The 60,948-nt window shown below is 37.4% G+C and overlaps 1 protein-coding gene and 1 long non-coding RNA gene across 3 annotated transcripts; one reads left to right on the top strand and one right to left on the bottom strand.

The window, feature by feature from the left end:
- Positions 1–622: 622 nt before the first annotated feature.
- On the bottom strand, positions 623–42,066 carry REL (REL proto-oncogene, NF-kB subunit). Its single transcript, XM_055540196.1, has 10 exons — positions 41,734–42,066; positions 31,194–31,336; positions 28,947–29,095; positions 24,087–24,178; positions 13,349–13,489; positions 8,533–8,637; positions 8,210–8,422; positions 7,566–7,634; positions 7,353–7,424; positions 623–6,286 (listed from the first exon to the last, which is right to left on the bottom strand). The coding sequence occupies exons 1-10, from the start codon at positions 41,741–41,743 to the stop codon at positions 5,517–5,519; spliced, it is 1,764 nt and encodes a 587-aa protein (XP_055396171.1). The 5' UTR covers positions 41,744–42,066; the 3' UTR covers positions 623–5,516.
- A 415-nt stretch (positions 42,067–42,481) lies between these two features.
- LOC129623121 (uncharacterized) lies at positions 42,482–59,574 on the top strand. Of its 2 annotated transcripts, none has more exons than XR_008700368.1 (3): positions 42,482–42,629; positions 58,627–58,833; positions 59,474–59,574. It is a non-coding gene; the product is annotated as an uncharacterized LOC129623121 (long non-coding RNA). The 2 variants fall into 2 exon arrangements; XR_008700367.1 differs by having other exon boundaries at positions 58,624–58,833.
- The last annotated feature ends 1,374 nt before the right edge of the window (positions 59,575–60,948 follow it).

Below are 60,948 nucleotides of genomic sequence, written 5' to 3'. Positions count from 1 at the left end.
CTCTGATTCGCTGCCCACATCTGGGCTTATTATGTAAAAAGCATGAAATTTTCTGTTACATGCAATGCAAAAAGCATATACTCCATCTCCAGAAGCAAAACAGATCAGAAATCTTTCAGTGGCTACTTCATTAACTATGATGAGACTCCTTTTTAGGAATATAGTCATAATACTCGCAACTTGTAGTCAATTTTGGCAAAGAAATTAAGAGTTAGGATTTGAGAACTGGAAGTCATTAATTGACCTTATCTTCAGTATACAATAGGAAATGTTCTGGAAAGGATATGGCCAAATGAAAGTCCTCCAGACCTGGCCTGGACAATAGCTAGTCATTCTAAAGAGAAAGTCATCTCAGGGTTCTTACTAAAGAATCTAACCCACAGTGATTTGTCACTCTGTGAACTGGAAGAAGTGTCTGGATTGGAGATTATCAGGGCCACAGGGTATATGCATATGTTGGTTTACTACAATATTTGATTTGTACTATACAGTTTACAGTGCTTCTTATGCATTATTTTACTTAATACAACACACCTTATGAGTTAAGTAGGCTGGAAACCACGTGTTTTATATCTGAAGAGCTAGGCCCATAGGAAGTGCCATCTGCAAAATAACTTCTAAGTGGCAGAGCTGAAGACTCAAACCCAGATGTCCTGACTGAAAATTACTCTTTCCATTTCTGTTATTTAACACCACACAGTAATTTTTTAAGAGCCCTCAATAAATCAATTTATGATAGAAGAAATTATTTGGGACTACTAGGCACCCTGGATCACCAATTCTAAGTCTCTCTTAACATGGACGGCATAGTTTGTTTTTCTGAAGCATTAGGTTAGAAATAACCCAGCTGTTTGTTGTTCACTAAGTACAACTTTGTACTTAGCACAAATACAACTTTGAGTAGGGAAGCCCAGCTACCAGTGCTGAATGCCAATTACAGAGTAGGTTCTGATGACAGAAATCAGATAGTGGTTTTGAGGTTTTTTCCTGGCAAGGGGCAGGAAGAATACTTCTGGGGATGTAGAAATGATTATTTACATATGTAAAAATTCACCAAGCTGTAAATTTTAAATTAGCCTACTTTATGCACTTTACTGTATGTTATCCCTCAAAAGAAAAAGACTGACATCTTTGAGAGCAAGTCTGTTGTCTCATTCACCTCTATGTCATTTCTAGCCCCTAACATGGTGCTTTGCACATTAGACATTCAAAAATGTGATTGGGTGGCGGATGCATGTTGCTGTATGGCAAAACCAATACAAAAATATTGTAAAGTAAAAAATAAAGTAAAGTAAAAAATAATAATAAAAAAATTTTTTTAAATAAATTACAAAAAAAAAAAAATGTGATTGGTTACATGAATACTGGAGTTTCTGTGCAAGGGGAATGTGCTGAGGGAATGCACCAAAGGTGAGATTAAACCTGCCACACAGAGAGGAGTAAGTTCAGAGACACAAGACAGTTATCCTAAGAACTGTAAAATTTCTACCTAATACTCTCAACACTATAGGAGGCAGAGGGTAAAGTATTTCACAAGTCTGGTAATCACTGCTTTTACTACCAGATTAAATACCTTCCTCTTTAAAAATGATACACTTGTCCACATTTTTTATAATCATATATATGTCAGTTTCATTCTTTCCCTCTCTTAATATTGCCATTTATTTAGCACCAGCTAGGGACTGTGTTAAGTGATGGAGTCCCAACGGTGAATGAGATAAACTATGTAAGTGTATAATTCAGTGCGAGGAGGTCTGCAGTGGGGACATGTGCAAAGCTGAGCCTCGGCTAGGGACGCAGGACATAAACATCACACAGCTCTCAAAGGCCATTTGCTATGGCTGTGAAGAGCAGAGGCACAGTGGATAACATGTCAAAGGCATGGAGGCCTAGTGACCTGAGAGAGGTTTTTGTTTGTTTGTTTTTCAAGGAATGCTAACTACTTAATACTGGATTGGAAGTATGGGGAATTCTTTTTTAACTGGAGCAATAATGGAAAAGACTCTTGTGAGGGAAGAAGAATGAAGGCCTAAACTAAGAATGAAGCAGGAGTGAAGCAGGGACAAATGCAAGAGAGTTTTTTAGAAGGCAGATTCAAAAAGACTTGATAACTCTCTCAGTGTGAGGACAAAAAAGAATAAAATATGATTCCGAGGTTTCTATTAAATATCTTCAGTGGCAGGGTACATGGTAATGCCATTAATGAAAGTCGAGAATGTGACAGGAGCAGCCAGTTCTTGAGAGAAAGCTGAAGCTTTCTTCTGGACGCTCTTGAGCTTAACCAGGGGAAAAAATAGCACCAACCGAGCGCTGGGATCGAGACTTTGGAACTAAAGTCAACCTCAGAGAGGAGTACCCTAGGAGGGAATGGTCAAGAGGACAGGTTATGAATAGGTCGAGTGGAGTGAGGGCTGGTAAGAAGACACTAGATTTGACAAAGGAAGGTGTCTGGTTACTTCCCAGAATATCCTAAGAAAATAGGAGGAGAAAAGAGAAAGCCTGACAAGCTAAAGAATGACTGGGAAGTGAGGAAACAGGCTGAACGCACTTCATACAGCTGGATGTGCTGGACGTGAAGGGAGGGAGCATGACGGCAGTGGGAAAAGGGTTTATTCTTGCTCTTTTAAGCGAGAGAAAACATTTACTGTGTTGATACAAGAAAAGCACTAAGTGTTACATGAGGATACAGACACAAGATGGGAGAGAAAAGGAGGGATCTGCTATATAAGAAGAGCTAACAAAGCAAGAGGTCCTTTTTTCCTCAAAACTGAAAGTGGGGTGATAGAAGAACAGATGAAAGTATAACCACATTTAGAGAAAAGAAGCTGCAAGTTTTTTTAAATTATAAAATAAAATTTATGACCAATAAATAGCACCTGAAAAATAAAAAAACCTTTGGAAATACTCTGAATACAAACATAGCAGGACCTTACTTCCACTTAGACAAGAAAAAACCTGCAGAACAAGTTGGTTGTTTAATTTAAAATATCCATTTAGCTATCCTAACAGTGTTTAAGCTGATAAGTGCAAGTTAATACAAAACTATAGGATTCTGTATTTAAAAAAAAGTTCATCATTTCTAAGCTACTGTCTGGAGATATCCTGGGTTCATATTTTGAACAGGAAAGAAATTATGCCTTCAGGTTTTTTCTGGTACGTTCTACTAAAGTATATGCTTATGATTTTTACAGTTGTATAATAAAAGTATGTCATTCTGAAATCATAACTCAGAAATATTAGTGAGTTAGGTATCTTTATTGCTTCTCAAACTATACTGACCCACACTCTTATCTTGCTCTCCCTTCTCATTTCCTAGTATCACTCAACCCAGATTTTTAATTTTTATGACATTTGCACATTCCTAATTTTGATAAAATTGACTAGTTTTTAATCATTCCAGTAAATTTATGGTTTGGTTGGATACTGTGCTATGCTTAGTCATTCAGTTACGTCCTACTTTTTCCGACCCCATGGACTGTAGCCCACCAGGCTCCTCTGTCCATGGGGATTCTCCAGGCAAGAATACTGGAGTGGGTTGCCATGCACTTCTCCAGGGGATCTTCCCGACCCAGGAATTAAACCAGGGTCTCCTGCATTGCAGGCAGATTCTTTACCAGCTGAGCTACCAGGGAAGCCCCTATATAAATGAAAAGACATTGTTTCTAGCTAGGAATATGCTCAACAATTGCAGGGTCTAGTTGTAAAATAAACTAGGTCTTTAGTAAATTACTTAGCATCACAATTAAGATTACTGTCCAAATTCTACAGTCATTTTGTCGCTGGAATTACTTTGCTTGCAAATAGTTTTGAAAGCAAAGTAGTTATTAATCATCAACCTGAATGATTGATTCTGATATATATGATTCTGATATAATAAACTGAATGTCACATGAAACAGACTGAAATGTCACATGAACTATAAAAATCATCAACATTTAATAATTAAAGCTATTCTTTCTTTCAAAAACCAAAGTTCTATTAGTAATACTTTGAATGCTCAATACTTACTGTTTAATATGACGCAGACACAGTTCTACAAATGCAGGATTCAACAAAAACACAAAACTTTGCCCTCACAAAGCTTATATTCTAGTATAGGAAAACAAATATAAACAAACAAACAAAAGTCAGATCATGATAAGTGTTACGGACAAATTTACGGCAAATAGATGGGGAAACAATGACAGACTTTATTTTCTTGGACTTCAAAATCACTGAAGATGGTGACTGCGGTCATGAAATTAAAAGACACTTGCTCCTTGGAAGGAAAGCTATGATCAACCTAGACAGCATATTAAACAGCAGAGACATTACTTTGCCAACAAAGGTCTGTCTAGTCAAAGCTATGGTTCTTCCAACAGTCATGTACGGATGTGAGAGCTGGACTATGAAGAAAGCTGAGTGCCGAAGAACTGATGCTTTTGAATTGTGGTGTTGGAGAAGACTCTTGAGAGTCCCTTGGACTGCAAGGAGATCCAACTCAGTCAATCCTAAAGGAAATCAGTCCTGAATGTTCATTGGAAGGACTGATGCTGAAGCTGAAACTCCCATATATTGGCCACCTGATGCAAAGAACTTACTCATTAGAAAAGACCCTGAAACTGGGGAAGATTGAAGGCAGGAAGAGAAAGGGCCGACAAGAGGATGAGATGGTTAGACGGCATCACTGACGTGATGGATGTGAGTTTGAGTAAGCTCCAGAAGTTGGTGTGGGACAGGGAAGCCTGGCGTGCTGCAGTCCATGGGGTCACAAAGAGTTGGACACGACTGAGCGACTGAACTCAACTGTAAAGCTAACGTCAAGCAATTTTAAATGTATGGATCTAAACAGTACAAAATGTAGAGAACTCCCATAGCCTGAAAGCTTACTTGAAAGTTTACTGCATTCTGTTCAATCAGCATTTTAAAGGAAGTTTGAGTTACATGTAAATCTTAGCAACTCTAAAAATCCTCAGAAAACCCCTTAGGGGTCACCTTGGGGTTTATTTTAGGGGTCCCCAAAAATAAAGGAATTAATTTTTCCAATGGCATAGCCATTACAGGTTTTACCTTAAATTTGCTTAAAAGCAAATATCATTCTTCTGTTTAAGCAAAACAAGAAGTTCCCAAGGCAAGATTGCCTGTTACAGGAACTCCTTACATACCTGGTTATAAGTACAGCTGAACAACATGGGGGTTGGGGTACTCACACACCATACAGTGAAAAATCTGGAGTAACACAACATTGTAAAGCAATTATATTCCAATTAAAAAAAAAACTGTATAGTTGGCGCACTGTCTCCACGGTTTTGCATCCATGAATTCAACTACGCTCCACCTGTGACATAGTAAAGAAAATCTGTGTATAAGGAGACCATAGGTTCAAACCTATGTTGTTCAAGGGTCAAAGGGTCTATGAATGTGGTATAGCCTCAGTCAAGGAAACGTAAAATGTTACATTTATAAAGGTAGCATCAAAATAGTTACCTTTAATGGGATTTAATTCTTGAATCACCATTTATATCTTACAAGTTAACTTAAAAAAATTCAAACGAAAAAGAATCACTCAATTGTTCATTTTGCATAGCTCCAATACCTGAATACTGACTATTTGGACCAAAACCATGACTGTTTGCATTTGTACTGTTTGATGGTCCTGCCTCATTTATCATACTGTTATCTGCACAATTAAAGTCAGATCCCTCAAATGCCTCTGACTGTGCAGCAAAAGCAGTAGTACTAGAACTGGTGACTGTTGACATACTGGAAGAAGACATCTGATGGAGCTGTCTCAAGTCTCTTGCGTCTAACACTGAATTACAGGAAGGATTTTCAAGATTCATGCTCACAAGTCTCGGATTATCGGTCTCCCTCATGCTGTCATTACTGGGCGTTATCATGTTCACAGGGCAGTTAGACAGCATGCTGGCATCAGAAATACTATATAAGTCAGCTGGTGATACGGATGATGCTTCCATTCTACCTATGTCATTAGTATTGTTATAAAGGCAAGCATTAGAAGCATTCAGATCACTCATTTCCAGGAATGGTGGGATAACTTGTGAATTAGAGGAAAGTGTCCCTGTTGAAAAACCACTCAGTGAATTTGTATTGACTGAGCGTGAGGTGGGGTGGGCGATTGATGACCAGCCTGAAGAAGACTGAGTACCCATTGGTAGCATGGCTGAAGCAGGATGTGACAATGTACTTGAGATGGACGCAGAGGAGGAATAGTAGGATTCTGCTTGACTTGAAACAGGTCTGGAAGTTTCTGGAAAAACTGCACCATGAGAAAACAAGTTTGGTTCTGTGGGAAGGAAATGTATTTTTACAAAACTGAAATGAACAAAATTCTAAATTAAAATTACATAAACACTCAAAAAATTTTCAAGGAAATCAATGTAACACTTCAAATAAAAATGTTAAATAGGAGATAATTATTACATAAGTCCAAAACTGAATTCCATAATACTGTTTTACAAATGCATATAAAATAATTTGGTAAGTTATTTTGGCACAGAAAATTTCATTTCTGTTAAATGTGGAAATCTAGCTTCTGAGGCCTTATAAAGGTATTTTTGAAACGTGAAAGATAAAATGTCAGAATTTCACTTAATGGGCCTCTAAATATTCAAAATCATTTCATATTCTCTTCTTTCAGGAGAAAATGGAGGGATGGAGGAAACATTAAGGATGATTGAGAAATCTACATAAATTTCTAAGCCATATTATGATATAACTCACACTAATGTTCTATAAAATTTTCATAAAAAAATGTAGTAGTATATTTAATTACATATTATATGACTGCTGTACATATTAAACCAAGAAGAAGCACTGATTTAAGAACATTAAAAAGAAAAAAAAAGACTTCTAATTAACCCTGGATAACGATCTAAACCAGAAATTGGCAACTTTTTTTCCATAAAAAGCCAGATAGTAAATATTTTAGGTTTTGTGCACCATGCAGCCTCTACTGGAACTTCTTAACTCTGCAGCAATAATAGTACAAGAAAAGAGCCATAAACAATATGCAATCAAATGAGCTGTGTTCTAGTAAAACTTTATAAATAAATATAGGTAATTGACCAGATCTAAACCATTTCTTTCATGACATACTGTAATTAGTACAATTACCACCATAAGAATGAAATGTAATTTCTCAAACAATAAATCCCAAAACATAATCAGAGTTGCTAACAGGACTTTCAGAAGCTGAGATCAATTCATTCAATATTCATAGCATGAAAAAAATATGTAGGAATGGAATAAATCAAAGACTCAGTTTTCATTATTAAAAATAGAATTCTAGTATATTGTGCAAAACACTGGTCTCTCTGATCACAAGGAATACTCTATGGGGCATAAAATACCTTTTTTGATGAATCTTCCTTCTCCAGTTGGTCCTAGGGGACTAGGTCTAGGTCTTTCAGGAAAATTAACTCCTGTGATAAATTTTTTCCATTATTAAATGTAATTTGAAAAACAACAGTATACCAGTTAAAATTTGAAAAACTGAATTAAAAAAAAAAAACAACCCAAAACCAAATTTACTTAAAATACCAATCAAACCAAAATATTCTTACCACAATCCTGCCACAGTTTGTGGAAAAGCAGATTTGTTTTTTGTTTCTTTGCTTTATTTCCATATGTGTCTGGTTAGAAAGAAATCAGGAAAATGTGTGAATCATCAATGAGTATGCTTCCTCTCCTTTAACACATATATAGATGTTTTATTCCTACATAGAAAATGCTTTAAATAAATGTACATAACATGGATTTCTAGGGGTCACAAAGTATGTCCCAAGTCAGTAATAAAGGGCATTTTTCTCTTAGTAAAAAATAGTTTATAATATTCATCTTGTTTTATTATAATAACTACAGGTTAACCCATGGTCAATTAATGGGCTAAGGGCAGATTAGGACCAAGATGGAGACCACTTTCTGAGTGGCAAGTTTGCCATCTATCAAGAGGGCACAATAAGGACCAAAACAGAATCTCAAATATAAAACAAATTCTAATAAACAGTTTAGATATGTTGAAATTATTCTAGATTCCTTTCCTAAGAAAGAGATTCAAAGAGCACAAAGATGAGGCAAAAATCAACAAAAAACTTTAAGGAAAAGAAAATTGTGAATAAATTACATGACTGTATTCTAATATATCTTACAAGACAATATTCTTAGCAGGACTAAGAAACATATAAAACATTAACACAAAAGGTCATACCCTTTTCATCTGGCAGGTATCTAAAATCCATAGATTCACTAACTTCCTGATCAGAAGGTCGCCGCAACTGCATCTTTACTGTTACCGGTTCTGTTATGGCTTTGCAGTATGGTGGAGTCTTGAAAACAATGGCTACTTGACGGTGTACATCAGCTTGTGAAAAGACACCTTTTGCTTCCCAGTCATTCAACACAAACCGAACTTCTATGTCGTCTAGTGATTACAAAGACAAATAATTCGAACACAAAGTAAAATGTACCAATCAATTTAAAATATATTCTGAATTCAATGAAACAAACAAACAAAAAAACCCCAAAAAATACCTTTCTGAACTTTGTCACAGAGTAGAAATATTTCATCTCCACCTTTGACACTTCCACAGTTCTTGTTTACACGACAAATCCTTAATTCTGCAGTATTAGGAGCACCTAAATACAAAGGATTTCTTTTTAATGGGTTGCTACCTTAGTAATTGAGTTAGACAAGGCTGTGGTCCATTTGATCAGACTGGTTAGTTTTCTGTGACTGTGGTTTTCAGTCTGTCTGCCCTCTGATGGAGAAGGACAAGAGGCTTATGGAAGCTTCCTGATGGGAAAGACTGACTGAGGGAGAAACTGGGTCTGTTCTGATGGGCAGGGCCAGGCTCAGTAAATCTCCAATCCAATTTTCCGTTGATGGGTGAGGCTGTGTTCCCTTTCTGTTATTCACTTGGGGCCAAACTATGGTGGAGGCAATGAAGATAATGGGGACCTCCTTCAACAGGTCCGATGAACGCACTGCTACACTCAGTGCCCCAACCCTGCAGCATGCCACCGCTGACCCACACCTTCGCCAGAGACTTCTGGACACTCAGGGGCAAGTCTGGGTCAATCTCTTGTAGGGTCACTGCTCCTTTCTCCTGGGTCCTGGTGTGCACAAGGTTCTGTTTGTGCCCTCAAGATTCTGTTTCCCCAGTCCTGTGTAAGTTCTGGTGGCTCCATGGTGGAGTTTTAATGGTGAGCTCCTCCAAGAGGGTTTATGCCATACCCAGGTGTGCTGCACCAACAGCCTTGTCTAACGCAATCAAACTATGAGACACACCGTATAGGGCCACCCAAGACGGGTGGGTCATGGTGGAGAGTTCTGACAAAACGTGGTCCACTGGAGAAAGAAATAGCAAACCACTTCAGTATTCTTGCCTTGAGAACCCCATGAACAATATGAAAAGGCAAAAAGATAGGACACTGACAGATGAACTCTCCAGGTCGGCAGGTGCCCAATATGCTACTGGAGATCAGTAGAGAAATAACTCCAGAAAGAATGAAGAGACGGAGTCACAGCAAAAACAACACCCAGCTGTGGATGTGACTGGTGATGGAAGTAAAGTCCGATGCTGTAAAGAGCAATACTCCATAGGAGCCTGGAATGTTAGGTCCATGAATCAAGGCAAATTGGAAGTTGTGAAACAGGAGATGGCAAGAGTGAACATCAACATTTTAGGAATCAGCAAACTAAAATGGACTAGAATGGGTGAATTTAACTCAGATGACCATTATATCTAATACTGTGGGCAAGAAGAAATGGAGGAGCCATCACAGTGAACAAAAGAGGATGAAATGCAGTACTTGGATGCAATCTCAAAAATGACAGAATGATCTGTTTGTTTCCAAGGCAATTCATTCAATATCGCAGTAATCTAAGTCTATGCCCCAACCAGTAATGCTGGAGAAGCTGAAGTTGCATGGTTCTATGAAGACCTACAAGACCTTCTAGAACTAACATACAAAAAAGATGTCCTTTTCATTATAGAGGACTAGAATGCAAAAGTAGGAAGTCAAGAAACACCTGGAGTAACAGGCATATTTGACCTTAGAACAGAATGAAGCAGGGCAAAGGCTAATAGAGTTTTGCCAAGAGAACGCACTGGTCATAGAAAACACCCTCTTCCAACAACACAAGACTCCACACGTGGACATCACCAGCTGATCAATACCAAAATCAGACTGATTATACTCTTTGCAGCCAAAGATGGAGAAGCTCTATACAGTCAGCAAAAATGAGACCAGGAGCTGACTGTGGCTCAGATCATGAACTCCTTATTGCCAAATTCAGACTTAAATTGAAGAAAACAGGAAAGACTACTAGACCATTCAGGTATGACCTAAATCAAACCCTCACAATTATACAGTGGAAGTGAGAAATAGATTCAAAGGATTAGATCTCTTAGAGTGCCTGAAGAACTATGGACGGAGGTTCATGACACTGTATAGGAGGCAGGGATCAAGACCATCCCCAAGAAAAAGAAATGCAAAAAGGCAAAAATGGTTGTCTGAGGAGGCCTTACAAATAACTGTGAAAAGAAGAGAAGTGAAAGGCAAAGGAGAAAAGGAAAGATATACGCATTTGAATGCAGAGTTCCAAAGAATAGCAAGGAGAGAGAAGAAAGCCTTCCTCAGTGATCAATGCAAAGAAATACAGGAAAACAATAGAATGGGAAAGGCTAGAGATCTCGTCAAGAAAATCAGAAATACCAAGGGAACATTTCATGAAAAGATGGGCTCAATAAAGGACAGAAATGGTATGGACCTAACAGAAGGAGAAGATATTAAGAAGAGGTGGCAAGAATACACATAACTATAGAAAAAAAGATCTTCACGACCCAGATAATCACAATGGTGTGATCACTCACCTAGAGCCAGACATCCTGGAATGTGAAGTCAAGTGGGCCTTAGGAAGCATCACTATGAACAAAGCTAGTGGAGGTGATGGAATTCCAGTTGAACTATTTCAAATCCTAAAAGATGATGCTGTAAAAGTGCTTCACTCAATATGCCAGCAAATTTGAAAAACTCAGCAGTGGCCATAGGACTGGAAAAGGTCCGTTTTCATTCCAATCCCAAAGAAAGGCAATGCCAAAGAATGCTCAAACTACCGCACAATTGCACTCATCTCACATGCTAGCAAAGTAATGCTCAAAATCACTATGGTTTTTCCAGTAGTCATATATAGATGTGAGAGTTGGACTATGAAGAAAGCTGAGCACAGAAGAATTGATGCTTTTGAACTGTGGTGTTGGAGAAGACTCTTGAGAGTCCCTTGGACTGCAAGGAGATCTAACCAGTCCATCCTAAAGGAAATCAGTCCTGAATATTCACTGGAAGGACTGATGTTGAAACTGAAACTGCAATACTTTGGCCACCTGATGTGAAAAACTGATTCCTTGGAAAAGACCCTGATGCTCAGAAAGATTGAAAGTGGGAGGAGAAGGGGACGACAGAGGATGAGATGGTTGATGGCATCACCAACTCAATGGACATGACTTTGAGTAAAGTCTGGGAGCTGCTGATGGACAGGATGGCCTGGCGTGCTGCAGTCCATGGGGTCGCAAAGAGTCAGACACAACTAAGCGACTGAATTGAACTGAACCTTAGTAATACATTTTATTCCTTTTTGATAGAAAATTTTAGGAAAACAATTTACAGGATAGATAGCAATAAAAGCTTTAGTGTATAAACAAAGGACACTCAATACCTTAATCTTCCACATCTATCCCTTTCCTTTCTTAATGGTATTGCCTTGGACACAACTAAGCGACTGAATTGAACTGAACCTTAGTAATACATTTTATTCCTTTTTGATAGAAAATTTTAGGAAAACAATTTACAGGATAGATAGCAATAAAAGCTTTAGTGTATAAACAAAGGACACTCAATACCTTAATCTTCCACATCTATCCCTTTCCTTTCTTAATGGTATTGCCTTGGTTTATTTAGAGCCTTATGATTTCAATTGTAGACGTTAACACATCTTCTAATTAAATCTCCCTGCTTGTAAACTGGGATTTTTCCTATCCATCCCATACACTCTCATCAGATTGAACTTATAAAATCATAACCATAACCCTATGGCAATGCAGTTTTCATACTTCCTATTATCTGGTCAACATTATTCCAATAATTCCCTGGCATTCAAAGCTCTCCATGATGAGGACAGTCTGATTTACCTTACCTTTATAACTCTATGTTCCACTATCTTTTTGCATGTAGAACTGGTATAGTCATACATCACTGGTGGGCACATATGTAAGAGTATACATACACAGAAATATTTGAGGGCAATTTCATAATCTTTAAAACTATAAATAACCAGATCCTTTAATTTACCATTTGCCAACATTTCTACTTCTACAAATTTATGCTAGGGACATCTACACAAGATAGGCACATATAGGATATATTTAATGCAATACAATTTGTTAAAGAAAAAAAAAAAATTGAGAGGGAAACAAACCAAATGCCTTGTAACAAGCTGCTGCTGCTAAGTCTCTTCAGTCGTGTCCAACTCTGTGCGACCCCATAGACAGCAGCCCACCAGGCTCCCCCGTCCCTGGGATTCTCCAGGCAAGAATACTGGAGTGGGTTGCCATTTCCTTATCCAAGCTAATGATTTATAAAAGTGTGATACAGTTATATCATATGCAGCTACTGAAAAGAATCAGGTACCTGAAAGGGAAAGAGGTTCAAGATATGTTTCTAAGAGGGAAAAAAAAGTAAAAAAAAAAAATCAGTGATGATTTTTTCAAAAAGTTGCCAAAAACATAGATGGTATGAATGATGATGATGATGAGGTATTTGTTGTATATATAGTAAGAAGAAACTGATGAAATATCTTTGGAGAATGAGATTATAGGAGGTTTACTCTGCTTGTTATCTACTTTACATAGATAACATCTACTCCATAATGTTTGAATTTTCCCATAATGAACATACTCGTTTTTTTTTAATTGCCAAAATACTTTAAAATTTTTTAAAAAGCTAACACTGGGACTTCCCTGGTGGTCCAATGGTTAGGAATCTGCCTGCCAATTCAGGGGACGTGGGTCCGATCCTAGGCTGGGAAGATTCCACATGATGCAGGGCAATGAAGCCTGTGCACCACAACTACTGAGCCCGAGTGCTGCAACCACTGAGCCAGTGCCCTAGAGCCTGTGCTCCACAACAAGAGAAGTCACCACAAAGAGAAGCCTGCGCACCTCAAAGAAGCAGCCCCCACTCTCTCCAGCTAGAGAAAAGCCCGTGCAGCAACAAAAACCCAGAGTGGCCAAATAAATAATAAAATAAAAAGTCAAGGCTACAAATACAAGAAAAACAAATTACTTACGGTTGTCATAAATTGGGTTGGAGACAACAGGAGGTAGAGCAGTTGTCAAATTACCATGTTCATCAGGGAGAAAAACTTGAAAACATAATCTCACCACGTTGAGGTCACAATCTTCAATATCAAGCAGCTGTTGTTCAGGGACTGAACAGTACATTTAAAAAAAAATAAGAATATAGAATAGTCACATAGAACTAAAGCCCTGTTAAGTCCTCCTCCCTGCCCAATACAGCCAATAACCTTTAGTAAGGAGCATCTAAATCTGTACTAACAAAAATACAATGGTACACAATCTCAAGCCAGCCTTTTATGCTTTTCATCATATATTTCACTATCCATCATAATTCATAAGTAATGACCATGGTCAGGGAGTAACTATCCCAGTTATCTGGTATTTAAAGCAGAACCTCAAAGTTGCATAAATCAAATTTTCACAAAAAATGGTTGTAGGTTTTATACAACAGAGATTAGGCATTCATTCACTAATTTAACAAATACGTATTTAGTTCAGTCATACATTAAGGACTCTGCAAATTATCTCCAAAATCTGCATAAGAATTACTCCATTTTACAGATGAGGAACTGATTTTAAAGAAATGAAATTACATATCTAATGTTTCACAGCTAAGAAGTGGCAGAGAAGAATTCAAACTCAGGCCACTGAATCCAGAGCCTATGCTCTTAAAAAAACTGAACCCTATTACAGAATTTTACATATGTGTTGCATAAAAATGACATACATAGGAATATTTACTAAAATTTAGATCAATATTTTAGGGATCAAATACCAAGAGGATACTAGATGAGTTAAATCAGCTAATTTCCTTAAGAAATTTTATGTGCAAACTTAACTTTCCTCAAAAAAAAAAAAAAAAACAACAACAAAAAACCCACAGCAGGAAGATTTTACAGTTCTGAAAAAAAATTTTTTTAAACACGTTTTATGACAGAATATAATGACAGTCTGTTAAACTGCTATTTAAAATAAATCTAAAAAAAATAATAATAATAAAAAATAAAAAAAATAAAATAAAATAAATCTAGTTCCAAAGGAAAATATAACTGCCTTTTCAAAGAATACTATGAGGTGTAGCAATCAACTATAACTAACAGCCATGTTTATAAAAAGCAAGAAATACATATATTAAATTATATGACAATTTTATTTTTCAAAAAGCATTGAAACTTGAAATACAAAATTTGAAAACGGTTAAAACCCAAATTCTTTATTCTCACAGTTAGCAATAATAAAAATGATAATGTATTTTTGACGTTTTTATGTAAACTATACTCAGTAGCTATCATGATATTAAAAATTATTCCACTGTCAGCATTCTTAAGCCTACAAAGAGCCTACAAAAACATATCTGTACAACTAAAAGGTCAAATGTTATGATACAAACATTACAAACATCTGTACCACAGCAATCTCTGCTGGCACAATTAGGTAGGCAATGAGAGATCCACCTCATCAAAATAATTTTTTTAAACATTACAAATTTACAGTTTAAGACTGTTTCTCAATTCCTGAGATGAGTAATCAATACACACAAAAATAAATTAGAAAAGTGTTCTGACAAGTTTAAAAACAAACCTATGTGAATGGATAAACTAACTGTGACAGCTATGTAATATAAAAGAACTATGAATATATACACAAACATGTATGTATCTCAAAAACATTACATGAGCAAAAGGAACCAGATATAAAATATATACCACATGCTTTCATTTGTATGAAAATTCTAGAAAAGATTAATTGATGACAAAAGAAAGCAAAGAGCTGACTGGAGCCAGAGAGGGGAGAGGGAATTGACTGGGAGGTAGACAAAGACATTTTGTAGTAATAGTGGAGGTAGTAGAAATATTTCTCATCTTGACTATGGTGGTGTTACATACATCTGGGTGGATCCCACTGTATATAAATGAGACCTCAAGAAAACTTTAAAATCTTTAAAAATAGTACATGGAGGAAAAATAAACTGGTTAACAAACCAGGAATGGGAATAAAGATTTATTTATTATAAGTCAGGATCAAAGAAACCCAGAGAGGTAAGTTCAGGATAAGAGGCTTCTTGTTTTCCAGGTATATCTTGCCAATTTAGAAGTAGCTAAGAGGATGAGAAATTGAGATGAGCTTTCAAAAGACTATAGATGAAAAATAAAGGAGTGCAGGGTCTGCCAAAGATAGAGAATCTGATAAATGCCCAGTGTTTTGGCTGGGGCTCTTGAGAAGCTAAACCCAGAGTAAGGGTGAACTGGATGGAAAGACCTCACAGGGATAAATGCCCAGCATCAAATAACCTAAATCATTCACTAATTTTAGATGATCTCAGACTTCTAGTGTGACTAGCCACCTACCACAAGAAAGCCTTCTGAAGGGAGATTATATCCTAGACCTCAAAACTTTTGTGTATAAGGTGACTGGTGAAAGTGAAAGTTGTTTAGTCGTGTCTGATTTTTTGTGACCCCATGGACTATACAGTCCATGGAATTCTCCAGGCCAGAATACTGTACTCTATTTTAAATAAGCAGGCACAAGAAGACGTGAAAGTGAAAGTGTTAGTGGCTCAGTCATGTCTGACTCTTTTTGATCCCATGGACTGTGCCCGCCAGGCTCCTCTGTCCGTGGGTTCTCCAAGCAACAATACTGGAGTGGTAGCCATTCCCTTCTCCAGGGGATCTCCCCAATTCAGGGACTGAACCCAGGTCTCCTGCATTGCAGGTGGATTCTTTACCTCTGAGCCACCAGGGAAGTCCTGGCATAAGAGACAAGGCAATTTTTTTTTTAAGACAAGAAAAACAACATATAGAAACAGACTATAAACATTCCAAATAATTAAGTTTTCAGATACATGACTTAAAATCACTATATTTAATATATTTAAGGAGTTAAAGATAATACTGAGAGTTCAGCAGAGTACTTGAAACTATAGAAAAAGAACCAAGCAAAATTCAATAGAACTGAAAAACACAATAAACTGAAATTTTAAATGTCATCAAATTTATCAACTGTTTTATAGAAAACACTTCATGTCTTATCTTTTTATAGAAACCAAGGACTAAAATCTATCTACCAACATTTTATACTAAGAGGTTTATATATATAAATATATATATTTAGATTTTTCTTTTATACTAAGAATTTTTAAAGTATTCATCTACACTGAAATCTAAGGCATTTGAAAGCTGATTTTTATATATGGCGAGAGGCAGGGAATCCAACTTTCCTCAGCTTCATTTATCTGCTATCAATATTTCCTCCCTTTCTCTTGATCTGATATGCTACCACTGTCATTTGCTGAAGTTTCATATTTTCATAAGTCTGTTTCTGGGCTCTCAGTTTTACTCTACTGGTCATTTAGTCTATTGTTACCACTGCTGCTGCTGCTAAGTAGCTTCAGTCGTGTCCGACTCTGTGCGACCCCATAGATGGCAGCCCACCAGGCTCCCCCATCCCTGGGACTCTCCAGGCAAGAACACTGGAGTGGGTTGCCATTTCTTTCTCCAATGCATGAAAGTGAAAAGTGAAAGTGAAGTCGCTCAGTCATGTCCAACTCTTAGCGACCTCATGGACTGCAGCCTACCAGGCTCCTCTGTCCATGGGATTTTCCAGGCAAGAGTACTGTAGTGGGGTGCCATTGCCTTCTCCGATTGTTACCACAATACTACTTAATTAGTACTTCTTCATAATAAACCCCAATATCTCATAACTATTTCTTCATAATAAGTCCTAATAGCTGATAAGGTCAGTTTCTCATTGCTGTTCCTCTTCTATAAATTATCCTCCTTTTCCTGTTCAGAATCATATTATCATATTTATTGAAAATTCTTTTTGGGAGTTTGGAATTTCACTGAACCTATATATCAATTTGGGAAAAAACACTATCTTATATTATTGATAATAAAGAACATGATATACCTCTCCATCTATCTAGGTGTTCTCATAATGGGCTTCCCTAGTGACTCAGTGGTAAAGAATCCACCTGCCATTGCAGGAGATGTGGGTTTGATCCCTAGGTTGGGAAGATCCTCCGGAGAAGGAAATGGCAACCCACTTCAGTATTTTTGCCTGGGAAATCCCATGCACAGAGGAGCCTGGCAGGCTACAGTCCACGGGGTCACAAAAAGAATCGGACATGACTTAGTAGCTAAACAACAAAACAACAATTATCTCATAATAAAATTTTGAAGTTTTCTCTAAAGAAATCTTGATCATGATTTCTTAGATCTGTTGCTAGGTATTTTATATTTTCTGACAATTCCTTTAATTATTTACTGTTGTTCTATGGAAATGCAACTGACTTTTGTATGTTAATTTTATATGCATTCACCCTTTTATTAATAAACATATTAATAATTTCTATATCCTTTTGCATTCTCACTGTAAATAATAGCTTCCAATAATTGGTTTTATTTCCTCAGTTTTGACTGGATCTCTGTGCACTGGTTACAGTCTCCATGACAGTGGGAATAGAAGCAGCAAGAGTGCACATCCTTTTCTCATTCCTAACTTCAGACTGAATGCTTCCATTTCCTCCACTTAGATAATGTTTACTGTAGTCTTTGTAATACATACATAGCATAATACAAAAGGCCTTATTTAAAAAATTCTGCAATGTGAAAAATGATAGTTGCAAATCTAACAAAAGTAAGCATGAGATTAATTAAATTCTCTTAAATTTCTCTTAAACTAGTTTAAAATTTCTCTTTATACCTTATCAAAAGGATAAATACAAGGTAACAATTATTCTCCTTAAGCCATCTTTATAAATACTTAGGAGCAGTGTATATGCACTAAGAATTTTATTTTCATCAAAAAGATATGATCATGATTTCTCCTGAAAATAGGGATTAAAATTTTTAAATCAATTATAACACCTACTAGCTCTAGAGATGTGACTTTTCTAATATTCTAATTATTGCTATATATTACTAAAATTTAAAAAGTGATTAAAGTACACAGATTAACAATTTTAAGAGCTATGTCTCATTTAAAAAGAGATTAAAGTACACAGATTAACAATTTTAAGAGCTATGTCTCATTTAAGGAAGAAAAACAAAGTTTAGTGATAATTCATTTAATTTCTGTTACTTAAAATGTATAGATATAATACAGTAAAAGCTAACATTTAAGTGCTTGTGTGCCAGGCAAAAGGTAAATGGTCACAGCAATCTACCATTCATTACTTACTCTTTCAACATATTTATTGGGTTTTTATTATGTGCTACACACTAAAACAAATGCCAAATAGAGATATGAAAAGACAGTGCCTGCCCTTAGTGAGATTAGTGTCTGGATGAGAAACAGATATATAAGCTAAAATTATATAATGTAATAACATGAAAAGTGTTATAATGGGAGTATGTTCAAGGCATAGGCCTTTACATTGAAGGCATAAAAGAAGTGTCCCAAGTTCTGCACAGGGTAATAAAGAAGGCTTTCTAAAATGATTGCAAGGAAGAAAGGATAACAAAGTACACAAAAGCTTTTTCTTCCTTCTTGCTTTTTAAGCTTTAAGTTGTGAGGAAAGGCTCTTATTTTCTTGTATTTAATCACACTTTAGAGAGGAGAATGTTAGAGACTATCTGTCTTTTTAAACTACATTCCCTTTCAGACTACCAATACAAAATTATCCTCCCAAACTTAACTGTAAAATAGTCTTTGTGCTCCCCTAACAACTCAGTGTCCTCTATACATGAAAAACAGTATAAAGTAACTAATAAAACAGAATTGCGAATTCTTTATTGTAAAAATCTTATGGCTTTTAATTAATTTAATTAATATTAGAATTCCTTACATGTCATTAAATACATAGCCAGAAAGTGATAAAATTTTTTTCCCTGCTTTTGCAGTAAGAGCCCCCCATGAAGTCTTTTTTTTTTTTTTTTTTTTTTGGTGCCAGCTAAATGAACACAGTTAAAAATTGCTATCAGAGCCCTTAATTAAATTCCTCCATCCAATTTAAACTTTAGCACATATTAGATAATTTGAACTGGTATTTTACATGAAGCCTCAAGTTTAATACTACTTGACTATTATATGTCCCTTTCTGCAAGAGAGAGCTATTGTTTTAAAGAACTAATGGCAAGAAAGAACTTACCTTAAACATCCTAGATACACACAAAGCAAAAACAATTTTTAATAGTCTTTGTATTTTCACATACTTGATCTTTAGAAAATGGACTGTCATAATCAGATTGTCTATAGACCAGAATTGGTAGATCCCATTCAGCTAAACATTTCCAATTCCATTGTTTCTATATATCATAAATATATAATACAAAGTCAGATACTTAACTTGTAATTCTTTATCAGTAGAATTTTCCTGTGTTAAGTGATACATCTATTTTAAAAAGTGTCAGTTCAGCTTGGCAAATTCCTACACAAGTGGTAGAATTTACTGGTATATTCTGAAAATAGCACAGAATAAACAACCAAGAAAGGGTAACTCTACAACTGAGTTCAGATTACTTCCATTAGTTTTTAGTGTTTTGAGTTCTTTCAAGGGGATTAGATAATATATGTTTTGCTTAATATTAGAAATGCACATTTTAGGTTTTATTTCAACAGTCTAGGAAAAACAAAAAAACACAGAATATTTATTTCTATTACAAAAACCACATCAGAATAGAGAATGAGGTGACTCTAACCATTCTATTTAAATTTATAACCCACCCCCCTAACTACAGATTCCCAGCTCCTTACACTGCTGTTTTTATCCTTTAGTACTTCTAGCTGTCTAATAAATTATATGTGTGTGTGGCTACTCAGCTATTCAATCATGTCTGACTCCACAACCCTAAGGCCTGTAGCCCAGCAGGCTACTTTATCCATGAAACTTTGAAGGCAAGAATATTGGAGTGGGTTGTCATTTCCTACTCCAGGGGATCTTCCCTACACAGGGACTGAACCCGTTATCTCTTGCACCTCCTGCACTGGTAGGCAGATTCTTTACCACTGTGCCACCTGGGCTTCCCAATAAATTATATACTTGTTTATTAAGTTTAATTGTTAACTCCTAGTCTCTCTCCCTAGAATATAAGTTATTCAAAGGCAGGAATTTCTGTCTGTTCTATTCACTGACTTATCCTGAGCACCAAGAACAACCTGGGACTAAAGGATAAAATAAAGTAAAAATCTGTCAAAGGAATGAATGCATAAGTAGTTAAGATGAGTAACCTAGTGTATACAGGGAGAAAACACATTGCTTGAAGGTACTTGGCTGTAAAGATAAATATCTAATATAACAGTAACACAAATACATTGTTTAGGTGCCAAAGTCAAATATAAATAAGTTCCATTAGAGACTCTGTCTACAATAAGCATGAAATCATCTCAGAAGACAACCTAATAGTTATTATAAAGCTTTTTGTGATCAATTGCTAAGTGAATGGTATAATTAAGGGGATAGGACTTTGGGCTCAAGAGAACTGAAAAGGCATTTCAGATAAGGAAAGCAAAGGAAAGCAATTTGAGTATTTTTGGTAGACAAGTACAAACAAAGCATGTTCATTCAGTTATTTATTTATTCTGTCAACATATTTTAATTATGTTTCTTCTGTGTATCTGACACTGGTCTAGGTACCCAGAGATGCACAGAAGAACAGTTCCTACCTTTCAGAGTCTCACAATTCAGTGAGGGAGAAACATATAAATAAATTTATAGCAAACAGTGTTAGAAATATATATAGCACTTTGGGGAAACATATACTTCGCTCCAAGAAGATCAGAGAAAACATAAAAGAAGTGTCCCTTAAATTTGAGGGATGAGCAGAAAGAATTTATCAGACAGATTAAAGAATTTCATGCAAAGGAACTGCAAACAGAAGAACACAGAGGCAGAAGATGATACCTAGAGATGATGCTGGAATGGAAAACAAGGGTCAGAATATGAAGGGCTTTAAATGCCATGCTTGAGAAACTCAATCTAGCCAGTGTATCAGAATTCCTCAGTGTGGTCCATGGATCACCAGCATTAGAACCGTCTAGGGCAGAGATTTTCGAATTGTACTCTGAGACCCAGTAGTCCTAAAAATAATTTAGTGGGTTAACTGAGCATCTTCTTAAAAAAAAAAAAAAGAAAAAGAAGAAAAGAAATGGAGTGGACCGGAACAGAACAGATGGAGGGCGTACTGCATGTACCAAGAGTTTAGGGTCACTGGTCATAAAATTAATTTACTGGGTTGGACATGTTTTTCTACAAAAAAATAAAATAAAATAAAATGGAAAGGAACAGATTAGACAGTATATTACATGAAGTAACAATATTGCTTTTTTTTTCATCTATGTGTGTATCTATTGAGTAGAGAAATAAAATCTATTTCCTAATGTGAGTTGTAGTTAAGAAACATGGATCTAGATGTTTTTTTAAAATGCAGCACTCAAGGCCCCACACCAGACTATCAAATTAGGGAAAACGTGGCCTGGATTCTACATTTTTAGCAAGTACTAAGGGGGTGCTACGCACATTCAAATTGAGAGTCACTGGTGAAGATGATGTGGAGCCACTGAAGGATAATAAGCACAATTCTGAAATGATTCATACTGGTTTCAGAAGAATCTTTCTGGATATAGAGTGTATAAACTGCCTGGAGGGTGATCAAGACCAATGGTGGTGAAAACAGAGAAGGTTGACTGACAACTGGTCAGGGTAAGTGAACAAAGCAGTTTTTCTGGAATAGAGTTAACAGTGGAAGAGAAGGTATGAAACATGATGTTGGAGCTACATGTAGAAAATTTCCAATTTAAGGCCATTTAATTTTTAGCCTATTTAAAGAACCACTGGAACTTTTTAATCACAGTAATATGCTAAAGCATTGTTCTAAGATTATTTTAATGGGGGCAGGGAGTTATAAAGCATAGTTGAGATAAAACCATGCACCTGGGAGCCAAGGTAACTGTTTTCAAATCCTAGCTCCACCAGGTATTATTTCCTTAGGATAATTTTCAAAAGTAGAAAATGTCTGGGTCAAGAGTATGCTCATTTAAAATTCTGATTCATTGTTAAAGTAAAAGGTCAACTTTTAAATTAAAGAGGCCATCTAGTCTAGGCGTAGTATGAAATAGGCATAATGTAGTATATTATAAATAATAGCTACCAGTTATTAAGTATTATTTGTACGTCAAGGAGTAAATGTTAAGTAACTCATGTACACTATTTTATTTTATCATTACAGCACTGCTTTACAGCAAAGAAAACCAAAGCTTTGGTTCCTTAACTTTCCTATGTCACATAGTATATAGCAGGGGCAGAGCTGGAATTCAAACCCAAATCCTTTGAACTCCAGTGGAAAGGGTATTAAAAAGGAAAATGCAGAATGGCAGATGGGCCACTGCTGAAGTATTTTTTTTCTTTTTTGTTTTTACCAATCCAGAACAAGGCTTGGTGTTAATAACATGTACTTATATGTCACTTAGAATAGTTCCTAGTACATAATAAGTGCTTCACATATTTTACTTCATTTAATTCTTATAACAGTCTATGAGGTAGGTTTATTATCTCCATTTTATAAATAAGGAAGTGGAACATAAACAATATAAGGAAAAAGCATCACACAAGAGTTCAAAGTATATATTCAATTGAGCATTTCAGTAAGTTGAAAATAACTTAAATGTTTATTAATAGATAACAAGATCAACAAATTAAAGCCTAACTAAGCCACAGAATACTGTTAAAAAGCAAAATAGATTTATAAGTACTGATATGGAAAGTTATTTAAGATATATTCCTGAGTGAAAAGAAAGAAATAGTAGATTAGGAAGTGCAACATGATTCCATTTATATTAAAAATATATATAAATACATGACACATGTAAAAAGGAAATTCTAGAAAATTTTTCATCAAATTTAACAGTAGTCTCTTACAGTGAGTAATACTGAAAGGGACTTTTGCTTTCTGCATCATACTAAATAGTATGAAAAATAAAGATCTAGAGAAAAGAGATATAGACCTTATAATTCACAAGACACTACTTATCTATGAGCATATTCTTTAAATTATCATGATATCACTTAAATTTATTTTTAAACATCTGAAAAAAAACATAAACCAACACTATAAGGATATTTTAAATATGACAAAGAAATCTATTCTTTGAAAATTGTATAGCTGTTCGATACCCGAATTATGCACATTTAAGTGACTGCAGATGACTTTCCAAAGGAGACTTCCGTGGTGCAGGGTGTCAGCAGCCCTCACCTATCCGGTAGCAATTGTGGCACAGTTACCAGGTGCTGCACCAGGCAGTGCCACCCCAATAAAATCCACTACACAGTAACTTTCTAGTAAATCCACTAAACAAATACACCATGTAGATATTTTACACGGCCTCTACTATTTCTAAACTACTTCACCATTGAATATGCCTGGAGTTAAATGCATTCCAATACCTTATAACCACAGTGCCTATTCAATATTCAGCAAGGGGAGTATAAATTGTCTGCTGGTATGGCAAAAGGAAGGCCACATTCAAAGAGAATCAGAATATTTTTGAGAAGATTTTATTACAGAAAACAATGACACTCTTCACAAAGCCTTGTCTGCATAGGAATGTTTTTTCAACACTGAAGCATTTTAAATATATTTCATTCCTCGGATACTGTGTAAGACAAGTATGTAAGTGAACACAGAACTTAAGACAGCTTTTAAAACACAGGTTAAAGATACAAATAGAAATCACTTAACACAAATAACTAAATATCCAAATAATAGAAATAATTAAATCAAACATACTCACCATTGAAAGGATTGATTCCTGCCCTTATTCTTGAAATAACAGCATCTTTTACTTCTTTTTTTTTCACACATCGAATACCCAAATTTTGAAAACTAGAAGGGAAACACAAAACTTTCAAACTTCTTTAGAGCTAACACAGGGACACATAAATGAGATTTTATTAAAGAATACTGCAAAAATCAAGCATATATCCAACATTGAGGAGTCATCATTATGTCAGATGGAGATATTAAAAGCATGAAATACATTTCCAATTCCTATGATAAAGATGTGAGGATAAAAAATGGGGTTATATTTCTAAGAGAACTGTTAAAGAGAAAAGTAATATACACTATAGTACTTTTATATATAGTGTTTTACAGTTATATTTTACTAACATTCCTGCATCAAATATATCAAAGTAGACAAAGATTAATAGGAAAGCAACATCACAAAGCTAAAATTCACCTCCCTCCAAAATTCATAATCAAATCAATAGAATCTGTACATTTGATAATATAAAGCAAAAGTCATAAAAAGTTGCCCACAGGCTGACACCTACATGTATAGTTTTGCTGAGTTCATAAAAATGCTGACTACATGTTTTCAAAATGTGTGCAGACTACCAACATTTAAAAATCAGGAAACTGCATATAAACATTCCTGCTTTCTCTTGAATATTTTAAAAGCAACAGTAGACTGGCACAGAAACACCTGCCTGGAGCTAAGTTTGCGGTCCCATTTACACAGGGTTCTCCAGTTGGCTGCAGTGCCTGCTAGTCCTCTCTTACCTCAGCCTCTCCACTCCACAGACATCTGGTTTCTGACTACAAATGACTTCACTACTAGCAGTGGAATATGTTTTATGCCTTATCACATGAAGTTATAATAATCGTTTATCATAAGAAAGCATCAAACTACGTATTTTTTCATTAGACAGATATTTAAAACTAACAATAATATTTAACCAGAGTTTCAAAATGTCATTTATGGAAAATTTCTCAACAGCTACAAATATTACTAATTTGCATAGGAGTAGTGCAGACGATGGTGGGGGGAACTCCCCTACCACCACTAGTCATACTTGTTCCCACATGGAAAAACCATGACATCATTAAAATTGGGTGGGTGTGAATAAGGAAGCAAAACTTGGTTATAATAACATTACTATTTGCTCAAACTTCACATGGCCCTTGGCAACAGGGGGTCACTTGCCGTGTGTGCCCCCTCTATGCTCTGTTGTTTTACTGTTCGTGCTTTTCATATTTACCATCCTTGTGATTTTTAACACCTAAAATATCTTTAACACTTCCTTCTTCTGCCTCCAATAATTAAAAAATAAATTTTGAACTTGTAATCCTTTCTTGAACCCTAAAACCATATTTCTCTTCAAAAGTATTCCACTTCTTTGAAAGATTCTTAGGTTGGTTCTCACTTTTTCTTTGACAAAAGAGTTTAAAGGACTCTTTAAGATATTTACACATTACTTGATAGTTTCATCTGAATAATCCTATTTGAGTGCTATTCACACAAATTTTGACATAAGGAAACCAAGATCACAGAGATTATCTGAATCAATTATTCATTCATTCACAGTCATTCAACAAGTTTTGGAGTTCCTACTGCGTCCCAAGGACTGTGATGAGTAATGGGAATATACAATCCCTCCTCTCATGGAGCTCACAGCCTAGAGCAGGCGTAAACAGTTTGAAGGGACTTGTGTGTGTGTGTTAGTTAGTCGCTCAGTCCTGTTTGATTTTTTGCAACCCCATGGACTATAGCCTGCCAGGTTCCTCTGTCCATGGAATTCTCTAGGCAAGAATACTGGAGTGGGATGCCATTTCCTTCTCCACTGAAGGGGCTTGCATTGGTCAAATTTGTGTCAATGTGAAAATCAGAATAATAATGCTAGTAATAGACTAGCATCCAATTATAATGCATTGACTATAAGAATCCATGAGTCTAGACTTCCCTGGTGGCTCAAAATCTGCCTGTCAATGCAGGAGACACAGGTTAGATCTCTCACCTGGGAAGATCTCACATGCCATGGAGCAACTAAGCCTGTGTGCCACAACTACTGAGCCCATGCCCCAGAGCCCAGGGAGCTGCAACTACTGAAGCCAGGGCACCCTATAATCTGTGCCCCACAACAAGAGATGCCCACACATCGCAACTAGAGTAGCCCCTGCTCTCTGCAAACAGAGAAAGCCTGTGCACCACGAAGACCCAGCACAACCAAAAATAAATAAACAAAATTATCTGTCAAAGAATCCATGAGTCTATACTGGTATTTTTTCAACTGAGGCAGGGGAATATGGATATGTTTTTCTTTATAATAGAATGCCAATTAATATCACCAATGGGAAAAAAACTAGTATCACCATCTCCTGAAGTGTTACTTTGAGAACAATACAGCATCACCTCTGTAGATTTCTCATCCAAAATATTTCATGTTAACATGAACACAATCATGAGCAACCATTCAGACTAACCCACATTGAATAACATTCTTCAAAACAAATAATATTCTTCAAAAATGTTAATGTCATGAAAGACAACACAAGTTGAGAAAATATTCTAAGTTAAAGGAGACTAAATAAGCATGACACCTAAATACAATGTATGCTCCTTAACAGGATTTTGGATTGAGGGGCAAGGTTCAGTTTACTTCAGTTCAGTCGCTCAGTCGAGTCCGACTCTGAGACCCCATGAACCGCAGCACGCCAGGCCTCCCTGTCCATCACCAACAGTTTTCATCACCATTGAGTCAGTGATGCCATCTAACCATCTCATCCTCTGTCATCCCCTTTTCCTCCTGCCTTCAATCTTTCCCAACATCAGGGTCTTTTCAAATGAGTCAGCTCTTCACATCAAATGGCCAATATAATGGGAGTTTCAGCTTTAACATCAGTTCTTCCAATGAACACCCAGGACCGATTTTTCCCCTAGGATGGACTGGTTGGATCTCCTTGCAGTCCAAGGGACTCTAAAGAGTCTTCTCCAACACCACAGTTCAAAAGCATTGATTCTTCTGTGCTCATATAGTCCAACTCTCACATTCATACATGACCATTGGAAAAACCATAGCCTTGACTAGATGGACCTTTGTTGACAAAGTAATGTCTCTGTTTTTTAACATGCTATCTAGGTTGGTCATAACTTTCCTTCCAAGAAGAAAGCATCTTTTAATTTCATGGCTGCCCTAAAGGCATTATTGGGCATCAATGGACATAAATAAGGTAGTCCAAAAATCTAACTGCCTATACCTAAAGGAGATCAGTCCTGGGTGTTCACTGAAAGGACTGATGCTGAAGCTGAAACTCCAATACTTTGGCCACCTCATGCGAAGAGTTGACTCATTGGAAAAGACTCTGATGCTGGGAGGGATTGGGGGCAGGAGGAGAAGGGGACGACAGAGGATGAGACGGCTGGATAGCATCACCGACTCGATGGACATGAGTTTGGGTAAACTCCAGGAGTTGGTGATGGACAGGGAGGCCTGGCGTGCTGCGATTCACAGGGTCGCAAAAAGTCGGACACGACTGAGCCACTGAACTGAACTGAACTGAAGGCTGACAAAGAAGAGCCAGAGAAATAAGAAGTAAAACAAAAGAGTCTGTTCTCACTAAATCAGAAAACAAGGAGTAATTATGTTTCAATAAGTGAGTAATCTACAATGTAAAACATTGGGAGGTGAAATAACACAAAGAGGAAGTATTCCTTGCCAAGTTTGTGTAACCAGATAGTTTATGCTTTGTGCTGTTACTAAAGTATATTTTCTAAATGGTTACTACTTGTATTTAAGGAGGCTACTAATCTTTTCCTGTTGCAATCAGTTTCATTTTTTTCTCACAAGCAATACATGTTCATTACAAAAAGAATTATAAAATGAACATCAGTTAAAAGAACCACATAAAACCCCACAATTCTTCCTACCCAGAGAAAACTGCTATCAACATCTTAGTGTTTAAACTACCATGTATATGTACACACATACTTTTGAAAAACTAACACAACATTGTTGATCAATGATACGCCAATATAAAATAAAAAATTTTAAATTATTTATCACAGTTCACTGTAAAGTCTTCTTTTATTTATCTAAATATTGGGAATATCTTTCTATACAAAGAAATTTTTGCAATGTTATTTTTAAGGCTACATAGGAGTACACTGCATGGAGGTACCAGTTTAACAAATCTCCCTCTGTTTTATAATCCGGATTGCTTCTAACTTTTTGCCATTACAAAGCTTCAATGAACATCATTACAGCTAAGTTTCAGAACATGCTTAATTAGATTATTTCCTCAAGATAAATTCCTAGAAGTAGAATTGCTAGTTCAAGAGACATTCATATAATTTCAGGCTTTGCTGAAATTATAGTACCTACCAGAAAGATTTTATTTATTTACACTTTCACCAATAGGATGAAAATGAACCCAACAGCCTCACACACAAAGTACTATATACATATTTTAAACTTTAAAACTATTGTTGTATGTTAATTTTATACTGCTTTTTCAAATAAAAATCCCAGTTTTCCAGGTGATTTTTTCACATCTGACAATTTTTAAGTTAGAGAAAACCTTTCATAAATTGTTCAAACTAAGAAAGAAAACTGTAGCATAAAATAAGTTTATGTTTACTTTTAGTTACAATAAAGAAGTACTCCTACTACCATCATGGGCTGTGTCTACTAATAAAAAATGAAAGGGTACTTCTAACGCAAATGATAAGAGAATGCAAATATATACTACAGTAAATAGAAGTACAGTGAGGAATTTATTTATTCTGCCAAAAAGTAACAAAGGTACATAGATAGGAAACAGGAGAATCCTATTCTTATACTATTCCTAAAAATGTCCATGACTGTGTACTTACAACAAAGGTCTGCGTTCTTGCCCAAATTCTGCTTCATAGTAGCCATCTCTGCAGTCTTTTCCTACTAAATCATGAGGATGAGGTTTATATGGATCATTCTTTGTTACTAATGTAATTCTCACTTTTCCTTTTCCATAATAGTTCAAAATCTGAAAAGGGCGGAAATTAAATATGTGATCCATAAATATGTCTCACCAAGAACTGAATTATAAAATTTACATCAGTATCAGAATTTATATCCAATAGTTCAATTTACATCATATAGTTAGCACTGGATAAAGTACAACTGACTGGTAACTGCAGTATGCATGAAACATCCAGAGAATACCAGTAGGGAAGAATTTACCTCTCAGTCCCTTGGTATATCATTTTGTGCCCTAATTTCAACTGGTTATATCATCTGATTTTGCTTATTTTCCTTTGAAAACAAGTCAAAGTATACAAAAATATTATCAGAGTGGATGAGGAAATTCTAAGATGCTGAGTCACTGAATGCCATGCTGCTATATTCACTGCCATACCATTGCCATGCCATACCATAACATCCCTTCAAAGTATATATTTAAACCACAATGGAAATGATAGTACATAAATATGATCACTTAAGTAACTTAATATATGACATTTCATTTCACAAAAATATTTGTTAATCAGTAAGCATATCCCAAGTGTTCACTGTATAACAGGCAATAAATCAAGCTGAGTTTTGCAAAATTAAGTTTTCACACAGAACACTGAGAATGAGGAGAAGAGTTAAACATGGGAAAGGAAGGAGGAGCTTGTGGGAAGGAGTTAATATTTACTTTGAAGCTAGCAAATTTGTAAGCACAAAGCAGGAAACATTAAAAAACAGCATACAAGGGAGCAAGGCAGTTAAGTAAAAACAGGTGGCTTCACAGGTAAAAGGGCATTAAACTCCTTAACTCTGAATTTAAACTTAATTTGAACAGTAATCAGAAAGTATTTATTGCCTTTATGAATAAAAGAGAAAGTAAAAATTTAAGAGTATAAGGTTGGGAATTCCCTGGCAGTCTGGTGGTTAGGATTCTGAGCTTCCACTGCAAGGAGCACAGATTTGACCCATGGCTGGGGAACTAAGATCCTGCAAGCAGTGTACTGCAGCCGAAAAAAAAAGGCAAAAAAAAAAGTGAAAGGTAGGCTAATGTAGAACTCAAGCTGCAAAGTTGTTCAGAACATGTTATAATGGCAAGGATACAGATCATAGAAATATTCAAGAGACTATACAGAATAAGCTGAATTATGGAGATGAGGTAAAAATTGCTCTTATAAAGGAAAGGATTACTGTTTTATTTACTTTTTAGTAACATCTCTCCCATTTTAATATTAAAAAAAAAGACAAGATAACTCAAATCTACATTGCTAACAAAAAATGTGATAACAGACTGGAATTTGGAATTCAATATGTAATTTTGCTACTGGTTTGTTATATAACTTAGCATTTTCTTAAAGTCCAATAAATTTTGTAAATAATGTAGTTATAAAACAGTAGCTTAAAATCTACTGATGAAACACTGAATAATGCTTTTCAAAATGCTCTCTGCCATTAAGGTTTTAAACTGGCATTTAAAGAATAAAAAAATCATTATAAATGGAATAAATTTAAATACAAATATAAATATAGTATAGTTTATAAATACAGTATATTACCAAAGTCATTCTGGATTACCAAATTACTTTCAAATTTTATGCTAACATGAAAACATTGTATTTAAAAAGTGACAATATTTCAAATCAGTCAAGGCAACCCAGAGTATCAGGGACAGGCAATAAAGGTAAGGAAAAAAAGACAAAAACGTTTTCTTTATCCATAGCCCTTAGATTAGCCAAGTGACTGCAGGAAGAATTCTAAGTCAGTTCCCAAATACATGTTTTTAAATTTCAGAACAATTCTGCTCACCTCTGGAAGGAGAGAAAGCTTTTTCCTTATTAGCTTTTTGTCCCATGAAAGGGATAATCATCCAAAAGCTGCCAATGTACACTAACCACTGGGTATCACTTAGAGTAACACACAAGTATAACTATCTGCAGGAATGAAGAGTCCATACTTTACTTAAGAAATGTCCCAAGCATTCTATCCACTAGGGATTCATTAAGAAGAATAAAGAGGGGGAAAAAAAGAAAAGCTAATGGAGATCACTGTGAAGAAGCTGGATCTTTAACATAATTGCCATAGCTAAAATATGAAGCAACTAAGAGACATATACACACACAGGAGCCTTCTATTACCTGGATGGATGGGTATGTTCTGTTGTTGTCTGTGCTGTGCTCCCCTGGAATGCTGCCTGCTGATCGCCCTTCACATTTGTATCTAAAACGCATTCCCCTTTGCCTGGGTTGCTCAATTATCTCTATACATGGGGTAAACCCACCTGGAAATTTTAAAAGGGGGAAGAGTGAGATTACAATCAAAATAATAATGGATTTTAACCATTTTGTTTTTTAGAAAACAGTAGTCTAAAAAATGTTCCCTGTCTACTAAATAACAAGGTTGAAATGCAATTATCCAAGACTGGTTGGTGAAGACACTCCTCTCTCATTCAAACTGCACTCCCTTACTGTGTAAACACAAGTCATTCAAATCATATTTACTGGTTAGCACTTTATCGTTTAATATCTGTAACTAATGCTACCATGAAGTTCTGTGATAACCACTTCAGAGATACCCACTTACATGAGACCAAGCAGAAGGGTTTTCCCCCAAAATTCTCCCAGAAGGGTCAAGAAGATAGTCTTCAGAAGTACAATATTATATTCCAAAAGTGACTTTGCTTGATTTTACATTAGGCTTAACAGTGGACTAAGACTGTTCATTGAAAATAAAAATGCAGAAGGAAATGTTAAGTTTTTTTTATATCTCCATTGGACTCTTAAAGGACTTACACATAGTACATCAAAACAACTTCCAGAAGGGACTTAGGTTCAGAAGAATTTTCAGTCAATCCCTCTAAAGTATAAGACACTATAGAGGAAAATAATTATTTACTTTCTATAATGAATGTAATTCAAAATATACCTTTAGAATGAACTACTGACACACACAACAATGTGGATAAGTATCTAAATATGCTCAGTGAAAGAAGTCAAATCAAAAGTGCACATAATTTTATGTGTTATGATTCCATTTATATAAAACTCAGAATATGTAAACTAATCTATAATGAAAGAAAGCAGATCACTGGTTGCCTAAGCATAGGGGTGTGGAGTGGATGAGGAACTTTGGAGGACAACAGACATGTTAATTACTTGACTGTGTTGATCTCAAAATTGTATAAATACGTCAAAAGTTATCAAATTGCATACTCTAAACAGTGTACATTAGTTATATGCCAATAAAGTTGTCTAAAATATATGTACCTTTATCCCCTCTTATTATCCAAATCATGGAAATGACAGTTAAATAAAGCACACTAGTGTGCTTACAAGTAGGATATTAGCAATGTATCTTTATTTCAGGGGTATAAAGATGTCTTCCATGAAAAAACCCCAAATCAAAAACCACAACCCCAAAAAAAACCCCTCCCTCCATCAGTTTAGTGATTTCTAAATTCCCACAGTTAGATATCCATTTATTTAACTAAAGACTTATCCTCTGTTAGGATGCAAGCAAATCTTCAGAAAGGTAACACAGGGGGTCTTATCAATGTAGTATGGGGAAGAGGCCTTTTGAGTCCAACTCAGCCACTTCCTAACATTGAAGACACTGGAAATATTATATCTCTTCAGTTTCCTCCTCTATAAAATGGACATAATAACAATAACACCTATCACATAGGTTTTGTGAAGATCAGGGATAACAAGTGTTAGTTTCTTACCAAGTGTCAGGCATATAACAAATATTCAATAAATGGTCTATTCTTATTCTAGATGCTTTATTGAAAGCAGTAATTTATAGTGATACCATGACAGTATAACAACTGCTACTTTTAAGGATCTTACAGAACAATGTGGCAAACAACACAAATTATTAGACTATAGAGGAAGGAACAAAACAAAATTTTGTTTATGCTAACAAAATTCTGCATAAAATGATAATAAGAGCAAAAGAGTTAGGAAAGCCTATCCTATGTCAAGGAAAACAAAAGTTACTGAAATACTGGGTGGGGAGTTAGGAGGAGGAAGGAAGGCAGGCAGGCATTTCAAGGGAAAGGGAAGAGGGTGTTCAAAGGTGGTGGCACAGAAAAAAAGAGCTAAAGAATCAAACGACAGCCCCAATGGAGCTGAGACACACGTCTACCCTTAGAAAGAAAACCAGAACCTGAGTACATCTAGGGATTGGGATTTTACTCTGAGTGACAGAAAATCAATTAATGGTTTTATGCAGGGGAATCACATAATCAGATTGACATTTTAGAGTAAGAATTCTGGTGGCAGTGGACAGACTGAAGAAAGAGAAAGCAAGGTGATCAGTTTAGAGGCTGTTACAGCAATGTGGGCGATGATGAGGGTATATGTGAAATTTGGTAGTGATAACAGGAATCAAGGATTATTTACAAGACAAAATTGACAGTACTTGGTGACAAAACAAACATTAGGGTTAACAGAAACTATCATTGATGGCTCCATATTACATATTTTCTAAGTCAAGTATTACCGGTATCTTTAATTCTATTGTTTGGTTTAGATTCTTTGTGCTTGAATTTACTATCTATCTGTTTACTCTAAACACAAGGAGCTAGAGAAGAGTGACTTTAGCTAATCAAATTTATAATACTCATTTCAATTTTACTGAAAAATGTAAGGCATACAGATGAGTATTTCAATTTCACATCCTTGGGAGGGATAAATCGGGAGACTGCAAGTGACATCTATACAGTACTATATATAAAACAGATAACTAATAAGAACCTACTGTATAGCACAAGGAACACACTCAATACTCTGTAATGGCCTGTATGAGAAAAGAATCTCATAAGAGTGGATATGTGTGTGTGTACATATATATATATTTATACATGTGTGTGTATCTGTGCAGGAGAAACTAACACAACATTGTAAATCAACTATGCTCCAATAAAAATTAATTTTAAAAAAGACAAAACAATTTCACATCCTTATATATATCCTCATATATTTCAAATAATCAAATTCACACTTCAGTTTCAAATATTTCACATACTTGCATATCCTTGTAGGAGTATTTAAAAGAAAGTACATTCTCCTCTCAAAATGAAGTTCAAAATACTCAACAGTATTTTTTAAGTAATATCTTAAATCATCTATGTGGTTGAACTAAAGGTCAAATAAATCCCTGCCCACTGCTTACTTAAAGGTGTCTTAGTGGGAAGTTGATACAGAATGACATCATTAATGGTAAGTGGCTAACTTTAAAGGGACGAGTGTGAATAGAAGTGCTAGGCTTAAAGTGAGCATTCAAATATTTTTCATTGGTTACACAAAACTTCCTTAAACTAGAAAGTGCATTTAAGAAAATAGTTTGTGGACAAGAGAACAGAAAAGCAGTTGAAAGATTAAAAAAAACATTTTTAAAAGATGTTTGAATACTAAGAATGACATATATTAGTTATCATATAATATCAAGTACTTTTAAAACCCCTGAATTCTCTTGTTTTTATTGCAGAAGCTCTTTAATGGTAAAAAGTCTGACAATCAGAGTCTATTGTAATATTCTCCATTCCCCTAGCTGGAAATAATCTCCTGCTCTAAACTACTGAGCATTTTGTTTATGGCAATTATTGCAAATAACTGTGAGGGAAGACTTACTGTTTTATTTCTTCTTAAAAAAAAAAAAAAAAAGCTATTTGTTTTATTTCTTCAAGCTACCTGAAGGCAGGAATTGTGCCTTACTCATCAGTGTCTTGCACAGATATTCAGGAAATATCTGTGGAATGAATGACTGAAAATCTGGAGATCTTTTTTTGTTTTTATAAATCACACAAACAATGAAGGACTATATTAATAATTATTTGGATTTTCCTTATTAGGTTCTACTACTAGGAAAAATATATGCAGAGTACATCATGAGAAACACTGGGCTGGAAGAAGCACAAGCTGGAATCAAGACTGCCAGGAGAAACATGAATAACCTCAGATATGCAGATGATACCACCCTTATGGCAGAAAGTGAAGAGGAACTAAAGAGCCTCTTGATGAAAGTGAAAGAGGAGAGTGAAAAAGTTGGCTTAAAGCTCAACATTCAGAAAACTAAGATCATGGCATCAGGTCCCATCACTTCATGGCAAATAGATGGGGAAACAGTGGAAACAGTGGCTGACTTTATTTTGGGGGGCTCCCAAATCACTGCAGATGGTGATTGCAGTCATGAAATTAAAAGACGCTTGCTCCTTGGAAGGAAAGTTATGACCAACCTAGACAGCATATTAAAAAGCAGAGACATTACTTTGCCAGCAAAGGTCTGTTTAGTCAAGGCTATGGCTTTTCCAGTGGTCATGTATGGATGTGAGAGTTGGACTACAAAAAAAGCTGAGCACCGAAGAATCAATGCTTTTGAACTGTGGTGTTGGAGAAGACTCTTGAGAGTCCCTTGGACTGCAAGGAGATCCAACCAGTCCATCCTAAAGGAGATCAGTTCTGGATGTTCATTGGAAGGACTGATTGTGAAGCTGAAACTCCAATCCTGATGTGAAGAGCTCTGGCCACCTGATGTGAGGAGCTGACTCATTTGAAAAGACCCTGATGCTGGGAAAGATTGAAGGTGGGAGGAGAAGGGGACGACAGAGGATGAGATGGTTGATGGCATCACTGACTCAATGACATGAGTTTGGGTAAACTCTGGGAGTTGGTGATGGACAGGGAGGCCTGGCGTGCTGCAGTCCATAGGGTCGCAAAGAGTCAGACACAACTGAGCGACTGAACTGAACTGACTAGGAAAAAAGTTGTTTGTAAGTGCTAAAATCACTATACTGTCATACTCCTCATATTTACTCATATTCTAATTTCTTTACCTATGTTTATAACTTAAAAAACCTTTCCACTTATAAATCATTTATATCATGCCTCTGTATAGTGTATCAGTGACTTCCTTCTTCAGTATCCTGTTTTAAAGTGCTATCCTTCCTGAAAAGAAAAAGTGGTGAAATGCAATCATTTATGGAGTAGAAGACAGTAAAACATAAATTAGGGAATTGTAGAGAAAGTGAGTACTCTACTAAGATTATCTCAATAGAAATGTCTTCAAAACTGGTTCTAAGCAAGTAGATCACTGTACTTTTCTTTAAACAATATTATGCAAAGCTGGAATTGACCCCTAAGTTTTTAATAGTACTGTAAAATGGTAATGCAGACTAGAATAATATCTGAAATATAGCCAAAATGTTTGCAAGATATATTTATGTTTTTATTTGCACTTAGGCAAGAAAGAGTACTACTTGATTTTTTAAGATTAAAAAAAGAAAGTACATTAAAAAAAAGAAAAAAGAAAGTAAAGTTTACTGAAATAAAAGTTAAAAATGGATGATCAATTGTCAGACAGGCAGATTATTAACTAAAACTTTACAGGTAGCACTGGGAACCAGCATTAGTTGAAGAGTGAAAAAAATGTTAAGTACAGTAATTAAAACACTCTTAATTTTAAGACACTTCTCATTTGATCCTCTTAACTTTAATCTCATAAAAACAGGACAGCAAATATTATCCCATTTCACAGTTGATAAAACTAAAGTTCAAAATTATATGAAGTTATAAGAAAAAGAAATTATGAATGATACTAGTAAATATGACAGCTGGGATCCTTGAGGGAAGGGACATCAAATTTAACAGAACAACAAGCATAAAAATAGCTGGGGATAAAGTCACAGTAACTGATACAGCAAATGACCTAAAATAAATGCAACTTTAGTGTAAGAAAATAATGCATCTTGTTGGATCCTATTAGAACAGAGTTCATATGTATCAGAATCATCTAGGTAGCTTTTTCAAAAAATACATACCCTGACCACACCTGAGATCTGCTGAACTGAAATAGAAATCAATCTAAAGCCCGGACCTGTTTGTGAAAAAATCCTTCCAAGCAATTTGAACACACTCCTGATTAAGAACCACTGCCCTAAAACATAAAGAGGTGGAAACCACAAGGCACATATCTAGAGAAGCAATCCCTAAATTCATGCACAAGGATGAGCCAGGGGATGGATAAACTAGGCGCAGGAATTCTAACTACCTGTTAACTCTCTCCCTCTCTCAAACGTTTACCCAAAGGCAAGCAAGAGAAAAAAAAAAATACTATTACAGAGACAGCTTTCAATTACACTGATTTATTTAAAATTTACCTTTTACAAAATTAGTTATTATAACTACCATCAGTAACATTTCTTACAAGACAGCATGCCAATGTGACACACCACAGTTTTGAGCAACTGACTAGAGACTGCATCTCTAGTACTGCATATCCAGTACTGAAGTACTGGATAATAGACTGCTTAAGACTCAAAGGAGCAAATGGAGGTAACAATATATACTTTTCCAAATATCACCTCTACTCACTTTGGAGAAAAAGAATAGACCTATTATTCTTTCCTCAAACCTAGGAACCCAACAGAATTATGCTGCTATTTCTTCACCTCAAGACACAGGTGAGTTTTTTCCACTTCTACCCAATTACGATAAAAATTTAGAAAGACCATTTCCTACATAGATGACATTACATCCAAGTAACAAAAGGGCAAAGAAAACTCAAGCCTCTTCCCATAAGGTCAGAAGGAGACTAACACAGAAGGTGCAGAGGAAATCAGACGAAGGATAGGTAGGTAAGTTGTATCAGTCAAATTACCAAAAGGACATGTGGTTTATTTACTAAACAATTTTTTATTTACTTTTTTCTTCAGAATGCTATCATTTAAGTGGACCAAGGAGATGGCCTCCAAAGATCACTGTCAACTTCTACTCCCCTAGTTTAAATACATATGGAACCACTTCAACATGTTTACAAGTAAATGGGAATTCTTACATATTCTTAAAAGATATATTATCTATCTAGCATCTGATTTAGTCTATTTTTATGAAAACTTAAGGTTTCATAAAATTCTATAATTGTCAGATTATTTAAACAATATTAAGTGCCAAATGTGCCTAGTAGCACCTATTTCTGAAGAGTTCTGAGTCCCAAAACAGAAGAGTTCTGAGTCTCCACTACAGAAGAAAACGAATATTTATGGGCATATATTACCTCATTCGCTCCTATTAAGACTCTGCATAGTTAGACCCATTTTCAAATCACAGAGGGGCAGAACTAGAATAAAAACCAACCCAGGTCCATCATGGACTGAAGTCCAGGTTTACTCCAATATATCAGATTTACTCTCTCATCTGGGCTTTAAGAATCCAAATAAGGGATGTGCAGAAGAGTACTTGATTGATGTATGCACCATAAAGTAAATAAGAGATGTAAAAAAATTTGGCAAAGAGATCCTACTGCTAGAGAATCCACTACTGTTGGGGTATGGAGTGGAGGAATAAATCTTGAAAAAAATATAACTTCCAGGACGAAAAAAAGTAGAGAAACTAAGTTAAAAATATATGGCAGGACCAAATCATCTGGGCAATTAAGACTGCTATATTTAAAATAAAAATTATAGGATGCCCATTTAAATATGAACCAAATAGTTTTTTACCATACGTATACTCCATGCAATTATTTGGGTCGTATGCCTACAAACACAATCATTTGTAGAAAACAGTTGAGGGAAAGATGGAAAAAAAGGAAATTCTGAGTCCCTCAAATTACATTTAAGAAAGATACTACACACACCCCAGGTGTTCCTAATTATGACTCTCCTCTGATTCCCCCCCCAAGTCATTTCACTAGCTAATTCCCTTCACTCTATATCTATCATGTATCACCCTAATTCCTTTATAATACTGTTATCTTGACATTTTCACGTACTGCACTTCTGAAGCAGCCTTCGTGTTTATGTGTTTAGTTTTTTATGCAAAAAAAAAAGCATTTTCTTTACCCATCAATTTCAGCATCCAGTTTTATCATCAAAGATTGTGTCTTACACTGATTTTTCCTCCTTACTCAAAAGGGTTCTCTTGAAATTTACACTACAAAGGTGATAAGCAGTGGGTCTGCAAATACAATTTCTTCATGTACTTCCTATTACATGATGTAGCAGAACGATACTAAAGAAAACTGAATACACTATATATAAAATAGATAAGCCACAAGGATTTACTGTACAGCACAGGGAATTATATCCAGTATCTTGTAACAACATATAATGGAATATAATCTGCAAAAAAAAAAAACAGTCACTATGCTGTACACGTGAAACTAAAACAATACTATAAATCAACTATATTCCAATTTAAAAAATAATAATTTTTAAACTGTAAATAAAAATAAGTTATCTAAATTATAATACATATTTTACCAAAGACAGTACTATTTATTAGTAAACAAAGCACACAAAACATTTGCACCTTCTACTGGAATAAGAAGCTTTAAATTCAGACCAAAAAATAGCTAATTTTATTTACCTTAAACAGATTAGAATCATAAATATCCAAGAGTAATGACTGCTTATGTATACCTTGGATGGGATTGAGAACTTTTTTTTAATGCCTGTCCTAATTAATAGTGTCAAAAGACTGGAATCAAGGTGTAATTTTTTTTAAAAAAGTAATCAAGACAGCTTAATAGAACACAAGCTGTGAAATCCTAAATATGACAATTTAACTGAACAAAATTTAGAATCAAACATATAGTCCCGGTTATTCATAATACTTATATAATTTTATTTATGAGATTATGATGTTACTGTCATATTCTACAGATCATATATTCAACTAGACACCTATTTACATATAACATCCGGTGAGAAATGGACAAACAGTCTTAAATGCTTGGTAATCAATCAATAAAAATACTTTCTGAGGTTTTTATACTCTTTTCTACAAACTATAAACTAGACAATGGTAAACTAACAAAGCAAAAGGTTTTTTCAGTTACTCATTTGCTTAAATTACTGTTTCAAAACAGGATGGGAGCTTATAATTTTGTGAATCTTTTTCTCTAAGGTTTTTACAAATGATTAAGGAAAGTACACCCAGATTTTTCCTTAGTAGTTTTCAAACAACTGAATTACAATTTAAATAACTTGTTACATTTTAAATAGTGTCATTTTAATATAATTCCAGAAAAGGGGAGGGTGATAATTACCCTTTAAAATTTTCCCCCATCAATTTAGGAAATCAGTCCTCACAATAAGACAAAAACAAATGTCATTAAACAAGTCTAAATTGTACCACATTTTTAAATGATGTGGGTCTTACAATAGTCCATAAATGGCTAATTCTTTTTTTCTCTCTTTTGAATGGATTACAAGTGTTACATTCACACCATGTATCAACAAAGTCTGGTTAAATTACCAGAAGGCTGATTTTTCTTTTTACTTTATTATGCTAACCATTCTTTAACTTTCATACAAAATCTTTCTGATAGTCAATAAATTAACCAAGTGTTTCAATCAACTTTGCACTTTTAATCTCAACATGGTCTGAATTTATCAATTTACAAGATTATCTGAAAGTTTAGGGTCACTGAAGTGGCTAAAGAGAAAGTTGAAATATTTTAAACTACATTTGTATTCTCACATGAAAACCACAGACAAACTGAAATCAAATGTCATGTGAACCACCCCAATTTCCTTTTTGGCCTAAAGCAGTAGCTATGGCTTTGTTCTGCTCAACCCTTTAAAAAAAAAGTCCTTTATGCTTTCTACTTCCTCTTCTCTGGTAGTCATCAGTCTTCTACTGTGGGTCACTGAACCAGGGTGCTGGGAGGATGCAGGTCAAACATAAACAAGCCTCCTTCTTCAGCCTCCTGTTATTGTCTTCAGCCTCTGGCACAGCGTTAATTCACATTTTTAGGCCTCCCTGCCTCTGCTCACGCTTGCTCCCTCTGCGGGGAAGGTGCCTCCAAGAACCGTGACAGACTCCAGTGAAGGTCCCGCTCCAAAGCAGTCTACTTGATATAGTAACACTTAAGTTGCAGGCAAACCTAACCACGGCTGGATGGGAGGCTCCCTCCCGTATCCTTTAAGCAGCTTCTAGGTATAGCAAGAGATCCCCGCATCTACTGACTATAAATAAGTATTCATGTAAGTGACCGAGTTTTCATTCTCACCCGTTACTTTAAAGCACGGGGATCCTAAAAATCCTCTTTTCACCTTCCTTCCAACAAAAGAAAGCAAAACTCGATTTCTGCTCCATAAATTTAAAAGTACGCACTTTACAGTAAAAATGATCCACTTGTTGAAGCAACATTTCCACTTAAGACCTGTTAAAATACCACTGGTGATTTTTAAAGGCGCGTCTCATTTGTCCAACTGTCAGCACAACTGCAATCACCTCTTGGCAACTGATGAAACTGAACTTAAAAAAAAGATAGAGCTCTCCTGAGGCCGGAAGGTTCCTCATTCCTATTCTAAAACGAAAAACCACCATTTCAACTTCAATCAATTTAAAAGTATTCGTCCTCCTTTATTTAGATTCTTATTACTTCCTTAATCCAAAATCCAAGTCTTTAGGAAGGTCTAAGGTTCCGGCTATTACAATGGCATCAAATTACAGAGCGTGACTTAGATTTCGCACGCAAACCCTGAACCAGGTCACTTTTAAAAGGCTGACAAACTTGCCAGAGGCGATTTTAAAAACAGAATGAGAAATAACCAAAACTGGGCCCCCGAAACCCTGAGCAGTTAGACCCTCGGACTCACTCCTTCCCTCCCCGCCGTCCGGGACCCTGCCCACGCCCGGCCGTCGGTAGCCCGCGGCCGGCAACACTCACCTGAGGCCATGGCTGCGCTCACTGTGCCGCCCCGCTCCGAGCGTCCGGACCGGAGGCAGCTACAGTCACTCAGCCCGTCAGTCAGTCGGGCCGCCCAGGGACCTCTGCTGGCGGGATCCCCAGTCCCCCTGACCACCCCCCGGGCCTCCTCCTCCTCCTTTCCGCCCTCCTCTGGGTTTGCGGCTCACACCTTCCCACCCGCTTAATCCTCGCGCTCCGGTCACCCGGCGTCGCCCGTCCAGGTGGCAGAAGCCAGGAGGCGGAGCGCAGCAACAGCAGAGAGCAGGTCTGCCAGAGAGGCGGACAGCCCGGCGGGAGGGGGACTTCCAGAGACTGACGTAGGATCCCTCACCTCCGCTACCCCGGGGCGGGGGCGGGGGCGGAGCGTCCTGCGACCTGCGCGCGTGCGTCCGCCCACCGCTGCCGGGCCCTGTCCCGCCCATGCCCCGCCCACCCACCCCTCTCCTGAAGCCCGGGTGGGCTCGGGAACCGGTCGGGCAAGCTGGCTCTCCGGGAGCGTAGGGAACGCTGGGAGCCGGGGAGTGACGGCCCCGAGCGTGCGAAAGCCGCCGGCCCCCGAGAAATCCCCCTCCTCCAGGATGTTCTTGGGCGCGTGGCTTAAAGTTCAGGAGGGGGTGGGAGGGTGCGGTGACGTCGAGAAGGGCCGGCCGCCCGCCCGCGAGCACTTGGGGGCGGGCCGGGCGGCGAAGTGGGGCCAGCCCTCCCAGGCTAGGGGAACGACGGCCGGGGTTTTCGTTGGGTGGTTCCCCCTCTTCCCTCTGTCGCACATGCAAATCTTCGCCCCCGGACCGGCGAGCGGCGCAGCGCGGGCGTCCCGGAGCGCCCTCGAGGGGAAGTGCGGAAGCTGCCGCGGCCTCGGTGAGCCTGTAATTCAGGTATTTGTATACGGGGACCCCCTGATATCCCTTTGCAACATCTCATTTGTGAGGGCTCTGTTAACGTACTTGACAAACTAAAAAACTTTTCAAACTCGTAAGGTCCGCAGTGTGAGTTCGTTTCCTCGTTACTCAGTGCTCCAAGTTAATGAAGTGGACACCCCATTGGGATTTGACAGATTCACGAGGAAAGGAGGACGAACGTGTAGCATCGGAATCTAGGATAACTTTTGTTTCCTTCCTGTGTAAAGAATTTTGTATGTGTCAGTTTAGTTACCCCATTTATAATGTATTATTATCCTCATTTTATAGATGAGGCAATCAGGGTTCAGAGAAGTAACTTGCCTGTACATCAGAATGCTAGTAAAAAAGAACAGTTTTAAACTCAAGGTTTCGGACTCCAGAACTCCGTGCTCTTTCCATTTTCCTTTACCGTTTAAAATAACTATGGAGGGGCAATGGGAGCTATCAGCCATACAAATGCCCAAACTGGAGGCCTCAGTTGGGAAATAATTAAAAATAAACTCTCCTGTCACCTCCCCCCGCAAAGCATCGTTTCCACAAAATATAGAAAACAATGAAACAGTTTTATAATTAGCATAAGCCTTAAACCATATTGTGATGCACTTAAGAGACCGCAAAGAGAAAAAGGAAATCTCTCTCGTTTATATCATCAGATAGATGCAATCAATTACAATACCTGTTGTCTTTCTCCCAAGGGAAAATAATAGGAATTACATCTTGGAGCTAAAACTCCCAGAGATAGGTAGCTGAGGCCCCACCTTCCTTGATGTTCAGATTTCAAAGAGATAGCTCCAAGGCCCCCAAGAAAGATCTTAAGGGGGTGCAAAACCGGCAAGAAGCTTATTTGGTTTTTTTAAAGGTGTACAGAATTTGTTTACAGTTTCTTTTTTTTCTAAAAGCATTGCTAAATGAAAATAGAGGGGAAAATGTTTCCTGTTCTTTTTGGCACTAGGCAGATTTTTCAGTGTAATCATTTTAGACTTGTATTTACCCGTACCACCACAAATGTCAGGGCTATGTGAATGAACTAAGCATAAACGTTTAAGAATCCATTAGGAGGATGAGAGACAAAAGAGGAATGGAAAGTATTTTGCATGTATTTTCTTATATTTCACCTCCAGAAACTGATTGACTTTAGGTGCTTCTTAATAGAACACAATAATGTTTGCTTACAGAGAGTTCGGCTGCTAAGTCGCTTCAGTCCTGTCCGACTCTGTGCAACCCCATAGATGGCAGCCCACCAGTCTCCGCTGTCCCTGGGATTCTCCAGGCAAGAACACTGGAGTGGGTTGCCATTTCCTTCTCCAGTGCATGAAAGTGAAAAGTAAAAGTGAAGTCGCTCAGTCGTGTCAGACTCTTAGCGACCCAATGGACTGCAGAGAGTTCGGAGCCAGACAGAAAATCTCTCCCCAGGTACAGGACCCCAGAGTTCTAAAACCACTCCCACCTGTGAAATCACAAGCTAGATCTTAGGAGATTTAGTAACACTACACAATTTTGAATTCGTTTTATTTTTATTTTCCAAAGACTTAACTTATTTAAACCTCCTCACTAATAGGAATGCATGTTTGTATTTATTTCCAGAGCTATTTGTATTTGTCACATGAGTAAGCCATAGGTTTATATTATGCCACCCTTAAAAGGCTTTTTTGAAAACTCTTTCACTATTTTAAAAACTTGCCAGGACTTCTCTGGTGGTCCTGTAACTATGACTCTGCGCTCCCTTTGCAGGGGGCCCAAGTTCCATCCCTGGTCAGGGAACTAGATCCCACAGGTCACAATTCACGTGCTGCAACTAAGACCCAGTGCAACCAAATAAATAAATAAATATTTTTTAAAAACTTGCTGAACCCTTTTATCAAAGATCCAGCCCACATCTGAAAAGTGAAACTATTTCACTTGTGTGGGATAAATTTAATTAGAAAAAAAGGAAGATTACAAGACAAGGTAATGGATGGACTAAAAACAACAATAAATGTGAATAGTAGTTTTATTTTTGTTAGGGCTTATCCTGGGAAAAAATAGTGTATTACTGTAAAGATGATGGGTAGCTAGTTGGGGGGGGGAGGTTATAATGAATTGTTTTTTAGTTCCTAAGTGGTGTCCGGCTCTTTTGCACCTCATGGACTATATGTAGCCTGCCAGGCTCCTCTGTCCATGGTATTTCCCAGGCAAGAATACTGGAATAGGCTGCCATTTCTTTCTTCAGGGCAACTTCCCGACCTAGGGATTGAGCCTGCATCTCCTGCAGTGGCAGGCAGATTCTTTATCACTGAGCCACCAGGGAAGCCCAGTGACCAGCACGTGGTATTTTTCTTCAAGGGCTTGCAGTTGTTGATACTATTTATTCAGTCCAGCAAATATCTACTCTGTGCCAGGTGCTCTTTAGATTGTGGCACAAACACTAATAACAAGATAATCAACTATTCCTCAGTTAAAAAAAGATAAAGACAAAAATCTCTGCCTTCATGCAGCTATATTTCACATAAAAGACATCAAGCATTTTAACATGTAAGATCATCTCAAATACTATAATTAAACTATTTTATTTCTTTATTGCTGTAAAGAAAATAAGGTAATGGATAGAAAGTGACTGAGAGGGAGAGGCATACTCTGAAGAGGTGCTATTTGAGCCAAGTCCTGAAGAACAAGAGACATCCACAGAAAGATTCAGGGAAAGGGCCTTCCAGTCGGTGGAACCAAGTATGAAGTCCTTGGGACAGGAAAGCGTTAATTTGAGGGACTTAGAGGCCAGTGGGACCAGACCAAACTGAACGATGCTGAAGAGATAAGCAGGGTCATGGTAAGGAGGATGAATTTTATTCCAGCTGCCCAGAGGAACATATGGAGAGTTTTAAGCACAAGGTTGATTTATGATTACGTTTTGAGAGGTTTACTCTGTAGGATGTTTTAAACTGTTAGGGGCACTGTAGTATAACCAGGGGCAAGAGTGAAGGTAGAGCAGCAGAGAGGCTATTGCAGTGGTCTACAGGAAAAGTAAAAGTGGTTTGGATTAGTGTTCCAGCAGAGGAGATGGTGAAAAGGGGTCATATTCAGTAAGATTTGGGTGAATATTCAGTAAGAGCCTAAAGGACTTGCTGATAGATTGGATGCAAGTGGAAGGGAAGAAAAAGGAATCAAAGATAACTCACATTTTTGGTCTGAAAAACCAGGTAAAAAGGAGGCTGGTGAGAAAAAAGCTCTAAAAGGGAAAACCAGGAGTTGTGTTTTAGACGTGTTAAGTTACAGATACCTATTAGACATCTGGAGTAGGTATTTGGATATATGTAGAACTAGTCTAAGGGGAGAGGTCAGAGTTAGAAATAAGGTGTGTGAGTCAGCAACACTTCACTAAAAAGAGAGAAAGAAAGAACATAGAGAAAAAAAAAAAAAGAAAAAGAGCCCCAAAAGGTGAATAGAAAAGAAGCCACTGCCAGTGAATTAGGAGGAAGACCAAGAGACTGCTTCAAAAAGAATGGAAGTGGTCAGTTGTGTTAAATAATGCTGAGACTGCAAAAGATGAAAATAAAGAAATGATTGCCTTTGGCAACATGAAGGTCATTAATGACCCTGATGAGAACCGTGTCTATGGAATGGTGGGAATGAAAGTGGAAATGGAGGAGGTTGAGAAGAGAAATGATGGAAACGATGAGTATATAGAATGCTTTGAAGGCTGTTAATGAAAACAGAAATGGAGCACTAGCTGGAGGGGGATGTGGGGTTGTATTAGGCTAAGGGCTATAACTCCCACCTCCCTGTCAACAAGTTAACAGAAGGTTATTTATCGCTGAGTCACAGTCCATTATAAATTGAGTGGCTTTCTTCTGGAAGTAATCCAGGAGCATAAATTCCTTTTATCTTGTAGCACCAACATGTGGCTTTCAAAATCACCTTGGAAAAGGAAAGAGGGTAGAGAATCACAAATGGGAGGTTTTTATGGGCCAGACCTGAAAGTGAAATACATTACTTCTTATCTACTTTCCATATGGCCTCCACAAGGGGGCTGAGAAATATAATTTGAGAAATGGAATTTAGCTATGTGCCCTGGAAGTAGGGAAGATATTGAACATGAGTAATGACTATCAGTCTCTGGTACTGAACTCTTGTTTTGTTTAGAGAGGGTGCAATTAAATCATGTTTGTAAAAGATGAGACTGACTCACTAGTGAAGGAGAAATTGGCAGTGATTGAGAGGAAGGGAGGCATGAGGATGGGAGAAAGGGTGAAATCTAGAGCACAGGTTATAGGGTTGGCCACAGATTGGAATGCAGACACTTCCTCTGTGGTAACAGGAAGGAAGGCAGAACCTGGTAGACCTGATGGTATGGAGATGAAGTAGTCAGTCGCATTCCTTTTTTTTTTTTTTAGTCTTGTGTAAGGTATGAGGTTATGTTCAGCTGAGAGTGGAGGGCGACAAGGAAGAGGAGAAGTTTAAAATGCAGTGTGAAAGTGGAACATATATGTGTCTGGCTATACTGAATGACCAGTTGAAATTGGTGGTCATAAATGTAATGTCAGAGTAGTACACAGTATTTCATATGTGGTTGTTAACCCAGGTATATCAATGGGTTTCTTTCTGAAAAAGAAGACAAAGAACTAGGAAAATTTTAATCTGAATGGAAATATGAAGGAGGGATGCCAAGTACCTCTGAGCTCACACATACATACATACTCCCTGGGAGTGTCACCCATTCCCATGATGTTACCTATTGTACCAGGACCATATATACAGCCTAGATTTTTTTCATGGGTTTCAGGCCTGTATATCTGATTATTTATTAGGAGACTCATAGACATCCGGGATTCAATCAACACAACATCTTCTCTTGAAGTTTACCCTTATTCCCATATTTTTTGTACTACCATCTACCCAGACACAAGTTAGAAAGTTAGGAGCCATCTTTGACTCTCTAACTGTCCTCCACCTAACCCACAATGTAGGATCATCAAGTCCTGCTGATTTTACCAGTCCAATATGAATCCATTGTTTTTCCATCTTAACTGACATTGTTCTGTTCAAATCTTCATCATATCTCACCTGAACTACTAAAATCTCTATTTGCCTGTCTATATCTTGGTCCCATTTGAAAGTCTTTCAGTCATATTCAAACCCATTGCTGCTTGAATCCTCTGGACAAATGCACATCAGACCACACCACTCTTGTGCTTTAAGGCCATTCATTAATCTTAGAGCCATCATTATCAGAATGACTAAAATTAAAAGGACAATACCAAGTGTTGGTGGAGAGACAGAACAAATGGGATTCTCATAAAAATTTTTGTTCAAATATAAATTTGTACAACAACCTGGGAAAACTGGCAGTAGTTCAGTTCAGTCACTCAGTCATGTCCAACTGTTTGTGACCCTATGGACTGCAGCATGCCAGGCTTCCCTGTCCATCACCAACTCCCGGAGCTTGCTCAGACTTATCATCCATTGAGTCGATGATGCCATCCAACCATCTAATGCTCTGTTGTCCCATTCTCCTCCTGCCTTCAATCTTTCCCAGCATCAGAGTCTTTTCTAATGAGTCAGTTCCTCACATCAAGTGGCCAACGTATTGGAGTTTGAGCTTCAGCATCAGTCCTTCCTGTGAACATTCAGGACTGATTTCCTTTAGGATGGACTGGTGGGATCTCCTTGCAGTCCAAGGGACTCTCAAGAGTTCTCCAATGCCACAGTTCAAAAGCATCAACTCTTCGGTGCTCGGCTTTCTTTATAGTCCAACTCACATCTATACATGACTGCTGGAAAAATCATGGCTTTGGCTAAATGGATCTTTGTTAGCAAAGTAATATTTCTGCTTTCTAATATTCTATCTAGGTTGGTCATAGCTTTTCTTTCAAGGAGAAAGTGTCTTTTACTTTCATGGCTGCAGTCACCATCTGCAGTGATTTTGGAACCCAAAAAAATAAAATCTGCCACTATTTCAGTGTTTGCCCATCTATTTGCCATGAAGTGATGGGACCAGATGCCATGATCTTAGTTTTCTGAATGTTGAGTTTTAAGTCAACTTTTTCAAATACTTAATGATCCAGCAGTATTAATCTTGGATGTATTCCAAACAGAAATAAATGTCTGTATCTACCAAAAGACAGATAAGAATATTTAAGTCACCTTTATTTGTATTATCCAACAATAGGAAAACAACTCAAATATTTATCAGCAGCAGAATGGATAAACTGTAATATATTCATAACAGATTTATCCCCAATTATGAAAAAGAATATACTATTGCCACATAATATGGGTGAGTCTTATAAGTGAAAAAGTCACATACAATAGAGTATATACTATATGAATCCATCTATAACAAGTTCAAAAACAGATTAAAAAATAATTATTATAATAGAGGGCAAAATACTAGGTGTCTTTGAGGGTAGAAATTGATGAGAAGTGGCCCTGAAGGAGCCTTTTGAGTTGCTGGAAACATCCCATATCTTGATCTGGGGATGAGTGACAACGACTCTCTCCTTGACCAAACTCTTGTCAGGCTCCTCTGAGCCCTCTTGTCAACTCGGCCTCATCCTTGACCTTTAACAACTGAAGGTTCTCAGCACAAGTAATGTTGTCAACTCTCTCTTGCTAAGAGACTTGAGTAAACTCTAGCAAAGTTTCTGATAGCTCAAGGCCGCAACCCTAAGATGACAACTTCAGCTCCCATAGGTTTTCAACTTAAGGAAACTGAAGGTTGCCAAAAGAAATTACTGTTTATTCCAGCCAACACTTAAAGTAAGGGCCGCTATCTCCCAGTTTCTATCTCCTCCCGCCCCGGCGCCCTCCGCCTTTCTTCACTTGGTTCATTCCTGCCCCCACCCCCAACCCTTCACTTCTTTGCTTGGTTCATTTCTCCTCATCCTTTAAGATCTATACAGGAAGCCATTACAGATTCCTCTGGTCAGATGGGCTGTTTCTACTCTGGGCAACATAGTAGCCAGCAAATCATCTACCATTCATTTTACCGCACCGAAGTACAGGTCCTGTGCCTGGCTCCCATGCGTGTGGGCTAAGTCACTTCAGTTGTGTCTGACTCTTTGTGGCCATGTGGACCGTAGCCCGCCAGGCTCCTGTCCATGGGATTCTCTAGGCAATAATACTGGAGTGGGTTGCCATGCCCTTTTTCAGGGGATCTTCCCCTATCCTGGGATCAAACCCACATCTCTTATGTCTCTTGCATTGGCAAGGTGGTTCTTCACCACTAGCGCCACCTGGCCTGGCTCCCTTGCTGCTGCTGCTGCTGCTAAGTTGCTTCAGTCGTGACCGACTCTGTGCGACCCCATAGATGGCAGCCCACCAGGCTCCCCTGTCCCTGGGATTCTCCAGCCAAGAACACTGGAGTGGGTTGCCATTTCCTTCTCCAAGGCGTGAAAGTGAAAAGCGAAAGTGAAGTCGCTGGGTCGTGTCCGACTCTTAGCGACCCCATGGACTGCAGCCTACCAGGCTCTGCCATCCATGGGATTTTCCAGGCAAGAGTACTGAAGTGGGTTGCCATTGCCTTCTCCAATAAAATCCTTGAAAGCAGGCCTCTTATTCCAGATGGCTGTCACATAGCAGATGTTCAATATTTGTTGAATGAATTATCTTGTCTAGAGATCAGCACCTTTGTTTCTCCGCCCTGGTGTGGTTATTGAACATGCTACCACATCTGGGCTTTAGTGTGTGGTGTTGATGATGGATGGACAGGGAGGCCTGGCATGCTACGATTCATGGGATGGCAAATAGTCGAACACGACTGAGCAACTGAACTGAGCTGATAGCCTTACATTTGGATAGCTCTTCTGAGCCTACAATGAATCTTATTATAAAACTTTGTTATATCTATTCAGTTTAATGACAAGTGTCTTTTTTTTTTCTTTCCACAAGATTTAAAATGTTTAAGCCATGTTCTTTAGTATCAAGAGTAATGCCTTTCTGCCCACCCAGATCAGTGTTCACTGTTTTATAGCAAATATTTGTAACATCCCCTTTACTACCCCAAAATGAAAGTCTTACATATAATCTACCTTACATGTATGTTTTCAAACAAAAATAATGCCATAATAGCAATATCAAGGCAAAATAGGAAGCCATTTATGAAAAATAATATTGACTTTGATATGTAAATGTTTGGGCATGAGTACATTAAAAGACCATAATGAAGATTTTAAATGTTTGTACTGATACATAGAATCACAGGCTACAAATGCAGCCTGATACTGATGTGTTGTATTAGTAGGCTGTCACAGTTGCAATTTTTTAACTTTTAAAAAATTTTTCTCATAAAATAATCATCTCTTGATTTATACAGTACAATCAGCCCTCTGTATCCATGGGTTCCATATCTACAGTTTCAACTAATTTGAAACAATTTGAAAATAATTTGGAGAAAATATTTCCGAAAGCTCAAAAAAGCAAAACTTGAATATGCTGTGCACTAGCAACTATTTGCATGGCATTTCCATTGTATTGAGTATTATTAGTAATTTAGAGATGATTTAAAGTATATAGGGAGGATTGCTATAGGTTTTATGCAAATACTATGCCATTTTATGTAAGAGACTTGGGCATCTGAGAATATTTGATATGGGGAGAAGGGTCCTAGAACCAATCACTTTTGCATACTGAGGAACAACTATACTTGCATTACTGGGAAGTTCATATGTAAAATGGAATTGTGATCTAGGCTTGTATTATAAATAGACTTTTCATGTATATGAATGTAAATTTTTGGTGAAACATAGGAAGGTCATGAAGATGGGAGACAATTCTTGGCCATGCTAGACTGTCCTTTGCAGAGAATCTAGCGTCTAGCATTCCTGACTACCCCTGCAGTAAATCTCAGAGGTATTCCTATGTTGTTATGGACTATTTGGTCATAGAGTTCCAGAATATCCCCAATGGTTTGGAACACTGGTTCTTGAATTTTGGTGGTCAGAAGAATCACTTCTTGGGAATACATATGTTTTGGTTCCACTCCCAGAAATTCTGGTTCAGTGGGTAGGAGAAGGGTCCTGAAATCTATATTTTGAATTGATTACCCTACAAGTGAGAGAATCATAAATAATATTTAATGGAGGCTGTGAAAAAAAGTCTGTTGAATTATCACTGTTCAATACTTAACTAAGGGCCCTGGCTTTGCAAACAACACAAACCTTGGATTTGAATTGTAGACAATAGTACATGTCTCTCTCAATACTTTAACATGCATAAACAGTTATTTTTACACTGCTCTAAAAACCAGGCTGGAAGAAGCACAAGCTGGAATCAAGATTGCCAGGAGAAATATCAATAACCTCAGATATGCAGATGACACCACCCTTATGGCAGAAAGGGAAGAGGAACTAAAAAGCCTCTTGATGAAAGTGAAAGAGGAGAGTGAAAAAGTTGGCTTAAAACTCAACATTCAGAAAACGAAGATCATGGCCTCTGGTCCCATCACTTCATGGGAAATAGATGGGGAAACAGTGTCAGACTTTATTTTTCTAGGCTCCAAAATCACTGCAGATGGTGACTGCAGCCATGAAATTAAAAGACGCTTACTCCTTGGAAGGAAAGTTATGACCAACCTCAATAGCATATTGAAAAGCAGAGACATTACTTTGCCAACAAAGGTCCGTCTAGTCAAGGCTATGGTTTTTCCAGTGCTCATGTATGGATGTGAGAGTTGGACTGTGAAGAAAGCTGAGCGCTGAAGAATTGATGCTTTTGAATTGTGGTGTTGGAGAAGACTCTTGAGAGTCCTTTGGACTGCAAGGAGATCCAACCAGTCCATTCTGAAGGAGATCAGCCCTGGGATTTCTTTGGAAGGAATGATGCTAAAGCTGAAACTCCAGCACTTTGGCCACCTCATGTGAAGAGTTGACTCATTGGAAAAGATTCTGATGCTGGGAGGGATTGGGGGCAGGAGGAGAAGGGAACGACAGAGGATGAGATGGCTGGATGGCATCACCGACTCGATGGACGTGAGTCTGAATGAACTCTGGGAGTTGGTGATGGACAGGGAGGCCTGGTGTGCTGCGATTCATGGGGTCGCAAAGAGTTGGACACGACTGAGTGACTGAACTGAACTGAACTGAATAACCAGAATGATCCTGTTCATCAGATTCAATGCATCTCTTCCTTAGAAAATTTTTTTATTTTTTCAGTTTTTAACAATTTTTTTTAATGTAGACCATTTTTAAAGTCTTTATTAAACTTATTGAAGAAACAATATTGCTTCTGTTTTATGTTTTGTTTTGTTTTTTGGCTGAGAGGCATGTGGGATGTTAGCTCCTCAATCAGGACTCAAACCCACTCCCCCTTCATTGGACGATGAAGTCTTAACCACTGGACTTCCAGGGAAGCCCCAGATGAACATGACCACATGGCTTCTCTTCAATACCCCTTTTTATTCAAAGTTTATGCAGATATTTTACATCAGTTTAGGCTACAGGGTTATTTTACAAGAAATTAAGCTTTATCAAGACTACAATAGTCCCAATTCAAGTACTAGTAGTCAGGACATATAGTTGTAATAGCCGGAATCAGTTCTTAGGAGTGGATTTCACTGTATCTCATCACTGCTCCTCCCCTGTTAACCTGCTTTCTATGTGGGCACTGTTTGAGATCTCCTAAATCCATGTCCATAAATTAAGACATTATAAAAGACCAAAGTAAGGGAAAAAACATAAAATGTAATCATAAAAATTTTTTTTAAAAACATAAAAAATGAGGACTACAAACCAGCTTTGAAGAGTCCTGGAATCGATTTCCACTTTCTTCAGCATACTGAAGCATTCCTTGAAAATGGCTGCAATACTGAAAAGAGAAGGGTGGACGTCATTTGGCTACGTGGAGAGAAAAGAAAGAAGGAAATCCAACACGTTGGAGCAACCAGGAAAACTGAAGCAGAGGGTGTCTGGTAGACAGTGCTGGCTGACTTTTCTTCTTTTTTGGTGTTAACTATAGCTTGGTATATATGATTGCCCAACTACACTCTATCTCCCAGCTTCCCTTGAGTAGAAATATATACCCACCCATTCCTAGGCAGAGCCTTTCAGATGGTGAGCCTACTTCTTTTTTATTTGCCTTCCCTCAAGCTAATGAGATGTCCTGTTATCCAGATTTAGTTCTAATATTAAGGATGCTGTCCTAGAGGTTAAAAATAAGATGGAAGGAATCTGTATGATTACATGGGTTCTGAGAACTGGAGCTCAGACATTAAATTGGGAAATTAATCTCTTTTCCTCACCCATTGCATTTGAATCTCTTTGTTATAGCAGCTAGCATTACAATAACTAATATTATGAGTACATATTGGGAAATAGAAATAATGTTAAAACCTGGTAATGGAGAGGTTACAATGCCAGGAGAAATAGTTTAGTTTTGTCTCCTTGTCATTGGAGAAATATTCCAAATTCTTAAACTAGAGAGTGCTGTGATGGGGGCCATATCTCAGGAAAATCAGACTGGTAGCATTTAAAGCCTCCACCTAAGTAGTTATTGCAGTCAAACAAATATGAGCCTGAAACAGACCAGAATACTGAGTGTGGAAATGAAGTAAAAAACAAGAGGAAGGAAAACGAGAGAGATTACAAAGAGAAGTGATTAGCCTTGGTGACCAACTAGACATACAGTATTAAGAAGAACCAGGAGTCAGAGAAAAGGCCTAGATTTCTCATCTGGAAAACTGCTGATGCAGCAAGAATTTCCTGAATTTACCAGGAAAACAGAAATACATAGATTAACTTCAAAACTGCATAGATCGTTTGGAGTGTGGCAGCAAACCCAGATCGGCTGCCTGTTTTCCCTCATATCCACCACCAGTCCCTAAAATAAGAACCTCTAGCCCTGATGAAACTTGCCCCACTCACCTATTTTCATTTGAGGAACTGAAATGTGAGGCTTGTGAACACCCAGAGAATTGATATCTTAGTATCTGAAAACTCTCAAAAGCAGTCACAAAACATTCATTTGTCAAATCTCTCTCTCTTTTTAATCTTTATATTGTGTAGGCCTGATAGTTCTATATATGCTAGCTTTATGTGTATAGCACTGCTTGGAAGCATGATGCCGTATACTAGGTTTCTGTAAAAGTAGTGATAATAGCTGTTGTTCCACAAGCTTGTGATCCAATAATTACTTTCACAGATTTAGAGTTAGCATTTTTCAGAACTGGTACTAAAGTCATTTGCACCTTAAAGTCATATGATGTTTCTGATTTGTCTCAACAGAGGATAGTTAAATTTTAAGGTTGGAAGGAATCCTGTAGAACATTTAGTTCACATTCTCATTTTACACATGAAAAAACTGAGGCACAGAAAATTTTAGTGCTATGCCCATATAATACAGCTATTTTGCTGAGCTGGAGCTTGAAACTAGACCTCCAAACTCATAATTTGGATCTTTTTTCCACGTCACATTACATTTCCAAATATGATCTAAGATAGGAAACAATATAAAAATATTTGATAGTTACCTCACAGCCATAATCTTATCAGTAAAAATGCCAACATAGGAAGTATTTAGTATTCACAGGCTCTGTATCTTTTAAGACTCTCATTATGTAATATTGTATATCAACTGTCCCTCAATTAAAAAAAAATAAGTCCCTCATGCTATTTCCCCAAAAGTTCTCAACTGAACACTATGGGAAAAGTTAAAATCAGTACTTGAACTTTTTTGTTAAAGGCATTGACTGTCATAGTCATTGTTTATTCCTACAGTGGTGGTTTATTCCTACTGAGTGCCCTGAGTATTCAGATGTTCAGTAAATATCTAATGAAATATAATTGTTATACATTGCATCACTCCAGTATTGCTATGAGTAACAATTTATTACCACTGCTGCTGGGCTAAGTCACTTCAGTCGTGTCCGACTCTGTGCGACCCCATAGACAGCAGCCCACCAGGCTCCCCCTTCCCTGGGATTCTCCAGGCAAGAACACTGGAGTGGGTTGCCATCTCCTTCTCCAATGCATGAAAGTGAAAAGTGAAAGTGAAGTCGCTCAGTCGTGTCCAATTCTTAGCGACCCCATGGACTGCAGCCTACCAGGCTCCTCCATCCATGGGATTTTCCAGGCAAGAGTACTGGAGTGGGGTGCCATTGCCTTCTCCGCTAGATACTATTAAAAAAGAGCAAAACAAACACATGCATACACAAGGCTACAACTCTCCCTCCCAGAAGTTGTAAGTAACCACGCCTGCAGAGAGGCACTTGTTGTTTAGTGCTAAGTCATGTCCGACTCTTTTATGACCCCATGGACTGTAGCCCTCTAGGCTCTTCTGTTGATGGAATTTTCTAGGCAAGAATACTGGAGTGGGTTGCCATTTCCTTCTCCAGGAGATCTTCCTGACCGGAGGATTGAACCTGCATCTCCTTCATTGGGGTGGATTCTTACACTGGGCCACAAGGGAAGCAGAGAGACATAATAACAATGAAATTAAGACAGATACCAAAATCTCCAATTAATATCATAGAAGCAAGTTGAGTCAACAAGTTAACAAATTCTTCAATAATATGCAAAGCCCTTAAGTTTTTATTAAACTTTTAATTAATTTATTTTAATAGTCCATCAAAAATATACATATAAGGGACTCTCCAGTGGTCCAGGGGTTGAGACTGCATTTCCACTGCAGGGGGAATGCGTTTGATCCCTGGTGGGGAGCTAAGATCCCACATGGCATGCAGTGCAGCCAAAAATATATATATGTTTATACAATGAAAGTTGTAGGAAAGAAGGCCTATAAATCTACCTGATTAACACAAGTATCACCTGTGTGCTTGTATGAGTATATGTGTTTCCTTGCAGGACTTTTCCATATGCAGGCTTTGATTTCTTTCTTCATTTTCAGAGAAAATGAGAATCAGTTGAAAGTAACTTCACCTCCAGCCCTGGGAAAAAAAGAGTAATGGTTTGGAGTGTATCCTCGATAAGTTTTATTACCTATTGTATACAGCTTCAACTGTGAATATTATGCATATATAAAATTTGGTAGCCTTTTTTTTCACTTGGTAATTATACCATCCACATTAAATTGTGTTGCTACATAGTTTTCATACTAAGCTCTTTAAGGAAGGAAGCTGGCTTAAGAATGGATGTCCTAGCAAACTGGGAATAGTTGCAAGGTTTGTAGGTCTTATTGAGGATAAGAAACAGATTTTGTGTGACCAAGGAATGGGAAAGTTGGAAAAATAGGAAATTATAAGCGGAAGGTTGGGCTTTTTAAATTATTACATATGAAAAATTTATATTTTGTTAACAAAAGAGATTGAAGAAAAAATTATTATTACTTTACTATTTCATCTAATATTTACAGATAACTATCAAAATCTCTAATGAGTCTCAAACTATATTAAACCTAATTTTGAATATTCCAGATGAAACTTTTTCATTTTTATGGTAAACATATACACATTTTTATTTAGTACTTAACTAATGTTACAGATCAATATTAAAATTTTCATTCGGATTACTGGATATATTTTTAATATGATTTTTGCCTTAGACTGTTTTTTTTTTCTTTTTTGGCTGCCCCACATGGCATGTGGAACTTTCCTGACCAGGGATCGAACCTGTCCCTCCTGCAGTAGAAGCACAGAGTCTTAACCACTAGACTACTGGGGAAATCTTGTATTAGACTTTTTTTTAATTTAAGTGTAGTTGATTTACAGTGTTGCATTAATTTCTGCTGTATAGCAGAGTAACTCAGTTATGTGTGTATATACATTCTTTCCTATATTCTTTTCCATTATGGTTTATCCCAGGATATTGAATATAGTTCTCTGTGCTATACGTTAGGACCTTGTCCATCCATTCTAATGTAATAGTTTGCACCTGCTAACCCCAAACTCCCAATCTTTCCCTCCCCCATCCCTTCTCCCCCTTAGTAACCACAAATCTGTTCTTTATGTCTGTGAGTTTGTTTCGGTTTCACAGATAGGCCATATTTTAGATTCAACATATAAGTGGTATCGTATGGTATTTGTCTTTCTCTTTCTGACTGCTTCACTTAGTTTGATAATCTCTAGGTCCATCCATGTTGCCTTAGACTTTTGATAATATCACAGAAATAGGAGGGACAGAGAACAATAGATTATGAGATATTCTCTCCTACTTTGCTGAGCTCAGATGACCTTCCCTTCTGTCCAACACTGTGTCACACTTTGTCACCTAGGCCTCAAAAAGGACTGCTTGTGCCAGAAGTCTCACATAATCTGCCATGACTGCAGTATCTTTATCTTTTGGCTCTAACCCCTCCTATGGGACTTTCCCAGTGGCTTAGTGGTAAAGAATCTACCTGCAATGCAGGAGATAAGGGTTTGATCCCTGGGTTAAGAGGATCCCCTGGAGGAGAACATGGAAACCCACTCCAGTATTCTTGCCTGGAGAATCCCATGGACGAGGACACAGTCCACAGTGTTGTGAAGAGTTGGACACGACTGAAGCAACTGAGCACATAACCCCTCTATAGTAACTCCAAACCATCATTAGGCTGATGATAGCAACAAATGCCATCCCATCTCCTCTTGTCTCTTGAACATGAGACAAGAACTCTTTCATACACCTGCAGCCACAAAAACATATTTCACCAACACATGTAGAGGAAGTAGACAGTGAAAGTGGCATCTCACTCCATTTTTAGCATTTGAGTTTCAGTGAGAATACCCTGATAATTCATGAGAGAAAGCTCACCCGCTCAACAAAGTGGAAGATGGATTAGAGGAAGTGGAAGACTAGAGGCAGGTGTATAGTAAGGAAAATAATTGTAACAATTGCAGGGAAAGAAAATGAGTGCTTGAATTAAGGCAGTAGCTTTGGGGGGATAGACAACTGGGAAACATAGGTAAAAAGAGCTGCAGGTTTCTGCTTTGAGCCACTGTATCAATTGTGGTGCTATTCAATGATCTAGGAACCCCACGGGGAGGAGAATGTCTTACTTTGTATTACATTAAATCCAAATAGTAGAAGGTTCCCCATCTATTATCCTTTCTTCTCTTCCCTCTTTTTAGCAGAATCTTGATTTTGTTTGGGTAATTTGCCATGCTACAAATGCCAAGTGCATCTTGAAGCCAATCATGGTAATACCATTCCTGAGCCAGAGACTGCTTTGCTGCTGCCGCTGCTAAGTCGCTTCAGTCGCGTCCAACTCTGTGCGACCCCATAGATGGCAGCCCACCAGGCTCCCCCATCGCTGGGATTCTCCAGGCAAGAACACTGGAGTGGGTTGCCATTTCCATCTCCAGAGACTGCTTTAGGAATGGGCAAATGATACATAGACATGTATGTAGACATACATGATACATAGACATACATAGACAGCAATGTAGCAGGATGGGAAATTTGCTAGAGAGATTCTGGAATGATTTTTTGTTCATTCATAATAAAAAGAGACACCTAGGAATTCACTGGACTTTGCTGTGTCTGAGAGTGACAAGTGAACCAGAGAAGCCATTTTAAGAGCATAAGTTAAAAATAAAGCTGACATACTGAAGATGTTACACAGCCGAAAGATTTAGTGGGAATCTGAGTTTTTGATGACGCAGTTAGCTGGAACCATCAGATCCCTTGTTATAAAAATATTCTCTTATGGTTTAAGCCAGTTGAGTTGAGGTTCCTGTTGCCCACAGCCCCAAACAATTTAAGAGCTATAGAACTGTCCCTAAAAGGAAGAATTTCAGTTAGGCATGTGACCAATGGCTCAGAACAGTTCACTTCAGAGAAGGTGAACGGACTCTTTTAAGGTCTGAGCTCCTGGAAAACGGTCTCCACTACAATATATATTTCCTTAAAGTGGATATTTAATTCTATTAATATTAAGACATAGTACTTTAATTTTCACTTCCTGTGTTATACTTGCAGTTGCTGTATGCATACTGTTGCTCAAGACCACTGGCAGATTCAGAAATAGAACACAGTGCCTAGGCCAAAATGGAAGTTTACAACTTCAACAAAGAGTACAGGAAATAAAAGTCAACCAAACAGGAAGTAGACAGAGTAGAACAGAACATCCGGAAATATTTGGGCCTGGTGCAAGAATTAATCTGTCTACAGAACGCAGAAGTACCAAGCAAAATATATGGAGCTGAAATCTTTCATTTGTAAACATTTTAAGGGGATTGTGAAAGAAGGAAAAAAAATGAAAGTCACGAGGAAGCAAGAGGAAGAGAGAAATAATGTCTCTTGCTGGAGTATCTATTGTATAAACCAAAAAAATGTCTTCTGCATAGATAATGGCAGCCTGAAAGACATTTCTGCAAATTCTTTGACCTCCCATAAAGAGTGAATTCTGTGGCCCCTCTCTTTGAATCCAGGCCAAACCTTAGTGACCAGTTGACCAGTAAACTGTGGCAGAAGTGATATGTGACCTCCCAGGGCAGGTCATAGAAAGTGGTACAGAGTCTACCTGGTTTCCTGGGCCCTGCATTAGAACTATGAACTTGTAAGAAGTTTTGCCACCCTGAGACCACCATTCTGTGAGGAAGCACAAGCGAACTCATGCAGACAGACCACATGAAGAGGCCTTCTGACATGGAGAGAGATGCCCGGCCATCCCAACTCTGCGAATATTTGTTCTTTGAGTTCCTGCCCCTGAATGACTTCAACTGCATGAGAGATCCTAAAGACAGAACCACCCAGTGGAGCTCTTCCTGAATTCTTGACTCACGGAAACCACAAGAGATAATAAAATGATTGTTGTCATTTTAAGCCAATGAGCTTTGGGGTGGTTCATCATGCAGCAATAGATATTCAGAACAATAGAGGAGGTGATTTAAATACTATGGCTCTTTAATAAGTAAGGGAAGAACCCTAGGACCATTAGAAGTCATTATAGCTAATTACTGTAACAAGCAAAGAGAACTGCCAGTTTCCAGGCAGAGGATCTGTTCCCCATAATTAAGGCAAATAATTCATTGGTGAGACCAAATAATATTAAAAAAAAAATCTTGACTCTGAAAGAGCTTCACTTTAGTTAATATGAAATATTTAAAGATTAGTTGTATTTCTCAAAGGCAATTTGTGTAAGTAATTTTTACCACTGTTCCTTCCTATTGCAGAGATTCATATTACCAATAAACTATGACAGATATATGGGGTGATTCCTCACATGTCACAATTTAGCAACTCAAAAAGCTACAAGCTGGGAGGTTTAGGATCCCTGTGTACCAAGTTCCAACTTTCTGACCTCAGGACATTCAGTCATGTAATGTTTCTGTAAGGGAAATCCAGGACATTTTTAGTCTACATGGGATATGTAGCCAGTGGGACCATATGTGTGAGCTAAATACCAGGATGGGAAAGATGGATGTCAGAGAAATAAAAACTTTTTATGGCTC

Source organism: Bubalus kerabau, chromosome 11 (assembly GCF_029407905.1).
Source record: "Bubalus kerabau isolate K-KA32 ecotype Philippines breed swamp buffalo chromosome 11, PCC_UOA_SB_1v2, whole genome shotgun sequence".
NCBI classification, from domain to species: Eukaryota; Metazoa; Chordata; class Mammalia; order Artiodactyla; family Bovidae; genus Bubalus; species Bubalus kerabau.
This window is presented reverse-complemented; position numbering and strand designations above follow the sequence as displayed.

Bases quoted from the DNA above. Each gene is read 5' to 3' on its own strand.
- REL (XM_055540196.1), bottom strand. The intron at 29,096-31,193 runs GTAATAGAAGGC...CGCCCTTTTCAG, and splicing joins GAACATACCCATCCATCCAG to ATTTTGAACTATTATGGAAA. The intron at 7,425-7,565 runs GTAAGAATATTT...AATTTATCACAG, and splicing joins CAAACTGTGGCAGGATTGTG to GAGTTAATTTTCCTGAAAGA.